The sequence below is a fragment of the Wyeomyia smithii genome, chromosome 1, assembly GCF_029784165.1.
Source record: "Wyeomyia smithii strain HCP4-BCI-WySm-NY-G18 chromosome 1, ASM2978416v1, whole genome shotgun sequence".
Classification (NCBI taxonomy): domain Eukaryota; kingdom Metazoa; phylum Arthropoda; class Insecta; order Diptera; family Culicidae; genus Wyeomyia; species Wyeomyia smithii.
Window position 1 is genome coordinate 113,684,311 of NC_073694.1, and position 72,089 is coordinate 113,756,399.

Below are 72,089 nucleotides of genomic sequence, written 5' to 3' on the forward strand. Positions count from 1 at the left end.
AGCGAAATCAGATTCAGTTGGTTTAAGGTTAATAGGAAGCAAAATAACAACAAATAGATTATGACTTATTGTCTAATAAAAATACTGAGTGCAGAAAAAAACGTGCCTAGACCTTGGTCCTACCACATGCTGTAGCAGTATTGCTGGAAAAATTCAATGGTGAGCCGTTCGTCAGACATTCAATCAGTTTGGGGTGAATAACTTTTTCAACAAGCCTTACGATCTTCAGAAGAATTTTTCCCAGGAAAATTCCCTACAAATATCATGTATCGATATATTTTTAGAAGCCAACCGGACATCTCTAGAGAATAAGTTTTGAAAAAGTGGATTTTCCCACAAAAAGTCGTATGGAAACTTTAAAAATCGGGCGCAAAATCATAGTTTCACCGATCAATCGGAAAAGCTACACAGTTATTGTTGGACCCATAAGGAACACGAAAGGTGCAAGGGAGCTAAAATTTATTTTTGTCGCACCCTAGTTAAAGGCAATTTTCAAAAAATAACCAAATAAAATTCTGTTCAACAAGTTCTTTCAAACAAAATGTTCTAAAAGAAATCGTAAAAACGGTTTAACATGAAAATACATAAAATTAACATTTTTTTGCGAAATAGGTGATATTATTATACTAATGTACATAAACCACACTGACTTCATATATACTCATGTTACGACTTGGATATCGACCGATGCTTCAAAGGAATTCAATTAGCACATTCCTTATGTCGTACGATCGAGGGCCAAGCAACCAACACATACCTACAGCCTACTGGGCATACCTATTTCGTGAAATCATAGATCCAACGTTCAGAGTATTCATTAGCCTCATTGTTGTCGTACCTATTGCGCATTTTTCTAGTTGTATTCCAGAGATAGCTCATAGAAGCATCTCTTGGCAACGTGCTTATGAAATTTTGCCAGTACAATCTTTTTTCAGTTTGTGCAGCTTAGCTTGTTTCAGTTCCAGCTCTCTAAACTGGTCAAAAAGTTGAATGGAATTATCTTTCCTGAATGCTAGATATGCTGCTTTTAGAGTTTTTTTCATCTCGGTGCATTCTTTGTCCCACCCTTGTTTGTTAGAGCGATTTTCAACTTGTTCTCAGGGGCGGGCCTCGTCTGAGATTGCAACGCGCTATCTAAAACTAATGTGGCAAGGAAGTTCTATTCGTCAGATGGAGAAAGCTCATCGGTTGTTTCGAGACCCTGGGATATTATGTTCGAGAATTTTTCCCAATCAATATTCCGGGTGAGATCATACTCTACTTCGACTGTGGTAGCAAACTGGAACCTGTTCATAATAGAAATTCTTATTGGAAAATGGTCACTACCATGGGGATCTTGAATAATCTCAGATTTACAATCCAAAGCTGTTGAGGAGAAACACGAAGACAAGTCTAAAGTGCTCTCGCGTACTGGAGGCCTTGCTATTCTTGTAGCTAACCCAGGTATTTTCAATAGGGTCATATCGAACTCGTCTAGTAAGCTTTCAATTAGAATAGCCCGGCTATCATCTCCAGGTGCTCCCCACGCCGTACCGTAAGAATTGAAGTCTCCCAAGAGGAGGCGTGGTGTCGGAAGCAGTTCCGTTATTTGTGTTAGCTGCAGCCAGTTAATAGTAGCTCTGGGTGGAATGTAGGCTTATGCGACAGTGAGGCTCTCACCAGCAATTGTTATATGGTAAGCAAAAGTATCTAGACCATCAACTGCTGGAGGAGGAATTCGGAAGAATGGATAGCATTTTTTACTACCGAGGAGCACGCTACCATAAGAGTTTCCGCGGTCCAAACGGATGATATAGAAGTTTTGAACGGTTATTGTTGTATCAGTTGATAACCATGTTTCTGATAGCGCGAAAATATCGGATTTGCTATCGTGAAGCATGAGATTAAATTTATCTAATGTGGGAATCAAGCTTCGATAGTTCCATTGAATGATCCTCGTTGTCGATTCGTCACTTCTGTTGTCTAATTTAAACATCGAAGGATACGAACGCGAGAAGGGGCCATTTGGTGCTTAGTTGCTTACCCAACATGCAAGTTGTTGGAAGCCAAGCCGAAATCATACTTTTAAGAGCATCGGATAAACCAAAAGTGGTAAATATCCATTCAACGATCATTTTGAATGAAATACGACCATCAGAGGACGGTATTTCTGATTCCGATGACAATCTAGCTGTGGGAACAGCTCGTTTTCCTATGAGCTCAGGAAATTCTTTCTCGCAATCAACTTTAAAACCTGGTGGGGACGCTTTAGCATTTTGCTTGAAGGATTTGGAGCGGGACCACTTGGGGTATCATTAGGCGCCTTCTTCTGCTCCTTTCTAGGGAGTTTAGGAAAAGAATCTCTTGACCGGTTTCGTACAGCTCCAGTTGATGGCAGAGGTTGATAATCCTCTTCGTCATCATTTGAATCATCGTTTTCCAAACTGGAGTAACGATTTTCCTCCTGCTGTAACGCAGTCTTCAGCATCTGTGCGTTGTTTGGTCGATTTTTTAGGTGCGTCAGAGCGTAGCTTATACTTTGCGCATTCTTCAATTTTGTGTGGGTTGCCACCACATAAGGAGCATTTTGCTTCCTGTTCGCTACAAGTGTGAGCACGTCACTCTAAACGAGTCGTTCGGGGAGTAAGCATACATTCTTCTACATTCTAGAATTTATACAACCCAGCGAAGTTCAGGCTGATTCTCCTGGCACTTCTTAACTCGAATTGGTACATCATTGAGGATGGGTTGGCGAAGTAGTGTGACGAGGTCTGTTGCGTTTTTTGTTCACGTCAGAGAAACCGTCCACACTGTTATTAGGGGTGTCAGAGAAATCCATGCTGGACTCTTCGCCCTTTGAACAGGAGGAAAGGTCCGGGGGAGTTGAAAGTCCACCCACCGCCATTGGATCGTGAACTGTCTACGGCCGATTTTTTTTTTATAGGGGGGGGGGGGAGTTTGTAATGATTTATTTATGTGCTAAAATATATATTCAGAATTAGTATTGTGTGTTCTGCCACAAATGGTGACATTTCAACACTATTATATATATTTGTACGCTTTTTAGTATTATTGAATGTTATTAGCTTTCGCAGTTAAGATAATGTAATTGTAGGAAAATCATTAAACCTACTTGTCAAGAAAAAAAAGGAATAAAGGGAATAAAACGAAACTTAAAACTATCTTACTGACTATAAAGTGAGCTAATCGTTGCAATTGAGGATTGCAACGATTTTTGTCGGAATTTGTTGATAACTTGGCTTGACATATTTTCTAATGTTTCTACATTAGTGAGCCTATGTAGCTCGTTCGTGCTAAACCAGGGAGGACGCTTCAAAATCATTTTCAAAAGTTTATTCTGAATCCTTTGAAGTGTCTTCCTCCTGGTTGCACAACAACTTGTCCAGATGGGAACTGCATATAACATTGCTGGCCTAAATATTTGTTTGTAAATTAACAGTCTATCCTTGAGACAAAGTCTAGAATTCCTGTTGATAAGAGGATATAAACATTTGATGTACTTATTGCACTTTGACTGGATATTTTCAATGTGCTCCTTGAAAGTAAGATTCTTATAATAAATTAGCCCTAAGTATTTAACTTGATCAGACCAATTTAAGACTTAATAACGTGGTTATGGGTGGGTTTGAGAAATGAAACTCTTGGCTTATGAGGAAAAATAATTAACTGTGTTTTAGAAGCATTAGGGGAAATCTTCCATTTCTGCAAGTATGAAGAAAATATATCTAAACTTTTTTGTAGCCGACTGCATATAACACGAAGGCTTTTTCCTTTTGCGGAAATGCTTGTATCGTCACAAAACAGAGATTTCTCACAACCTGGTGGTAAATCAGGAAGATCAGAAGTAAAAATGTTATATAAGATTGGGCCCAAGATACTCCCCTGAGGCACACCAGCTCTAACAGGCAATCTATTAGATTTATCACTTATGTTCGAGCGTCTTGATAGAAAAATTTTCACTACACTTTTCACTTTTTATCCACTTTCACTATTTAATTCTATCACTTTTCACTTTTCACTTGCAAATACGTATTTCGGCACTGACATAGTGCCTTCGTCAGTGCTTAATTGGTGAAGTGAAAAGTGAAAAGTGATAGAATTAAATAGTGAAAGTGAATGAAAAGTGAAAAGTGTAGTGAATCTATTAGATTTACCATTTAGATAGTTAACCTGGAGAGTGCGGTCAGTTCAATAACTTTGTATCATTTTTGTAAGGTAAAGCGGAAAACTGAAATTTGACATTTTAGCTATTAAACCTGTATGCCAAACACTATCAAATGCCTTTTCTATATCTAGAAGAGCAGCTCCAGTCGAATAGCCTTCAGATTTATTAGTTCGAATCATATTTGTTACTCTAAGTAACTGATGAGTAGTGGAATGCCCATGGCGAAAACCAAACTGCTCATTTGCAAATATTGAGTTCTCATTAATATGTGTTATCATTCTATTAAGAATTATTCTTTCAAAAAGTTTGCTAATAGAGGAAAGTAAACTAATTGGTCGATAACTTGATGCCTCAGCTGGATTCTTTTCGGGTTTTAAAATTGGAGTGACTTTGGCATTTTTCCATTTCGTAGGAAAATGTGCTAGTGCAAAGCATCTGTTAAAAATTTTTACCAAGAAATTCAAAGAGTTTTCGGGAAGTCTTTTGATGAGGATATAAAAAATCCCTTCATCTCCTGGTGCTTTCATGGTTTTGAATTTTTTGAGAATAGTTCGCACCTCATTCAAGTTTGTCTCCAATACCTCTTCGGAAATAAATTCTTGGGTGGTGATTTGAACATACTTTTGGTTTACTTCATTTTCAATAGGACTTACTACGTTCAAATTGGAGTTATGAACACTCTCAAACTGCTGAGCAAGTTTTTGAGATTTTTGTTCATTCGTTAGAAAAATGCAATCACCATCTTTAAGGAGTGGAATGGGCTTCGAGGGTTTCTTAAGAACCTTCGAAAGCTTCCAGAAAGGTTTTGAATAAGGTTTTAGTTTGTTTATTTGCTTATTTTGGTATAATTTTCAACTGACTCGAAGTCTTAATGAACTAAGGTATGTATATATGTATATAATATTAAAAACTTATCCTTACTAGCTTTTTCTTCCATTTTTGCGAAGGCTCACCAAATTCAAAATGTTCTGCTATACGACTGAACATATTAATACACGAGGCAACGGGTTCATTGTGACCAAAGTTCGTACGATGAGAGTGATTGATTAATAGTGAGGATGGTCGAAGGGCTCTTTGCGGCGCACGAAAATTTATCAACGACAAGAGTTTTGGAGAGTCTATCTCATTATTCAACAACTTTGCCACAAATAATACCTGTTGTATCTTGCGGCGGCGTTCCAAGGTATCCAGATTGAGTAAACGACAATGGTCTGCATACGCTGGAAGATTGTCAGGTTGTCGCCAAGGTAAGTCTCGAAGAGCTATACGTATGAACCTACGCTGCACACGTTCTAATCGTATACTCCAATAAAGCTGGTGTGGCATCCAAACAAGGCTGGCGGACTCGAGGATAGGACGTACAAGTGCACAATAGAGGGATTTGAAGCAGTATGGGTCTTTGAAATCACGTCCAATTTGCGATATGAAGCCTAACTGGCGATTGGCTTTTGAAATAATCATAGTACGATGACGATCAAAAGACAGTTTTGAATCGAGGGTCACGCCAAGATCATTCACGTACTCAACTCTATTCAAAGCCTGGCCATCTATTTGGTAATTGAATTTAATGGGCGATTTTATACGATGATAGGTTATTACGTTGCATTTAGCAATGCTGATTGTCAGACAATTCAATTTACACCAATACACAAACGAATTTATCATTTCCTGAAGACGATGACAATCCTCGATACAACGAATCGTCAGAAATATTTAAGGTCGGTCGGTGAAATATAGTATTAACAGTAGTGGTCCCAAATTACTGCCTTGAGGCACCCCAGATTTATTGGTGAATGGAGGCGATAATTGTGATCCTAATTTCACTCGCACTAGTCTACCACACAAATATAAGCATAGCCATTTTACGAATTGTTGCGAAGCACCCATTCGTAAAATCTTGTCTAGAAGTATCCGGTGATTTATGCGGTCGAAAGCAGCCTTCAGATCAGTGTATATCACATCCACCTGCGCTTTGCGTTCCATTTCGTTAATACAACTAGAGGTGAAGTCTAGGAGATTCGTAGTGACGGAGCGGCCAGTCGTAAAACCATGTTGGTCAGACGAAATATAGTGTCTAGTGCTACGTTGTATAGCTGCACTTACGATAATTTCAAAAAGCTTCGAGCCCGCGGATAAATTGGTGATGCCGCGGTAATTTTTTGCGTTGCTACGATCACCACTTTTGAAAACAGGAAACATTATGGAGTTTTTCCAGACATCCGGGAGTTTTCCTGATGCGAAGGATTCATTGAAGATGCGGCATAGTGGCACAGCAAGCAATTCGGCGCATCGGCGAAATATTACAGCTGGAATCCCATCCGGCCCAGCGGAATATGACGTTTTTAATTTCTTAGCAGCCGTGATGACCATTTCTGGAGTGATTTCAAAGACATCTAAGTCAACACAATTATTCGGAACGTTCTGTATAGCACTTTCGACGGATCGTGTAGGAACAGGATCGTCGGCACGGAATTACAACTCGAGACTTGAGCGGTAGATTAAACTTACTTTATTCACACAAAAGCTTAAATAGTACCCTAAAGGTAACTCGGAGCGAAAGGCTTTTCCCCTTCGATCCGGTTACCACATACCTAGCTGTTCTATACTAGCCTATGGCATTTCTTGGCCTGTCTCTTTCTCGTGCTTAACTTTTAGTACATACAATTAACTACTTGAGAGCGCTATAACATGTGCTCCAAAACACGTGCGCTAGCGTGAGCGCTAAGAACCCGCGCGTGAGCATGGGCGATGCTGAGCGACGCTACCGTTTGTCGAGTTCTTTATTTTTGTTTATTCAATGCCTCGGCGGCTTAGTGACTATTCATCGCGGAAGGCAAAGTGTTTTCGCCAACGCTTGCATAGCAGAACCGTTGGCGGTCTTTCTTCAAGATTTTTCCTGTTCTCTTCACAAATGGTCTTGTATTTGGTGGACAACGGCAGACGGCCGTGTCCCGCTTTTACACTCTACCTGTTTTCATTTCATTCACCAAAAGGCTTACTGTCTTTCGGACTAAGCTAAAAATGTACCGTATGACAAAACTCTGCGTGACGGAAAATAAGGTATTTTCTGCGCGGGTGTGACGTCACATCTGCCACCCGCCTAGTTGGCCATTATCTAGAAGAGATAATGGTCACATGGTCCGTTCTGACGGCTGATAGGTGTGTTTTTTTATTACTATTATTTTCGCGTTTTATGCTACTATATACATATTTGTTTTCATGATATTCCTTCTTTCCTTTGCACGTAAAATTCAATTAATTGCAATGGTGCTACATATCATTGCTACATAAATTAACGTTTTCAGACATGGATTTTCCTCATAACAAATTGACAAATGTTCGCTCGCCTGGTGCGTTGCGCCTTGTAGATATCCGCTGCTTAGCTGTCGTATTCAAGCGCCGGGTTACAGGGGGTTTGAAACGGGAGGGTGTGTCTGCCAGTAGAGGTTCTCATCGGTTGGTTGTGGTGTCATCCTCGCGAACTCCTCCTTAAGGATTCATCGGGTTATTTACAATAGTTCAATGGTTGCCATTGCACTTCAATTAAGGCTGCAGTTCAGCTGGTTGTTTTACGATTGTTCAGAGTTTGTTGTTGAACTTCAATGTTGGGTTAGCCGTGTCCCTTTGACATAGATCGGCTGTATTTTTGTTTGGCTTATAGTATTGTTACACGCCGTGTGGCGAAAAGATTTGCGATTGCCACTGGCTCAGTTTCATAATGCATTCACTTGGTTTATCATCTTTAACTGTCTGCGCAGGGTGTCCAATTACCCGCTAACATATGTGCGCACACTATCAAATCGTAGTGCGGAAAGAACATAGTTGATTAAACACGAGCAAAATTTTATAGCGTCATTTTACTTGTTTGGCTTTGACCTCGAATCCTTATTTGTAGAAGTCAATAACTCTCTATGAGTAATATATATTTGGAGCAAATTATCACTCCCTTCTTTGCATAGTTTGATGTATTCGTCTTCGCGCTGAAGTCTCGATTCAGGCTCGGCCATGAGCCGCTTTGATTGAGTTCTGTTGCACATCTGGCCTCTTCAGGGGTCAAAAACTGGATACTGCTCGTCTCCTCTTGGTAATATCGTTTGGCTTTGCCTCCATCTCGACCATAGACACCCGCCGTTCAACTCCCCTCGCAACCGTCTGCTTTCCTTTTCGCGCTGTACTGGGCATCATGGTATGCCCCATCTCGGCATCCGTTGTAATCACCTCGGTCGTCTTCGATGATCAGGAACTCGTCTCGTTGTCAATTCTTAGATACTAGTTGCCCTACTTAGCAAGTGGTGCATTATTTTTTTTGCCATTATTTCATCAATCCTTTTTTTGGTTTCGTTACTTTTTCCACTTGCTGTTTAAAATTACTTGTTCACTCGCGTACGGGCTTCTTACATTCTATTATCTACCCTAGGCTGCTACTTACAATCTAGGCCCGTATTTCTCTTATTTTTCGGATGACATAATTTGGTTTCTCTTCCCCTACTAAGACGTACATCATTTGTTTTATCCGATTTTACATACATAACATTTCAAATGTGCATTGTTTACTTTTTTTTCATCATACATTCTCTAACTTTGGTATTCGATGTTTTTTTTTTGTTTTACATTAAAAATCATTTTGACACGTATCAATCCATTTATCTGTATTAGGCATTTCTTTCTGCGATAAAATATAAGTTTAACTTGTCTTGTGGCCTATTATTAACATTTTTTTTCATCAAATGTTCTTCAAATAACTTTCTTCAATTTTATTAAGTAGCTTAAATACTTTGCTTTGGTTGCAAATTTTTTTCATTTTATTGCTTTTTCTCGTTAAATATCTTCTTCCATTTTATTAAAACTTTTTCGATTTACATAAAATGAGTCTGTTTCGACATAGTAGATTATTCTTTTATCTCTTTATTTTTGGTTCATCATGTTTTCTTCGAACAAACCGCATCGGTTCAATCTCTTCTTTCCTTTGTCAGGTATTTTCTGTCAGTTTCATAAATAAATCTTTTCATTGTACAAACCGCGTTGATAAAATATTCATCGTTTTCCTCTGTCTTCATATACAATACCTGGCGTCTTCTTAACACCTCATATCATTTTCTATTTGCACTAAAAAGTCTCGTCACTTTCTCTTCTGTTTTAATCTTTTGAACCTCTTTCTGAATACTACTTACACTTCACCTTAGTATACAGTTGCCTGCATAATACCTCTCCCCCTTCCATCCGAAGGTGCGACCGCCCGCTTTGGAGATTCCTGAAAGATAAGAAGGTTAGGAAATAAACGAAAACTCGCACACTCAATCATCCTGGGCCGGTTATTCCCTTGTTTTTCTTTCACCCAATTTGCACTCCCGCCAATCATTCTGGGTAACCACCCCGTTGTCTACATTCGCTCGTCCTTAACTAAAATTAGAATAGTCTGAATCTCCTAAAGTCAGCAGTCTTCTTGTTCGGTAGGTTTAGCCTTCTTGTCCAAAGTCTCTCCTAGTTCTATTGTTTTCCGTCATTTAAGTTATCTCCATCACACAAAATTTACCAATACATCATCAATCGATTTTCTTCTTCTATTTCTTATTGGGCCATTAGCTATTTTAAATTGAACAAACCTTGTTACATGAGGTCTTTTGTTCACTATATAATTTTCCCATGTTAACATTTGCTTCTAATTTCTTTAAACTCTTTTTTTTTTCATTACAATCTTCCAGATCATTCTAGTAATTTAAATTCCCCAGGTTTTTTGTTTATTTAACTCTTATCGGCGGGGTTTCTCGTCCCTCACGCCTTCATTCGTATTTTAATTTTTTCAACTGTGTCATGCCATTTGACCATTATCCTCAAAGGCTGTATATCTCTTTCGGCAGACTTTTAGTATTTTTTCACGTCATTTCCTTCTTTAAACCCTGTCAAGCCTTTTGATTCCTGTCAGTGAAAGGCTCTTGATATTTTCGGCGACTTTTTCTATTTCTTCACGCCTTTACTTCAGTATACTTTTTTCCGTTTGGTTCTGTTTATTGACTCCCGTCAGTAAAATCATTCATCTTCTTCGGCGACTTTTCGTATTTCTTCACACCTATATTTTACTTCCTCCTTACTTTTTCATACAGCTGCTATTATAACTTATGCCATCCAATATCGTATTCCATTAAATATATTCTGTCCGTTAACCTTGAAAGCATAGTTTAAGTTCATATAATTAGTCATAATAACGCTTAAGCCGGTTATTATGAGCTTTTTCTAAACGATTGCCATTTCTAATTACTGTGGTAATTTCGCTTGGAATGTCCACTACTTCATATGGTCCCCTCCATATGTTCTGAAGCTTTTGGCCCGCACCAGTCGCTACGACCTTCACTAATACTTGTTCACCCCACATGGGTTTGTAATCTTTAGATGATCTGTCGTAAATTTGTTTGCGGTTCTCTTTACTCCTTTTCAGGTTGGCTTGTGCGTTTGCGTGTAAATCGTAAAATATTTTCTTCATTTCATGTGTGTAAGCATCATATGTCATCTTTTCCACTCCGTTCCGCTTATAGATTGAAGTCGGGATTCGAGCTATCCGTCCGTACAATAATTCGAACGGCGTATATCCTGTGGACGAGTTTAATGATGTATTGTATTCGAACGTGAAAACGATAACAACTCGTCCCATGTGTGCGGCTTTCCGCCAATAAATGTCTCAAATATGTCTTTAACTCGCGGTTTGATCTCTCTACCAAGTTAGCTTGTGGATGATACGGGCTAGTCGTAATTTTCTTGATCTTTAAAATTTTGCACACCTCTTTCATTAGTGAGCTCACAAAATTTGCGCCGTTGTCTGTGACTAGTTCCAACGGGGCACCGAATTTACAAATATAATTCTCTACGAAGGTCTTGGCTACCGTCTGGCTTTCTTGATTCTCCATTGGAGTGACAATTAGGTATCTCGTCAAGTCATCCTGCATGACTAGACCATAACGGTTGCCCATATCGGACTCGGGTAACACCACGATATCCATGTATAATTTCTCAAATGGCTCCGATGCAGTCGTGGTGATCTGCATCGGTATCTTGTTTGATCTTCCAATTTTGTTCTTTTGGCAAGAATCACACTGCCGAACGTAGTTCTCAATATCCCGTTTCATCGTAGCCCATGTAAAAAGTGTGCCAATTCTCTGGCGCATTCGTCGCGCTCCTACGTGCCCTCCTAAGGGTGCATCGTGAAATTCCCTTAAAATTGTTTCCACTTGATTTGGCGCAATTACTGTACGCTCGCTATTAGCATTATATAGTATTATTTGTTTTTCTAGCTTACCTGCTAGGAACTAAATCATTTGCAGAACCTCCTGCTGCTTGATTTTTCTGAATGATATTAGTTGAATGCCCCCGGCTGCCTTTACTGCCGTGGGGCTCTTATTGAAGCTATCCAAAAATTGTGAAAAAAATTGCCGGAAATCGATTAACGAATTTTCGCCGCCGTCTACTATGAAACCGCCTACTTTCTTGTCTTTAAATTTGAGTACACCATCCCCGACGTATTCTTTCAGTCCTTGTGACAGCTGATACAGTGTCTGAAGTTCTCTGTATGCTGTCCGACTGTTTAAAATGATAAGACGAGCTTCGATATTTCTCTCATCCAATATTCTCTTTGAGACTTCCACCGTCTCGCTTGGTATCAGGTCATTTGATAATGCCTGTGAAAAGTCATCATATGAAATGTTGACGAGTTGTTGCTCATCCTCGTCCTCAGCGATGTCCGAAATGTCTATGGCACTCAAATCTTGTATTGTGCCGTTCAAACCATCTGAAGCGTTCTTCTGCTGCTCTAGCAGGCGTTTCTGCTGGCGCGTAATCATGGCTATCTGCCTGTGGGGTGAACTTTCTTGCCCCTGACACGTCCCATCTGATAAACGTGACAAAAAATCGGCGACTATATTTTCGCTACCTTGTTTATACCTGATGCTGCATTCCAAACCCTGCAACTTTAGTCTCAATCTTGTCAGCGTTGGAGATGTCTCTTTGAGCCTCCAAATAGCTATAAGTGGTCTGTGGTCCGTGTAAACGATAAACTTTTGACCAAAAATGTAATGTTTGAAATATTCTATGGCCCATACAATCGCCAATAGTTCCTTTTCTATGATATGATATCTGGTCTCTGCACCTACAAGTGCACGACTCGCGAACGCGATCGGCCGGTGCATGGATTTTTCATTCGACAGGACGGCTCCAATAGCATAATTGCTAGCGTCTGTCGTAATAACAAAAGTGTCTTGATAATTTGGCCGGACTAAAACTGGCTCTGAAATCAGCGCGTTTCTGAGGAATTCGAACGCTTCCTGACATTCTTTTCCCCACACAAACTTAGCGTCTTTCTTCAACAAATCATTCAGCGGCTTGCGCTTCTCCGCGATGTTGGGGATAAACTTCTCGTAAAAATTTACTGTTCCCAAAAATGACCTTAAACCTTTCACGTTTGTGGGTGGCTTAAGGCTATGAATGGCCTCAATATTTGCATTGGTGGGTTTTATGCCTTCTTCACTAACGACATGACCCAAATACTCCAGTTCCTTTTTCAAAAACTAACACTTAGACGGTTCTATTTTTAAGTTATGTTTACGCAAAGCTTGTAATACTTTTCGCAAGCTATCATTATGGTCGGTGATAGTGTCACCGAAAACTATAATATCATCGAGGTAGACAAATGCTTTCACGTCCCCTATCTCAAAAAGAACAGTATTCATAAGTTTTTGGAATGTTGAGGGACTGTTCTTTAACCCCATCGGCATTCGTGTAAATTCGAAGTGGCCTTTGGGAGTGAAAAAAGCCGTTTTAGCCGCATCTCGGCGGTCGATCGGGACTTGATAGAAACCCGATTTTAAATCAATTGAGGAGAAATATTTTGCTCCTCCAACATTATCCAATATCTCATTTATAAGAGGTATTGGGTATACAAACGGCTTGGTAACTTCGTTCAATGATCTAAAGTCCACCACAATTCTGTATCTTTTATTACCGTCAGCATCCGGTTTCATTGGTACACATAACCCCGGTGCATTCCAGGGACTAATGCTGGGTCTAATAATACCCTGCGCCTTCATTTCATCGATTTCCTTATTAATGTGCCGTTTCGTGGCCTCCGGAAATCTATATTGCCGCTTATTGATAGGCACCTCCGATGAAGTTTCTATCGTATGTACGGCGGCGTCAGTAGAGTAGTGGTTAACCTGTCGCCTTCGAAAAAGAAAATATCTGCATAGCTTTCAACCATATTCTTTACTGTCTTGAATTCCCTCTCAGGCAAGTGCGCCAAATCTAACACTTGCCGTAGTTTTTCAATTCTTGCAATACCTCTTGACTCTGGTGTCAGCTTGTGCTCCAACAGGTCATAGTCAAGCCTCGAGTCTAGGTCCAACTCGGGCATTATAGTATTCTTCGAGTCAAGAAAATTGTTCTTCGGCTCTTCATTTCGATATGTTTGGTGCTCTCTATTTATTTCGTTTTTGTCTACGTCAGCCTCATTGCGGGCTGTGTTGCTAGTATCTCGCAACTCGTTCTGTACCATAACTCTATTTCTGGCTGCCACATAAACATGTCGACTAAGGACTTCGTCTTTGGGCATACTCCACGGACTCAAGTCGTCCGGACTTCTGTTTCCGTGTTTTTTGAACACTATGTAATCAAAATTATTTCCTATTTGAAGCGTATGCTTCTTTAAGAATTCTGCTCCGATTAATCCGTCGCTTGGCAAATTTTCTAATATATGAAATTGCGTCGGGATCAAAAAGTCTCCGACTATTAAATCCAACATAATTGTACCTGAGGTTCGCACAATGTCTTGGCCGATACCTCCAAAAGTGGTTACATCCTGTGTATTTACCGGTACATTCAAAAGATTCACAATGCGTGCATTAATTATATTCGCACATGCACCTGTATCTAAGATCAGGTTCAACGTAAATTTGACATTCTGCTTAGCCAGTAGGGTTAACATTAAGTGCCCTCTGACATCGTAATATACTCGCTTAGCCACACAAGCACTGTTGTCTCTTATGTGATTGCATGCGGTCCTCCAATCGGCTATTTATATATTGCTGGGCTCATCGGTACATCTCCGCCAGTCAACATCTTCGCAAATTTCTGCTAAATCCTCGTTAAAATATTTCTGTGCAACAGGATCCAAAATACCTTCTTTTTGCAAATTACTACTTCTTTCATTAATGTTGGCTACCATAGGCATCCGGGTATACGAATTCCTGTACCTCCTATCAGTTGATCCATGTTGACCATAATAATTATATTTCCAACCATGGGCGTAGTTCCCTTGGCTCCGTCGGTATGATCGCGCTGTGCGATAATTGTATTTGGATCGATAACCGTCGCTAGATCCACATATATTGTTATAATTGTTTTGCTTGTGAATTATTCTATCTCTATTTTTGTAATTATAATCTTCATTTCTTCCAAGACGGCTGTTGCTATAATCAGCGTCTTTGTGATTAATTGTAAAAATATTTTTGCTACTATTAAATTGTCTAAGTGCATCGCGCTGTCTTTCGATCAATTCTAGGCCCTGAATTCTATTTTCTATTTCCGAGATATGATTACGCTCATGGTAGTAATCCTCTAAGTCGTCTAGCAGCTCTTCTAACTTAAATGCTCGTTTACCTTGAGCAGCTTCTTTCAATGCGGTGTCACACAAACCCGCCATAAAATGTAATCGAAGACTAACTATCATGCATGACTTCGTACAATTAGTTTCGTAGGAGTCGATTTGCTCCTTAATTTTCAATATCCTCTTTTTATAATCAGGAAAGGTCTCATTCGCCTCCTGTTTCAATGTTTCTACTTGACTTATAACTGCCTCGATGCGTATATTATCCCCAAATTCCTTTAATAAATTCTGCTTAACCTGTGGCCAAGCGTTTGCGTTAATTCTATATATTGCGGCAGCAGCTCTGCCTTTTAGTTTTAATAGAATAATATAAACCAGTGGAGCGTGTGATACTCCTTCTGGTATCTCCCGAGCAAAATGCTCGATATGATAAACGAACGCTTCTAGTCCGTCTAGCGATCCATCAAATTCTGGGATGCACTGCATGGCATCTGCTTTTGGAAACGTGTACTCCATTATTAATTAAAATTTTATATATATATATATTTCTTAACAAACAATAAAAGGTACTGCGGAATAAATACTATAAGACTATAAAGGCTTATGTAGCCTTCTTCCTCTTTTTCCTAGGTATCACTAACGATTCTGTTGACCAGATGTGATAACGTAGCGTGACCGACTCTAATTCCTTCGTCACGCCATATAAAAATCTGAACACCAAGTTTCGAACCATTTAGTGTCAACGGTTCAACGTTTATCTTTATTAATTAAATAAATAACTTTAGGTTTTCATAATAATTAAATGATTATATAAAAAAAAATCATTTCTATTTAGTGTAATTAAATTAATCAAAGATTGTAAATGTTTACATTAGATGGCGTAAGGTGCCATTCCTTATTCATGAAATAATATTTTAACGTAAACTTTCAACATTATATATCTCTGCCGTCGGTTACTTTTTACTCTACCGGTGGATATGTCACCATCGCTGCGCGCGTTGCGCTTATAGATGTATCCATTTTTTACCCTCTTAGCAATTCCCCGCTACTGGTAAGCCACCGGGTTCTCTTTGCTTATGGTAGCAAAACGTTCTTACCATTGGCCATTCAAATTGATGCTTACAAAATACGACCTTGGCCGTAGCTGGCACAGCTGATCGCAATAACACTGCAAAATTCATAAACAGAGACAGCGTACCCGACAATTAGTACAACTGACTAACTTTTGTATGCAACGTGTGAGCGCGCTATTCGTAGTTACCGCTCTCATGCTCTTTATTGGACATTAATGAAATGCGACTTTGCCCCTTTATATTTGCTAACGATGACGTAGCCACCCGTGTGCTAAAACTCTCTCTTAGAATAATTAAGGTGAGTTCCATGTGCTCAACTCTGCGAGTATTTGTTTGCGTTCTTGAATTCGATTTGCTAGCGCCCGTTTGCTTCCCGCTCTGACACTTTAATTATTTTGTTGGGCAAATGAACGAAAATCGCTTGCGTGCACTTGTCGTGCCGAGAGTTTTATTGCTAGCCGTTTGAGCAATAAAATCACCCGCGCAGCAGCGGCGCGAATTGATTGTTTATACAAATTGGCCTCTCGACCCAAGTAGATGTGATAACCTGTAAATCGTTATAATTACGAACCACTGAAGAATTGTTACGATTGTAGTTCGCCTCATGTAGTCTCCAAGGTCATTTATGTCTCCTAATGTGTATCTCTCCGTCGTTCTCTTCTATCGTCAATAGCTCCTAAATGGCTTTATATTTGGTAGTTTTTTGTTCTATCAGTTTAAAAAAAAAAAATCAATAGATGTCAATTCACAAATTTTACTGCGTCGAACGATACAAAAAAAAACTCTTCCGTTAAAATTTCAGCTGCAATATTTAAACATAAATATTTCTTACTATGTGCTTCTCACCCGAATATTCTTGGTATAGGGCCGGCCATTGTCGTGGACATCTCTACTTCAATTTCCACTACGTAACTTCGGCACCTTCTTAATACGATAATTCACAGTTGTCTGGCTATTCCAATATGTCTGGCTGTTCCAATATGTAGAGGCCGTAGAGGTGTTAATAAGTCACTTACTGCATGTGTTTCTTTTTTTCCCGGCCGTTATCATTAACTGGCTAATTGCGAGATTTGGTTCCGTTTTTTTTTCTTTGGTCTTCTTCTTAAGACATAAAAAAATCACAATAGGGTACTTTTAGTTTTTTTCCGTTCTTTTAACACTTATTGAAAGACGGAGTTAGAATTAATTACTTGCAAAAACACTGTAATTGTTCACCGTTTTATCAAACCGACAGAACCGAAAACCGTATGCGCATTCAACAAACCGTTCAAACACACAGAAAATGCTCACTTGATACTTATTAAAATCAGTTCCCGGCGTGGGACGACCGCTTGTCACCAAATGCGTTAACCACGAATGTCCTTGCAGGGTTCTTTTCCTGAACCGCCTGTCACCAAATGTGTGTACTTCTATCCTCACGATTTTCTAGTTCAGTTCTGGATGATGGAAATACAAAACGCGCAATGCGCAGCACTTTAGCGACAAAATAGTTGCGCTTTCACTTAATTTACTGCTACCATCACGATTTTCTAGTTGAATTTTAAGTCCACTCGGTCTTTATATCCACTCAGTCAGAACTGGCGTTTATTTTTCTTTAGCTGTCACCACATGTGTGGGTATACCTATATCCTGGGTATAACCTACCAGGACTTTCTCCAGAAAACCCTGTACGTGCCGTCGGCACGGAATTACAACTCGAGACTTGAGCGGTAGATTAAACTTACTTTATTCACACAAAAGCTTAAATAGTACCCTACAGGTAACTCGGAGCGAAAGGCTTTCCCCCTTCGATCCGGTTACCACATACCTAGCTGTTCTATACTAGCCTATGGCATTTCTTGGCCTGTCTCTTTCTCGTGCTTAGCTTTTAGTACATACAATTAACTACTTGAGAGCGCTATAACATGTGCTCCAAAACACGTGCGCTAGTGTGAGCGCTAAGAACCCGCGCGTGAGCATGGGCGATGCTGAGCGACGCTACCGTTTGTCGAGTTCTTTATTTTTGTTTATTCAATGCCTCGGTGGCTTAGTGACTATTCATCGCGGAAGGCAAAGTGTTTTCGCCAACGCTTGCATAGCAGAACCGTTGGCGGTCTTTCTTCAAGATTTTTCCTGTTTTCTTCACAAATGGTCTTGTATTTGGTGGACAACGGCAGACGGCCGTGTCCCGCTTTTACACTCTACCTGTTTTCAATTCATTCAACAAAAGGCTTACTGTCTTTCGGACTAAGCTAAAAATGTACCGTATGACAAAACTCTGCGTGACGGAAAATAAGGTATTTTCTGCGCGGGTGTGACGTCACAGATGATGCACATCAGGTTCAATCAGCGGCATTTCGCATTTGTCTACTAACACGTTGCTGTCACTAGCACAGAAAACCAGATCCAACAGTCTGCCAAGATGATTACGTTGTAAATTTACCTGACATAAATTAAGGAAATCCATGCCGTCAATCAAAGTTGCATTTGTTGCAGAAAGCTGTGCCGTACTAGTATGCTGTATCACACCGTTGCATAAGTTCCAGGCAATTCGAGGCTGATTGTAGTCGCCGCAAACAATTATTATGCTATCGGGAGGACTATTGTCACGAAATTCACGAACAGAAGCAATGTGTGCATCTACGACTGACGCATCGTTACTTTTGTCCGGTGGAATATACACAGTGCAAAGTAAAATTTTCTTATTACGAATAGTCGCTCGAACGCATACCTGTTCTAAATGCCGTCCGTGTGCGGGCCCAAAGAGAGTACACGGGTGTTGTTTATTCACAGCAATCAAAACACCTCCAAAGGAACGTTTCGTGCTATTTATCGCGTTCCTGTCGCACCGAAAAACACTATATGAGTTTCCGAAAAGCTGGAGTGAATTGATGCGGTCGTCTAGGCCAGTTACAGTGAGCATAATGACGTCGTACATGCTGTCTTCAGTGTGCAGAAAAAAATCGTCGATTTTTGTTCGCAGTCCCCGCACATTCTGATAGTTTAACCAGATGTTTCCTATATCATGACGATTGTCCGGAATGCTGAAACTTGAATGATGGTCAGGTACCGATTGTTCAGAATTCAAACTATACATGCCTGAAGCAGCAGGCTGGAAGCCCGCTTCCCGCACTCCGACCGCAGGGCCGGGACGATGACGATGGCGAATCTCAGCAGAGTGCGCGACTCTGGCGGAGGGGTCAGGGGCTTCCATAGTGCCTATTAAAGGGTGTCCCGGGTCCAAAACATCAGCGGCAGGAACATTAGTTGGCAGCAAGTGGTCTCCGTCGAAAGTCTCATGGACATTAAATTGCAGTTTTATTACGTTGTCGGTCAAATCATGTGCATTAGTTGCACAGCAGGCGAAATCACAATCTAATTTTTTGGCAATTCAACAAACTCCCTAAACAGCATGCCAGTAGGCCATGAAGCCGGATCCAATGCAACATTTTTCAAATCTGGATCCAGGCCGATTTTGTGTGACACATAAGAGAGGTTCGATGTATCAATACCTTTCCGCACGAGCCGTATGGCAACAACAGGCTCAGTGGTGTGCAAACAGCGCGAAATGATTTTCTGTATGTCACCGTCGGTGACCTTAGGATTCAAACCAGATAAATATAGCCAAGAACGGTTCTTTGCAGCGACGGGAACAATTGAAGGTACTGATAAATAACTCAGATCAATGTTATTCTTACCACGATCGGCTTCGATATGAATAGGTTCAGTACGACGACGTTTTGCGTTTTTTATTGGCCAAACAAGCGTAGTAGACAAAGCAGAAGATGTACCAAGCATTGGATCCTCAATCACCGATGTGCGGGGCATATTGTCAATTTTCCTGCTCAATTTATCGACGACATCAAAGAGCTTCTGAACCTGCGCTGGTAAATCGGCAATAGGCTGTGGTTGTGAGGATTGGTTTGATTGCAACTCTGTCACATAAGCGCAAACAGATCGACCGTTCAGTACCTCACGACAGGACGGACAAATGAATATTATTTTGCCTTGCGCTAGAAATTCTTTACAGAGACGACTATTGATACCACAGCATTGCTGGTTGATATGAAAACAAGTTTCACAGAAGCCGCAACGGATGGGTTCCAAATCATTTACAGCCAGTTTGCACTCACCGCACAGTGTTTTCTCCATTCTGTTTTGGTTCAGCAAGCGGTAGCAGTATTTAACGAATGTTGTTTTATAGGAAGTATGGCGGAGGTGGTTCCAAATTCTGTAACATGGACCAAAAATGTCTTAATTGTGGAGACTCTTCTCACAAAAAGGACACATGTCCTGTGAAAGAGAGTAAAAATTTTCGCTGTGCGAATTGTAACGGCAACCATATGTCAAATTTTTATCAATGCCCAGTCCGTTTAGCAATTGTGAAGGCAAGGCCAGGTAAACAAAATTCAATTTATCAATTAAAACCAACTTCAAAACAAAATTCTCCAAGCGTACCAGTGACGCATAGTTTACCTACTCCTTTGCATACCCGTTTAACTTATGCACAGGTTACAGGTAGTTCGAACATTATACCGCCTAGTGTTGGTAGTTCGAAAATGACCGTTAATATGGGTAAGCAAAACACGCTAGAAAATAATTGTACACCTATCACTCCAGCTAATATTGCTGCCGAAAATATTTTTTCTAATGTCAACTGCCTGGGGCCTATTACGGCAGGTAAACTTTCTTTTTTGCAACAGGCAATGTTCGATCTTATGAATGTTGCAGGCAAAATCAATGTTTGAAGCCATTCAAATAGGCACAAATTTTACTATTAAAATTGTTTCTAATTTAAAATTTAGCAATGATTTTAAATAAAACAATTAAAATATTAAATTGGAATGCTCGCTCATTGAAGGCCAATGAGAATGAGCTTTTTAATTTTTTAACAGTAAATAATGTGCATATTGCAATTATTACTGAAACATTTTTGAAACCTAACATAAAATTAAAATATGATCCCAATTACGTGGTTCATAGATATGATAGGATTCAGGGTTCCGGCGGTGGAGTTGCAATTGTTATTCATCGCCGAATCAAACATCGTGCTCTTCCCCATCTTGAGACGAAAGTTATTGAAACTTTGGGAATTGAAGTTCAAACTGAACTTGGGATTTTATTTATTGCCGCAGCATATTTACCATTTCAATGCACACGCGAGCTCAAAAATTATTTGAAAGGTGATTTACAAAAACTCACCAGAAATCGTTCGAAATTTTTCATAATCGGCGATTTTAACGCTAAACATCGTTCATGGAATAATTCTCAAAGTAATTCCAATGGCAAAATTTTATTCAATGATTGTTCTTCTGGATACTATTCTATTTTGTCTCCGAATAGTCCTACATGCTTTTCTTCTGTAAGAAACCCTTCAACAATTGATTTGGTGCTAACAGATCAAAGTCATGTATGTAGTGATTTGATCACACATGCTGACTTTGATTCTGACCATCTTCCAATAACTTTTTCTTTATCACATGAATCAGTTTTAAAACCTATGAGCTCTGTTTTTAATTATAACAAGGCTAATTGGGAAAGATACAAAACTCATATTGAGAGAAATTTCAATAATGAGCTTGATTTGCAAAACGAAGTGAATATTGATTCCGCTTTGGAAGCATTAAAATGTGCAATTGTTGATGCCAGGAATTATTCTGTTCCAAAGGCTCAAGTGAAATTTGTTTCATCTATAATTGACGAAAATCTTCAACTTCTAATTCGTTTGAAAAATGTCCGCAGACGTCAATATCAACGTTCTCGTGACCCTGTTTTTAAAACTATTTATAAAGATTTACAGAAAGAGATTAAACATAGATTTACTCTTTTGAGAAATCAAAATTTTGAGACTAAAGTTGAAAAATTGAAACCATATTCAAAACCATTTTGGAAGCTGTCGAAGATTCTTAAGAAACCTTCAAAGCCTCTTCCAGTTTTAAAAGATGGTGAACGTTTTCTTGTATCCAATGAACAAAAGGCTCAAAGACTTGCTCAGCAGTTTGAGAGTGTTCATAACTCAAATTTGAATTTTGTGAGTCCAATTGAAAATGAAGTCACACGTCAATTTGATTTAATTTCTTCCCAGAATTTTTTACCTGCAGAAATAATTGAAACTAACTTGAATGAGATTAAATCAATTATTGAAAATTTCAAAAATATGAAAGCACCTGGTGACGATGGAATCTTTAATATACTAATCAAACATCTCCCTGAGAGCACAATGGAATTTTAAGTGAAAATTTTCAATTGCTGCTTCAAAATTGCATATTTTCCCAAATTATGGAAAAATGCAAAAATTACTCTCATTTTAAAACCGGATAAGAACCCAGCTGAAGTTTCAAGTTATCGACCAATCAGTTTGCTTTCTTCAATAAGTAAACTGTTTGAGAGAATTATTCTTAAAAGAATGATGTCACACATCAACGAAAATTCAATTTTTGCAAATGAACAGTTTGGATTTCGCCATGGGCATTCCACTACTCATCAATTGCTCAGAGTTACTAATATGATACGAGCTAACAAATCTGAAGGTTATTCCACTGGAGCTGCTCTTTTAGACATAGAAAAAGCATTCGACAGTGTTTGGCATAAAGGTTTAATTGCGAAATTGCAACTTTTAATTTTCCAATTTTCCTAGTCAAAATTTTAAAAAATTATCTTACTGATCGAACTCTGCAGGTTGTCTATCAGAATTCAAAATCTGTTAGATTTTCTGTCAGAGCAGGTGTACCTCAAGGTTCAGTCTTGGGTCCAGTCCTGTGCAACATATTCACTTCAGATCTTCCTGATTTGCCTCCAGGATGCACAAAGTCATTGTTCTGCGATGACACAAGCATTTCCGTAAAAGGAAAAAGTCTTCGTGTCATATGCAGTCGATTGCAGAAAAGTTTAGATATTTTTTCTTCCTACTTGCAAAAGTGGAAAATCTCTCCCAATGCTTCTAAAACTCAAATGATAATTTTTCCGCATAAGCCTAGGGCTTCTTTCCTCAAGCCAAACAATAATCACGTTGTCAAGATGAATGGGGTTATTTTAAGTTGGTCCGACAAGGTTAAGTACTTGGGACTAATTTATGATAAAAAACTTATTTTCAAAGAGCACATTGAGAGTATACAAGCCAAGTGCATCAAATATACGAGATGTTTATATCCTCTCATTAACAGGAACTCTAAACTTTGTTTAAAGAACAAACTTTTGATTTACAAACAAATTTTTAGACCAGCAATGCTTTATGCTGTACCGATCTGGTCAAGTTGCTGTTCAACTAAAATTCTGAAAATGATTTTGAAGCGTCCTCCTTGGTTTGGTACACTCGAATTACATAGACTTACTGGTGTTGAACCATTAGAAGCTATGTCAAATAAAATTATTAACAATTTTCGACAAAAATCGTTGCAATCCTCAATTGCTACGATAAGCTCTCTTTATAGCCAATAAGTTAGCAATTAAGTTAGTTGTAAGTTTACTTCCCCTTTTCTGACAAGTAGGTTTAAATCCCTATGAATGATAAGTCCTAATTGCGAAAGCAAACAAATCCTAACAATTAAAATTACGAATTTCTAACAGTGTTGAGAAGTCACCATTTGTGATTGGACACACACACTCATTATTTACTAATATTTATCATAAATACTTAAGCTACTAACAAATCCCCCCTTAAAAAAAAAAGAAACGAATGTTGTTATTGTTGGAAGCAACAATAGCGGCCGAATCAAAAATACGATTTATCAGTTAGCGGGATCAAACCAATCAAAACATATTATAAAACTTCACGATATTTGAACCAGGAAACAGTTGCAATTTACTATGTGCGCATATAAAATACGATATTAGCGGTTAAACTGACAAAAAATTACGTTAATTCAGTGACGAAAACTTTGAGTTGTTCAACTTCTCTTATAAAATTCTCATTTCGCAAGAGAGTGAATCTATGTTTAATTTTCTTTTGTAATTCTTGAAAAATAATTTTCAAAGCAGGATCACGAGATCTTTGGTTTTAACGTCTTCGTATGTTCTTCAAACGTATAAGAAGTTGAAGTTCACTGTCAATAATTGGTGCATTAAATTTCACTCTTGCCTTGGGAACTGATAAATTCCGGGCATTGAGCTGCTAAAATTTTCTAATACTCTGTCAATGTCAGCACTATTTTGTAAAATAATATCATCATTCAAATTTTCCTCGATCGTAGAACGATATCTATCCCAATTAGTCTTGTGATAATTTAACACAGATCTAGTGGGATTTAAAATAGTTTCATGGGAAATAGAAAATGTTATGGGAAGATGATCAGAATCAAAGTAAGCATGAGTTAATAAATCACTGCATGAATGGCTTTGATTTGTTAGTACCAAATCAATTGTAGATGGATTCCTAATAGAAGAATAACATGTAGGAACATTTGGAAATGAAACTGAATAAAATCCAGCCGAGCAATCATTAAACAATATTTTTCCATTGGAATTGCTTTGAGCATTATTCCAAGATCGATGTTTCGCATTAAAATCACCGATGATTAAAAATTTAGATTTATTTCTTGTGAGTTTTTGCAAATCTCCCTTGAAATAATTTTTTCGCTAACCAGTGCATTGAAAAGGCAAATACACTGCGGCTATAAATAAAATGCCAATACTTGTTTCAATTTCAATTCCCAAACTCTCGATAACTTTGGTTTCAAGATGGGGTAAAACACGATGTTTTATTCGACGGTGGATAACTATTGCAACTCCACCACCGGCAACATCAATTCTATCAAACCTATGAACTATAAAATTTGGGTTCTTTTTAGTTTAATATTTGGCTTTAAAAGCGTTTCAGTCACAACTGCAATATGCACATCGTGGACTGTTAAAAAATTGAAAAATTCATCCTCTTTCGCTTTTGAAGAGCGAGCATTCCAATTTAGAAAATTTACAGCATTATTTAAAATCATTGCTGAATTTCAATTTCATAACAATATTAGTTGTAAATTTTATACCTTCTTGAACAGCCTCGTACATCGAGTTACAGTTCAACAAAACGGACATTAGCTGCAGCATGGATTGTTGCAGGTATTCAATCTTTTCGGGAGTTGGATTACCTGAATCAATACTGGCTGATTTTTCAGCACCAAACACGAACGGTTTGTTACTGTTTGAATTTGAAATATTACCTGAAAGGACACTGGTATATGAACAGCCTGGTGTTGCCTGAACAGGATTATTTTTCTGAAATTTGTTATCTGAATTTAAATTATTACCTACAGACACACCTGCTAATGAAAGTGCTGGTGATGCCTGAACAGTACTGAAAGTCTTTTGATTACCCACATTGACAATAGGTTGTTTAGAATTCCTACGTTGTCTAGAAGCAAAAATTTTTGACCTTACAGGACAAATTACATTTGTGATTTCCCCCACAATTTACACATTTGAAACTATTAGTGATCTCTTTCACGGGGCAGATATCTTTCGTGTGACTAGTGTCACCACAAATCATACATTTTGCAGCCATATGGCAGTTTCGAGTTCCATGACCATAGGCTTGACAATTCCGTCTACCGCCGATAATTATACAAAACGAGGTCATTATATACACAAAAATTAAGAAGATGATGTATGTAATACTAGCTGACCCGGCAAACTTCGTTCCGCCTATTTTAGTGTTTAATTTAATAATTTTAGCATTTCAGTTATTTTCGTTGTTTTCCAGAAACTGAAAGTGGTCATCTTCTGATTCAAAATGGTGTCCAGGGTCAATGCTTGGCTTCTTTACATCATTTCGATTACGGACTTATCCATATGTAGTAGTATTCGGTTATTTGCGGATGTTTTCCATAAGTTGCCATTTTTCAATTCAAACTGTTGTCTAAAGTCAATTTTAGCTCCTTGCATTATTCTGGATCCGGTGATCCGGAACCGTAAGTCGCCATCTTGGATTTAAAAATGGCTTTTGGAGACAATTTCTGGCCCCTGAGCGTCATTCTGGTTTGAGAAACACCCATATTGGGTGTTATTTATTCATTTTCGGCTGTTTTCCAGAAACCGGATGTCACCATCTTCGAATTCAAAATGGTGTCTGTGGTCGATTCTAGCTCCTGTGTATCATTCTGGTTCCGAAGAAACTCATTTTGTATGGAAATCGGCCATTTTCGGTTGTTTTTTAGAAACCGGAAGTTTCCATCTTACAATTCATAATGGTGTCTGAGGTCAATTTTCAGCTTAATTCCCGTTCCAGAGATACTCATATTGGGTGGTATTTGGTCACTTTAGGCTGTTTTACGGAGACCGGAAGTCGCCATCTTGGATTTCAAAACAATTTCAGCCCTCCGTGCGTCAATCTGGATAAAGAAACGCTCATATTGAGTGATATTTGATCATTTTAGGCTGTTTTCCAGACACCGGAAGTCGCCATCTTACAATTCAAAATATTGTCTGAGGTCGATTTTTGGCTTTAGTGCATCATAACAATCCCGGAAATACCTATATGGCGTCGTACACAAATTACGTAACGCTAAAAACCTAGATTTCAGACCCCCTCCCCCTATGTAACGATAAGTAACGTTAGATATGACTCCCCCCCCCCTAAAGTTACGTAACGCTGGACAACCTGTCCACTCCTCCAAATTTGCAATTTTGAGCAAACATCTCAGTTACGTAACGGGTTCAACAATCCCCCCCCTTCCCCTATGTAACAATAAGTAAAGCAGACTCATCTCCCCCCCCCACCTTCATGCGTTACGTAATTTGTGTACGACGCCTATTGGGTGGTATTTGATCATTTTCGGCTGTTTTCCAGACACCGGAAATCGCCATCTTACAATTCAAAATGTTGTCGGAGGTCGATTTGTAGCTTCAGTGCGTCATAACAATTCCGGAATTACCCATATTAGGTGGTATTTGGTCATTTGCCGCTGTTTTTCGGAAACCGGAAGTCGCCATCTTGGATTTCAAAATGGCATTTGGGAACAATTTCTGGCCTCCGTGCGTCAATCTGATTTAAGAAACGCTCATATTGAGTGATATTTGATCATTTTCGGCTGTTTTCCAGACACCGGAAATCGCCATCTTACAATTCAAAATGTTGTCTGAGGTCGATTTGTGGCTTCAGTGCGTCATAACAATTCCGGAAATACCCATATTAGGTGGTATTTGGTCATTTGCCGCTGTTTTTCGGAAACCGGAAGTCGCCATCTTGGATTTCAAATTGGCATTTGGGAACAATTTCTGGCCTCCGTGCGTCAATCTGATTTAAGAAACGCTCATATTGAGTGGTATTTGATCATTTCCGGCTGTTTTCCAGACACCGGAAGTTGCCATCTTACAATTCAAATTGATGTTTGAGGTCGATTTGTGGCTTCAGTGTATCATAACTGTTGGGTACAGGTCCGTTACCTTCCGTTAATTCTTCGATAGCGTTGAGGGCCTCCAACCCAACACTCGTAGGAATGGCTTCGGTGGAAGACGCGGGAAATTGTATCCAGTTTGAGATCCAAAGTCCCACTCGGAAAATGTCCAATAAAATCACCAAACGCGCGTTATTTTATCACTACACCTTTATTAATTTAGTCTAGCTTCTAAGAAAATGCATGCCAATTAGATTTAAGAACACTTTATTTTAAGGAAACTACTGCATGCTTAATTTAGGTTTATTCTTAATTTTAGGTTACTACACTAGGTTTAATTTAATAAATTTTCAGCGATTCGTTCAGCTGGCGAGGTAGAATGCGACTATCCTCAGATTTTTATTCGATCAGATTTATAGGTCCAACAGCAGCTGAATGCTTCTCCGGCGATGTTTTCCGATCGTCGATTCTGGAGTTTAGAGTATCGGAATGATCTCTTATCAGCTCCCATCTTCTCCTATCAGCGATCGTTATCACTCCCAAGGGCGTCTAGAAGTTGATGATGATGATCGTGTTGCGATGACTCTCCTGTGGCCTGGCTGGGATGATAATCGGCTGCTTCGTTCTCGCGTACGGTTTCGGATGAGAGTTTGTGATATCTCTAAGTTTGTCATCAGGGTTGGAACTGTGGTGGGTGTAGTTCGATAGCAGGTCTTACAGCGGTGTATGATATGTCTCACAACACTCCTTCCTCCTAATGGCCAAAATTTAAGTCTAACAACACTTAATAGCAATTGAGGCCCAGCGTGCAAAAGGCGTTCATGGTAAAATCGTAAAAGCAGACGCGTGAAGTAATGGTTGGCTGGTAGAACTACTGGGTGCTTTACATTCTCTGATTCTAATGCGTGCTTAAGACGCCCTCCCAAGCGGATTACCTGATTCTCCGACAGGTATGGATTAAACCATCGTAATGGTGACCTTCTGGAAACCGCTTCCTTTTTCATTAATGCCTTACGCTCCTCAACAAATACTTCCTGTTGGACTAAACTGATCAGTGCGGTTTCCGCTTCCTTCAGTTCTCTGGTAGATAAGAAAGAGGAATCCTTCTTTTCCTTCGTGCGCAGAAGCCGTTTCAAACGTAACCAGTAGGCAGTTCGACGAATTAGGTCTGTGTACGACGAGAAGCGGGTTAGGTATGCGTTATTGAACTCGGTGATCGATGAAACCGTTCCGGCATATACGGTGCGACGTTTTTCCTCTGCTTCTTCTTCTTCTGCTGCCAGTGAAGTTTCTGGAAAACAATGCCATTCATTCTCTTCTTTCGCCAACCACTGCGGTCCCTGCCACCAAAACAGATTGTGTACGATGTCCTCCGGCGCAATCCCTCTGGAAATCAGATCGGCCGGGTTATGGATTCCAGGAACATGGTTCCACTGGGAAATCTCGGTAAGCGATTGAATTGTGGCCACCCGATTGGCCACGTAAGTTGTCCATGTAGCTGGAGTTGCTCGTATCCAACGCAGGACGCAGGTGGAGTCCGTCCAAAAATATACTGGTGCAGTAAATTTTTTTTTGACCGAGAAACCTTCTCGAACAACTGGGCAGCGAGACGAGCTCCGCATAATTCCAGCTTAGGAATGGTTTGCACTTGTAAAGGTGCAACCCGTGATTTGGAGGTTAGTAATCGTACCCATACCTCTCCGTTTGAGTTCCAACTCTTCACGTAGAGACACGCGCCGTACGCTTTCTCCGAAGCGTCTGAAAAGCAGTGAAATTGAATAGACACTGCCTTGGGAATGACTACACAACGTTCGATGCGAATGGTATTAAGCAGAGACAGTTATTGGTGGTACTTGATCCAAATCTCACCCACCGTTGAGGGTAGTGACTGATCCCAATTCAGTCTTTGACCGTTTTCATCACGAAGTGTCCACAACAGCTGCATATAAGTTTTTGCCGAAGTTATTGCCGCTCCCAGCAAACCCAAAGGGTCAAATAATGTAGCAATGACCGACAGAGTGTTTCGTTTCGTAAGCGGTACGCTAGGGTTGAGAATTGGAATCTTAAATTGAAATTTAAGCGTGTCGGTAACTGGCATCCAAGTCAACCCTAAAGTTTTTATCGATGGATCAGGATCCAAATTGATCTCTTCCGATGATTGGATTGCTAGTTTCTCTTTTTGAATCCCACTCAATACATCAGAGCAGTTTGATGCCCATTTTCGTAACCTAAACCCTCCTTTCTTCCTCATCGAATCTAGTTGAACCCGCAAAGTTCGTGCCGATTCCGGATCATCCGACCCTGTTATTACATCGTCCATGTATGTATCCTCCATAATAGCCCTTGCAGCGAACGGAAAATTATCCTTCTCGTCTACCGCCAGTTGTTTCAGCGTCCTGGTCGCCAAGAATGGTGCAGGTTTGGTACCGTACGTCACGGTATTCAGTTCGTAGGTGTCAACATCATGAATTGGAGACGAGCGCCACAGGATACATTGCAATGGGCGGTCTTCCTGACACACCTTAATTTGACGGAACATTTTTTCCACGTCGGACACCAGCATTATTTGCTTCGCTCGACTACGAAGGATTATGGATCGGAGATCTTCTTGTATCACTGGCCCCACCAGTAACAAATCGTTCAACGACTCCCCAGAAGTCGTTTTACAGGAAGCGTCAAAGACCACTCGAACCTTGGTGGTGGTGCTGGACTCCTTGACTACCGGATTATGACGTAGGTAGCATCGCTTAATTGTATTCACCTCAGCCTCTTCGACCTTCCGCATATGCCCGAGCTGCAAGTATTCCTGCATGAAGTTTGTGTATTGTTCGTGTAGTGACTCGTCTCTGGCCAATCTACGCTCCATCCCTTGAAGCCGCCGAAATGCGATGTCCCGTGACTCGCCTAACCTTGAGAGAATGGCTTCATCCTTTGGTAAGGAGACGGTGTACCTACCGTCAGGGTTACGTTTGATCGTTTGCAGCTCTCCGCAACGCTTTTCCTCCAATGAAAGAGCCTTACCAGACTCTATTTCCTCGCAAGACCAAAACCGGGTGATCAATTTGTCCAAACTATCCACCGCTGAAAGATTGCATTTGATTTGAAGAGACTGTGTTTGATGTGTATGCCCGCCGCAGGCAACCCAACCGAAAACGGATTCACTGAGTGTTGGCATATGTTGTCCCAGAGAAATCCTTCTACCAGTCTCGAAGAAATCGAAGAAGGCCTCTATGCCCAGTACCAAGTCCACCGCTTTAGACTCGAAAAATGTCGGATCTGCCAATTGCACTCCGTTCGGAATCTCCCACCGCTCCGTATTTATATTGCTGGTAGGAAGATTCACCGTGACCTTCGGAAGTACTAAAAAGCTTAATTCTCTTGAAAATGATGATATACGGGAACGTATCGTAGCTCGAATTTTTTGCTTAACCTTGATAGTCGTATGTCCAATGCCAAGGACTGAGACTTCCACTCGATCGCGGCTCACCTTCAGCCTTTGACTCAATCGTTCAGTGACGAAGTTGCTTTCCGATCCAGAATCTAGTAAAGCGCGGGCAGGATACCGGTTACCGTCATCATCCTCGATTATGACGACAGCTGTAGCTAACAGAACCTTAGCAGAATATTGATGTTCTGCACCCGAAACGAACACGTTTGTGGCAGCCAGGTTTGCCACTTAAGATGATTCGTCCTGCATAGCTGGCTTGTCAGCACGAGAAGCAGCTGAAACCTTTGCATCACGATTCCTTTCCGGTTTGAAACAGACCAATGTGTGGTGGCGACTCTTGCAATTACGGCAAGAATATTTGGATTGGCAATCTTTAGCCATGTGACCTGCCCTGAAGCAGTTGCGGCATAACGAGTTAGATTTCAGTAAAGCATCTCTGTCGGCCACATTCATGTGTTGGAAAGTATTACATTGGTAGAGAGAGTGGTTCGACAAGCAAGCTACACAGCGTCCTCCAGACACTTGAGATGAATTGCAGTTTGTCCTGGTCATCAACGCTCTTTGTTTTTGCTGCGGTTGGTGCTGCTGAATTCCCTTGTTATCCACGGGCCGCTGTGGGAGGCACTGCAAAACCTGTATTTTACGGTGAAAGAAATCAAGCAGGTCTACCAAAGAATCCTTCTCACGTGATGCCGACATCTCCTCCCACCCCCTCCGAGTAACGGGATCGAGCCGTGCCGTAAGGAAATTAACAAGTAAAAGGTCCTTGAAATCGGCTAATTGCACCACCTGATCGAGAGTCTGTATAATTTTCTCGAACTCTTCCACCAGGGCATTCAGCTCCATTGCGGATTCCTTAGAGAGCATTGGAAGCTTGAACAACGAGATAACCTGCCGCTTCTTTAACAATTTGCTGTTGTTATACCGTTTTAACAACAAATCCCACGCCACCTGATAATTGGCTTTTGTAATCTGCAACGGATCGATCAGGCTCTTGGGTTCTCCTTGCAAACACCCCTTCAAATAATGGAATTTTTCCACCTCGGGTAGGTCCTCCTTCCAGTGAATGAGTTAGGTGAAAAGATCCCGGAAGCTTAACCATTCGTCGATGTTTCCATTGAATGTCTGCAGTTGAATTTGTGGTAGGCGAACATGGTCGGTGCCATTCCGCATTGACGAATCTCCAGCACTGCTTGATTGCTCAAGGACTTGCGGCGCCTGCAGTTCCCTAGTTTTATCCATTAGGAAAGATTTGGCTTCGTAGTAGCGATCACTAAACTCCATTCGCTCCTTTTCAAACGCGTTTCCTTCAGCATCGTAGTCATCGTGGGAAAATATTTCGACTAAGGTGCCACTAAACGCTTCCCAAAGCTCCTCCAACTTACCCAAGCGTATTTGGACCTCGGTAATTGTGTTGGACTCCTTAAACTTTTGAACAAATCGCCAAATATCGTTGAAGGAGAGCTGTATTTCCTTCAACCTGGCAGTTGATTAGTTCTCGAGATGTGCACAAATTTGTGTTTCATCCAACTATTATGGACATATTAGTCACCCCTTAAAACATCCACATGCCAAATTCGGTTTCATTTGCTTGGTTTGTTCTTGAGTTGTGCAGAAATTTATGTTTCATTTGTATGGGACCCCTGTCTTCCAGAAGAGGGAGGGGTCTCAAACTATCATAGGAACCTTTATCGGCACCAAAAACCCCTACATACAAATTTTCACGTCGATCGGTTCGATAGTTTTCGGGCCTATATGGATCAGACAGACAGACAGACTGGACTGCATTTTTATATGTAAAGATTACAACATCAATATTTTAGAACCTAAATAGTGAATATACATTTATTGGATTGAAGCGTTCATGTAAATCTATTTTTACAAATAAAAAAATTGAATGAGAAAGGCTGGGTCTGACCGCTAGGCGGATTAATTTAGGTTTTTTCAATGTGGCCTTAATTCAATTACCAAGGGGTCGAATGTAGTATAAAACCAAATAAAATCTATATTTCATTATCTTTATTTTAAATCTGTATTATCATCATCTAAGCACTCGTCGAGCATATTAGTAATTGCACTCAATGCATTTTCAAAGAATGCATTTTTTCTTGTGGCTCTGGTATCAGCAAAAACCTTATGAAAATCAATGTTTGAGAATTGATTGATTAATTATTACCAACCAATATTCATGACGTTCTCGTACATACATCAACGCTTTATTTTTACTAACTTGTATTAGCTCAAGCTTAAAAAAAGCAAAACCTTGGTGCTTCATTCCGATCCGTAACTCAACCTTCTGTTTATTTTATACAGACTGTCTGTATTAGCTCAAGCTTATTTTGCCTATATAACGTAGCAAAGGGGGCGAAAAACGATTTTATTTGTTCTAACGATAAATACATTTCCGGTTTGAATTGCCTAATTCCTGCAGAAGGGTGTACTTTTGAAATCATTCCTTTATGAGCATCTTCCGGGAGTATTTTTTCTAATGGTAATTTAATTCTTTAAAGGGCACATTAAAAAAAGGCTCAACAAAAAGTATCACGTGGCTTTGTTGACATTCGTTCATTCTCCTGTTGGCTCCAAAAATAACCTCTCATTCCATCGTGTAACGTCGAATAAAAGCCGAGAGTAATTATTTTACGATTTGAGCAGTTTCTAAATATAAGATTTTGAAGAGCCTGTTTACCCCACAAACCCCTTCTCCTTTCAAATTTTGCAAGCTATTGCATTATTGCATAAACAAACATAACCTGAAAATTATAGCTCAATGGAAGAACAATGACACAAAACGGAGTTTCGGTTCTCGCACAATGGGTTCGAAATGATGGCCAATAACATGTTCTAGAAAAAATGTATTTTCTCAGGCATCTTTATAACGGCGCATTTTTTGAATATATCTCTATTAATATAACTATAACTCTATTTCTGGCTGCCACAAAAACATGTCGACCAAGGACTTCGTCTTTGGGCATACTCCACGGACTCAAGTCGTCCGGACTTCTGTTTCCGTGTTTTTTGAACACTATGTAATCAAAATTATTTCCTATTTGAAGCGTATGCTTCTTTAAGAATTCTGCTCCGATTAATCCGTCGCTTGGCAAATTTTCTAATATATGAAATTGCGTCGGGATCAAAAAGTCTCCGACTATTAAATCCAACATAATTGTACCTGAGGTTCGCACAATGTCTTGGCCGATACCTCCAAAAGTGGTTACATCCTGTGTATTTACCGGTACATTCAAAAGATTCACAATGCGTGCATTAATTATATTCGCACATGCACCTGTATCTAAGATCAGGTTTAACGTAAATTTGACATTCTGCTTAGCCAGTAGCTTTTACCCATGCTGAGCAACCTAAGCTGAACAGCTAAAGCCCTTGGTCTCCCCGGGACCGCCGTTAGGCATTACTTCAGGGAGAGGGCCCGTCGTGCTTTTCGCACTTACCTCTATGGGTAGCAGAGCAGCCTATACAGGCCAGTTAGTTAACCGTTAACTAACTGGGGCACGTCGATGGTTTCCCGAACGTGAGCTTGTCGTCGATCATAACCCCCAGAAGCTTCAACGAGCGTTTTGAGGCGATAGTGCATGCACCGGCACTAATCGATGCCTCCTGCTCAGACTTTCTGTTATTTACAACAATAACTTTAGTCTTATGGTGCGCTAGCTCCAGTTTCCTGGAGTGCCTTTAACTCTACCTCTCTAGTAGACTCGCCATAGACCTCAAGAGTTATGTCATCTGCGAAGCCCACGATCACCACCCCTGGAGGGAGTGTTAGTTTTAACACGCCGTCATACATAGCGTTCCACAGTACCGGACCCAGGATGGAACCTTGCGGTACACCTGCGGTAACCGGAACGCTTTTCTGACCCTCGTTTGTGTTATACACTAGCACTCGATTCTGAAAGTAGTTGGCCAGAATCTTGTACAGCGGCGTCGGCACTCTGAGACTCTGTAGCGCTAAGGCTATGGAGTCCCAGCTGGCACTGTTAAACGCGTTCTTCACGTCGAGCGTGACGATCGCGCAGTAACGAATGCCCCTCCTCTTGCGTTGGATTGCAACCTCAGCCGTTCTGGTGACGGAGAGAATTGCATCCACTGTGGACCTACCTTTTCGAAAACCGAACTGGTTGCTTGATAGACCGTTCTCACTTTCTGTATATTTCATCAGTCTATTGAGGATTACCCTCTCAAGCACCTTGCCCGCCGTGTCCAGCAGGCAGATTGGTCTGTATGCCGATGGGTCACCTGGTGGTTTCCCAACCTTCGGCAACAGCACCAGCCTCTGGCGCTTCCACACGTCCGGGAAGAGGCAGTCGTCGAGGCAATTCTGCATGACCGCCCTGAACAACCCGGGGGCTTCTTTGATGGCCGTCTTGATGGCCAAGTTTGGGATTCCGTCTGGTCCCGGAGCCTTGCCCACCTTCAGGGAGTTTGCGATCTCGATCAATTCATCTTCCGTCACCCTTACCGCATCGTCAGCCTCTGCACGGCTGCCGTCACTCACGGTAGGTGGTGACTCGTCAGCCGGAGGCCAGGGACTTGGTTCGTGGCTTGGGAAGAGGCCCTGAATGATCGTTTCTAGCATCGCTGGTGATTGTTCGGCCGGGGCTAGCGCACCTCTAGTCTTGGTCATAACGATCCTGTAGGCGTCACCCCACGGGTTCGAATTGGCACTGGCGCAGAGTCGTTCGAAACAGGCTCGTTTGCTGGCTCTGATTGCGCTCTTAAGCGTTGCCTTAGCGGATCTGAATGCGACACCGCGTTCCGCTCTTTGCTCGTCAGAACGTGCGCGTTGCATCCTCCGTCTTGCACGGAGGCATGCGTTGCGCAGGCCTGCTATCGTATCGCTCCACCAGTATGTCGATGGCCTACCCTCTCTAGGCGGACGAGACCTAGGCATCGTGGCGTCGCACGCCCATGACAGCATCGAATTTAGATGGTCCACATCCGGGAGCAGTTCACCCCCTTCGTGCTTCCATCTAATTGCCTACCCAAAAACATCTGCATCGAAATGCAATGTTTTCCAGCCGTAGAAGGATGGAATATTGGCCCTACTCGCTGCTTGCTTCCGCACGCCTACCTCATAGCGGATCGATTGGTGATCGCTATTCGTGTAGCTGTCGTCTACCCTCCAGTTCGTGATCAGTCCCGGGCTGCAGAACGTCACATCGATAATCGATTCGGCACCGTTTCTACTGTAGGTGCATTTTGTACCAACGTTAGCCAAGTCTAAGTTGAGCTTTGCCAAAGCTTCCAACAAGACCTGGACCCTCTGGTTTGTACAGCGACTCCCCCACTCGACAGCCCAAGCGTTGAAGTCACCCGCAACCACCAACGGCCATAGGCCCGTCAGTTCCACGGTTGCTTGATCGACCATCTGCGCGAACGTTTCGGTAGACCAACTTGGCGGAGCATAGCAACTGCAGTAGAATACTCCATCCACTTTGGCAATAACGTACCCCTCTCTGGAGGTCGACACAATCTCCTGAACCGGGGACCTGCCTGTCGTGCAAATGGCCGTCTTCCCAGACTTGTCCGATACCCAGTTACCGTTTCCGGTTGGGATACGGTATGGGTCCGAGACGATGGCCACGTCCGACAACGACTCAGCAGCCGCTTGGTGTAGCAACTGCTGCGCCGCATAGCAGTGGTTCAGGTTTAACTGTATCACCCTCAGTCCTGCGGCTTAGTAGCCGGCCGTGCAGCCGGACACTTGGGGCCTCCCATGGCGTGTTTGGCGTCCCGTTTACCGGTGCATACCAGACACTTGGGAGGTGCACCGCAGTCCCGTGCCTTGTGGCCTGCGCCACCGCAGCGGCGGCATAAATTGGACCTGTCGGGCCCTTTGCACGACCAGTATTTATGCTCCCGCTCAAAGCACCTGAAATAAACGTCAGGCTGTTGGAAGGTGCCCAGAGGGCAGACCGACCAACCCACCTTCAACGTGGCCTTCTTCAGGGCGTTGTTACCCTCCGCTAGTGGAAGCTTAATGGTAGCAACCTGGGTGCCGGCCGGGCCCCTGCGGAGACGAACTGCCTTTGCGGTCACTACCACTCCACACTCTCGTTCGAAGGCTTGTGCTATGTCGCACCTTTCGGTGATCTCGTCCAGGTTTTTAAGCTGGAGAGTCACTTCAGGAGTGAGGGCTCGGATTTGAACCTCCTCGCCTAGCACTTCCTGGGCCGTCTTTTTATAGGCACAGCCCTTACCCTTCGCCTCTTTGCGGAGTTCGAGGATCATCTCGCCGGTGCGTGACCGACGAATTGACCTGACGTCCGTGCCGAGGTCTTTGAGCTTGGGATCGCCTCTCATGGCCTTCAAGACTTCGGCGTACTTAGACGCATCGGTCTTGAAAATGAGCGCGTCACCCTTGCTCCGCCTACTCGCCCCTTGCGGCTTCTAATTGCGGTCGCCGCGCTTCGCGCGTCGTTCCCGCTTCTGCCGCTTTTTATTCACCACGGTGGTCCAATCCGTGGCTTCGTCGTTTGCCGGTTCGCTGTTTGCCGGTTCTTTGCTCGGCTGGACCGACGAGCCAGCTTCCTGGCTGTCACCGAACAACCGCCTTCGTTGCGTCCTGGGTGGCGTTTCCCCCGGAGAGCCCCTCGCACGTTTGCCAGTCGGTTCAGTTGAACAGACTTCGGCAAACGATGCTGCAGCTGTTTGTGTGTATTTAGACACAGCTGCAGCACTCCCTTTTTTAGGCTGGTTGAGCCTCGCCTCTAGCGCGAGTGCCTTGCTTCCGGCATCGTTAGCCCGTTTAAGGGCTTGCGAAAGCTCGGACTTTGCGCTGCAAACGTTCATACGTTACAACAGAAGACATTGTTTCAGGTCTTTTGATATGTTGCTACGTTCGTCCGTGAACTTGAGTATTTCATCAAGTTGTACGGACACCGCCTCCACGCTTGGGAACTTATTCATGTGGCTTTCTACCGCAGAGAGTAGCATAGCCCCAGATATCTGTTCCCGCTCCTTGACAGTTTTAGGTGTTTCCACCTTGCCACCAGTCTTCACCGTTCCGGTTGGTGCTGGCTTAGGCGTGCCCGCCTTTGGCCCAACTCGGAACTCCCCTGTCGGTGTCGCAAAAGGTGTACCAACCTGTGCGCCGCCTTTACCGGCATCGGCCAGTCTCGGTGGAGACCGGGCGATGCCCCGCCTGGCAAACGGGTTTACTAACCCGTCCGCCCCATCCACTACCTTCGCCTCTTCGTCGATTTTATGAGTAAACATTTTGGTTAAAAGGGTCCCCCTTCCAGCCGCTATCCTTGGTCATGGTGGAGTGGTCGCCTATATGGTCCCATGGTGGCCTATGCCGGAGCAGTGAGGTCATGGCTAGTGAAGGTCGCCATAGCCCCTCATGAGCAACTATGACGCCTCCCGACCGGCGTAAGTCAGGAAAGGGCATCTGATCCCACTCCTGCCTGATTCCCATCAGGCAATGACCGCGGAACGTACTGGAAGGCCTGCCAGGTTTTACGGGACGGAGACCACTGCAGCCGTATGCCACCTCGCCGTTTCAAGCCGTTGTCACACGACTTTACTAAGGGAGCTCGGTGCAGGTGCCAGCCCTACGTCGTGGTATAAAATCGTATTCCCTCTCAAAAACCTAAAACACAGCGACCAGTACACCATAATTGGGACCTTACTGGTATCAGCCCCAATAGGCAGGTTAGTGCATTTGGATGATGGGAGCGGCACTACTCGCTCCGTCGAAGCTGTTTACGGGTGGCCGTGGCTTTTACGGGGAATCGACTGCCCAATGCCCGAAACCCCACCACTCCCAAGGCAAGCTCCCGCTGCCGGTCCAGGACTAATTGATGCTATCACACACCTATCGGTGGTCACACACGCGTGCATGGCCTCGACGGTCGCCAGGCGTCGACCCGTGGTGGCCTGCAGCTCGGCCAATGCTTAGCCAGTAGGCTTAACATTAAGTGCCCTCTGACATCGTAATATACTCGCTTAGCCACACAAGCACTGTTGTCTCTTATGTGATTGCATGCGGTCCTCCAATCGGCTATTTCTATATTGCTGGGCTCATCGGTACATCTCCGCCAGTCAACATCTTCGCAAATTTCTGCTAAATCCTCGTTAAAATATTCCTGAGAACAGGATCCAAAATACCTTCTTTTTGCAAATTACTACTTCTTTCATTAATGTTGGCTACCATAGGCATCCGGGTATACGAATTCCTGTACCTCCTATCAGTTGATCCATGTTGACCATAATAATTATATTTCCAACCATGGGCGTAGTTCCCTTGGCTCCGTCGGTATGATCGCGCTGTGCGATAATTGTATTTGGATCGTTTACCGTCGCTAGATCCACATATATTGTTATAATTATTTTGCTTGTAAATTATTCTATCTCTATTTTTGTAATTATAATCTTCATTTCTTCCAAGACGGCTGTTGCTATAATCAGCGTCTTTGTGATTAATTGTAAAAACATTTCTGCTACTATTAAATTGTCTAAGTGCATCGCGCTGTCTTTCGACCAATTCTAGGCCCTGAATTCTATTTTCTATTTCCGAGATATGATTACGCTCATGGTAGTAATCCTCTAAGTCGTCTAGCAGCTCTTCTAACTTAAATGCTCGTTTACCTTGAGCAGCTTCTTTCAATGCGGTGTCACACAAACCCACCATAAAATGTAATCGAAGACTAACTATCATGCATGACTTCGTACAATTAGTTTCGTAGGAGTCGATTTGCTCCTTAATTTTCAATATCCTCTTTTTATAATCAGGAAAGGTCTCATTCGCCTCCTGTTTCAATGTTTCTACTTGACTTATAACTGCCTCGATGCGTATATTATCCCCAAATTCCTTTAATAAATTCTGCTTAACCTGTGGCCAAGCGTTTGCGTTAATTCTATATATTGCGGCAGCAGCTCTGCCTTTTAGTTTTAATAGAATAATATAAACCAGTGGAGCGTGTGATACTCCTTCTAGTATCTCCCGAGCAAAATGCTCGATATGATAAACGAACGCTTCTAGTCCGTCTAGCGATCCATCAAATTCTGGGATGCACTGCATGGCATCTGCTTTTGGAAACGTGTACTCCATTATTAATTAAAATTTTATATATATATATTTCTTAAAAAACAATAAAAGGTACTGCGGAATAAATACAATAAGACTATAAAAGGCTTATGTAGCCTTCTTCCTCTTTTTCCTAGGTATCACTAACGATTCTGTTGACCAGATGTGATAACGTAGCGTGACCGACTCTAATTTCTTCGTCGCGCCATCAAAAAATTCTGAACACCAAGTTTCGAACCATTTAGTGTCAACGGTTCAACGTTTATCTTTATTAATTAAATAAATAACTTTAGGTTTTCATAATAACTAAATGATTATATAAAAAAAAAATCATTTCTATTTAGTGTAATTAAATTAATCAAAGATTGTAAATGTTTACATTAGATGGCGTAAGGTGCCATTCCTTATTCATGAAATAATATTTTAACGTAAACTTTCAACATTATATATCTCTGCCGTCGGTTACTATTTACTCTACCGGTGGATATGTCACCATCGCTGCGTGCGTTGCGCTTATAGATGTATCCATTTTTTTACCCTCTTAGCAATTCACCGCTACTGGTAAGCCACCGGGTTCTCTTTGCTTATGGTAGCAAAACGTTCTTACCATTGGCCATTCAAATTGATGCTTACAAAATACGACCTTGGCCGTGGCTGGCACAGCTGATCGCAATAACACTGCAAAATTCATAAACAGAGACAGCGTACCCGACAATTAGTACAACTGACTAACTTTTGTATGCAACGTGTGAGCGCGCTATTCGTAGTTACCGCTCTCATGCTCTTTATTGGACATTAATGAAATGCGACTTTGCCCCTTTATATTTGCTAACGATGACGTAGCCACCCGTGTGCTAAAACTCTCTCTTAGAATAATTAAGGTGAGTTCCATGTGCGCAACTCTGCGAGTATCTGTTTGCGTTCTCGAATTCGATTTGCTAGCGCCCGTTTGCTTCCCGCTCTAGCACTTTAATTATTTTGTTGGGCAAATGAACGAAAATCGCTTGCGTGCACTTGTCGTGCCGAGAGTTTTATTGCTAGCCGTTTGAGCAATAAAATCACCCGCGCAGCAGCGGCGCGAATTGATTGTTTATACAAATTGGCCTCTTGACCCAAGTAGATGTGATAACCTGTAAATCGTTATAATTACGAACCACTGAAGAATTGTTACGATTGTAGTTCGCCTAATGTAGTCTCCAAGGTCATTTATGTCTCCTAATGTGTATCTCTCCGTCGTTCTCTTCTATCGTCAATAGCTCCTAAATGGCTTTATATTTGGTAGTTTTTTGTTCTATCAGTTTAAAAAAAAAATCAATAGATGTTAATTCACAAATTTTACTGCGTCGAACGATACAAAAAAAAACTCTTCCGTTAAAATTTCAGCTGCAATATTTAAACATAAATATTTCTTACTATGTGCTTCTCACCCGAATATCCTTGGTATAGGGCCGGCCATTGTCGTGGACATTGTTTCTGCTCAGCCTGAAGGGCTTTTGCCAAAGCCCCTAGTCCCTGGTCGTTCCTCTGGGGACTGTTTGGGGTTGGGTTCCCAAGACCTCTTTTCTTTACTCCCTGTCGGCCGTGAGAGATTCAAAGGTCCTCAGGGTCGGCTCCGGGTCTACTTCGGAACCAAGAATTCAACTAATTTATATTTTTATTAGTTTTTATTTTAAACCACTCACTCTGCTTGTCCGAATGTGGGGGGAGGCACGTGGCCTGCGCTGGTTGCTCTAGCGGTACCGCTGCTGCTCTGCACGGTGCTCGTCGCGATGGTCGCCGCAATGCTCGTCGCGATGCCGTTGGTGGAGGGGACAACAGCCCATCGTGGTTCCTGTCCAGGATGACTACGACCTCACAAGCTGCGTCAAACCGGGGGTCCGGTCGGTGGCTTTTCCGCCTGGATTCAGCCAGACTATATTAACAGGTCCTGACTTATTTTTGTTAACCGGCTCACTAATTTTTTGGGTGCTAAATTTCACTTCAATGGCCTTCCTTTGTATAGAATTGGTTCTCGTTTGTGGGGTCTTCACCCAGTAATCACGTCTTTACTCGTCGCCGGTCAGGTCAAGAAGACAGTATCCGGCTCCCAAGCTTCTCTACCACCTATCAGCATTTCCATCTGCCACTCTCTCCGTGCATGGTGCAGCAGATTTCGTGCGGTGCATCAGCAGGGTTGTATTTTTATATTTTTAGTACAAATATTTTTTTTATTATTTATGACGTTATTGTCCACTGGAGTTTTAATATTAATTTTAATCCCTACATTTAATTATTAACACTCTGACTTTATTAATATTAGTATTTTAACGAACATAAATATAATTACAATTAAACGCATGCCCAACCTAAACATAAACCAAAATACATCAAGATCGTATCTACTACACTACACTACTTATTCCCTTGCTTGCACTCTCCTACAGGGGCATTGTAGGGCAAGAGTTGCGCAACGGTAACATTACCCCATACTCCCTCTAAATAAATTAATTACTATCAGTAATTAATTTATTTCTGAAAACTTACTTGTTTTAGTCATAGGCCCAGGTTTGGGCTCTGCCTTTATGCAAATTCCGACTTTTAGAAGAGCAACTATACAAACGCTAAAGAAATTGAATAGATGGTTTTCAAACTACCAAGTGCTCATTATTTTAATCGTTTTTACTCTTCAAATCTATTAATCGATCTTCACTTCCAATAATCTCAATTCTCATTAGATTGAGAGGAAGGTGGAAAATACTTTTATTTTCTTGGCAAATTATCTGTGATCAAGAAGAATTCTAATGTTTGTTATTGACAATCGTTGTCGTAAAATGTAAATCTACTTTGATCAGTTTTAATTCCTATTGCAAATATTTTGGATGTTGTGATTTTAATTTATTTTTATTATAGCTTCACTTCCTGCCGTTATAATAAAGGTCAACCGGTCTGAACTCTCCTGCGCAACATATGATTTTCATTTGCCATTGTTATTCTCATTCATCGGTTTTGTCATATATGCAAATTATAATTGCAGATAGCAAGTTTCTATAATACTTAATACATTGAATTAATTTTGAAGTTTGAAAAGTGATATGACATTCTACACTAGATTTGATCATATCCGCCGTCTTTCTTCTCTCAAAACAATTAAATATCTTTCCTTACAACGAGTAATATCAAATTAAAAGGTAAATTACTTTAACAAAACAAACATTCAGAAAGCTTTAAATTGAGGTTAAGGTAGATTCAAGGGCTTGCTGGTTTGAGATCAGCAGCTGAGAAAACACCCAAGTTCTTGCCTTTTTCATCACAAAGTTCATAAGAACTTGTTCCCCTTCTTGCCATTACCGTACACGGAATATAAGCTGGTCCCAGCTTCGCGTTATATGCGTTGCCTGCAGAAGATAAGGCAAAATTCCGCTTGAAGACTTTTTGTCCTACTGAGTAGACTGGAGCTGTTTTACGAAATCGTAAATTATAATTTCGACAGCTCTTCGCATGGGCTTTTTGTAAATTTTTGGAGACGATATCAAAAATTTTCCGATCGACATTTAATTTAGCTGCTAATCTCTCATTTTCAGAAAGTTCACTAAAATCGGGCTCTAATCTATGTTCTTCACCAGTGGCGACAATTTCGTGGCCATAAATAATACGATATGGGGAAAAACCAGTCGACGAATGTCGGGTATTATTAATGGTACATTCTACTTCGGATATTCGAGTGTCCCATAAACGTTGATCGAATTTTACGTAGGTTCTTATGCAAGCATTGATGCTACGGTTTAGCCTTTCAACAGGATTGGCTTGGCTATGATGTCTTGCGTTAGTCCAATGGTGGACTTTATACCTACTCAAGAAGGCTTTAAAATCTTTACTTAGAAAGCAGGTAGCATTGTCACTAATTAGAATTTCCGGGGTAGAGTACCGACGGAACCACTGCTCTTCTAGTGCTTTGATCACTAGTTCCGTAGAGATCTTCTTAACTGGCACCAGCATGGTGTATTTTGAGAAAAGGTCTAAGAGAACTAGCAGATGCATGTTACCAGTTTTACTCCGTGGTAAGGATTGAATAAAGTCAATCGATAAAATTTGGAACGGTTTAGTAGCTAATCTGGGTTGCCCCCTTTCTGGATGCTGCGAGACATTCGATGGTTTGAATTCCTTGCATGCTTGACAATTTCGCACATATTTTTTGATGCCTTTAGCCCTATTTGGCCAAAAATAGCGCTGCCTCACTTTGTCTAGCAGCTTTTCATAGCCAATATGAAAAGCGTTATCGTGTTCAGTCTGAAGAATTTCATACCGAAAATTCTCAGGAACACAGAGCTTCCATTCATACCGATAATCGAAAACGTCGGTCTTCGTCGGCACGAACTTATAAAGTTTACCGTTCTCAATTTTATAGTCCAAATTAATATCTGGTGCTTCTTCAACCCTCTTAAGCAATCCTGCATACCAGTTATCGTCGGTCCCTGCTTTAAATTCGAGAGCTTCCACTGCCCGCGATAAAGCGTCTGGGATAATGTTATCTCTTCCTCGACGATGCCTTATTTCTAAATCGTACCCTTGAAGTTCAATACTCCATCTACTCAGCCGAGAGGACGTTCTCCACTTCCCCTTCATAATATGGGTGAGTGCAGATGCATCGGTTATCACGACAAAGTGCGTACCTTCTATGTATGGTCGGAACTTTTCTATGGCTAAAATTACAGCCAGTCCCTCTTTTTCGGTCGCAGCGTAAGCCTGTTGCGCCGGCGAAAGCTTTTGAGAAAAATACGCAATAATTTTCTCTCCATCTCGGTGTTTTTGGGCTAGCACGGCGGCAACAGCGCTATCACTACATCGGTTTGCACTTCAAAGGGCAAGTCAAAATCGGGATTACTGAGCACGGGAGACGTAACTAAGCTTTCTTTGATGCGTATGAAAGCTTTTTCAGCTTCGTCATTCCATACGATCGTTTTCGGCTTTTTGCGGAGGAGATTGGTGAGTGGGGTACTCATCTCACTGAACATCGGAATGAACCGCCTATAGTAGTTCGCCATTCCTAGAAATCGACGAAGAGCGCGAATGGAATTGGGTCGCTCATAATTTACGATGGGTTCTATTCTCTCAGGATTAGGCCTGAGAGAATATAGCCAAGGTAGGGTAGCTCAGAAACGCAAAATTTAGATTTGTCGAGATTAATAGAAAGATTAGCGGCTCTCAACCGCTTAGCTACTTCCCGCAAACTTTTAATATGGGCTTCAAATGTGTCGCTAACTACCACAATATCGTCTAGATAGACGAACACATTTGGTTCCAATTCACCGTATCCCAGAACCTCGTCCATCAATCGGGCCAAAGTGGCCGGACTATTTACAGGACCAAAGGGCAATCGGGTGAATTGGAACAACCCTCTACCTAACACCGAGAAGGCCGTATACTTTCGAGAATCGGGGTTGAGTGATATCTGTAAGAAAGCTTTGGTTAAATCGATCGTGGACAGATATCTACTAGCTCCCAATCTACTCAATATACGATCTTGGTGGGGTAAGGGATAAGCGTCTCTTTGCGTTCTTTCGTTTAGTCGTCGTGCATCTAAGCATAGCCGTACATCTCCTGTGGGCTTAACAACAGGAACAGTGCTAAGTGACCAGTCGCTTCTGCTCCTTTCGATCACCTTTTGCAACAGTAATTTGTCAATTTCTTTATTGACTTTTTTCTGCATTTCGGGAGAAGTGGGGTATGGGTTTATCCGAATCGGCGGCGAATTTTTAAATTCAGTTTTTAATTCGATAGTGTGAGAAATCATTGGAGTGACCTCTAACACATCACCTTCTACGGTGACTTTGAATGATTTCATTACGCCTTGTAGTTCTGCTGCCTGTTCTTCACTCAACCCCTCATACCCCTCTTCTCTCGAGTTATTCGTTTCCTCGTGAGTTAATGCCTCTAAATTATATATTATTTCTTCCGTGTTTACAGTCGGTTGTATACCGAACATTTTCCAGAAATCGCCATAGCCTAAAATAAGCCGTCGTCGAAGTTCTGGTGCGATTAATACTTCTAGGATTTTGGTTCGCTGTTGAAGGTTATTGGTAAGTGAACATAACCTTTAACTGATACATTGTTGCCATCTGCCGTTTTTACGGTAACAGAGGATGGATACAATTTTAATTTTAATTTTTTTATCAGTTTTTCAGATCCCACGCCTAACACAGATCTTTGAGCCCCGCTATCGAGAAGACCTATAACTTCTGTACCCATTATCAAAACTTTGGCAAACGGTCGATCATCACCTTGCACAGTGATAAAGCTTTCTTCTACCTCCCGCTCTGTGACATATTCGTTAGCTAAAACTGGAGCGAAACCACACGACAACAAATTGGTTTCTATTCTCTCACCTGTGGAAGGAATTTTTATATTTGATTCAGTTACCCTCCCTACACTGAACCCTCGGCGTTTTTTTCTACAAAACGGACATGCGCTAGTGTAGACGTTTCGGAATCCACATAAGCGACAAAACTTTTGCCTAGTTTCGGGACATTCAACGTAATGGTGCCCTGCAATTCGGCAATTATAGCATGTCCCAATCGGTGGGCGAGAGTACTGTTGAACTAGTACTTCTAGTGTGGTATTACTAGAACCTTCCAACGGTTCCATTGGAGTTTCATTCACTTTTTCTGTTTTTTGCTTTGGTTTATTTTGGTTTCGCGTTTCAGTTTCCTGATTACGGTTTCTATTATATTCTTTCTGTGTAGGAACAAATATTTTAGTATTATTGCCTGATCCATTCTTTTTTCTTTGATCTCCTGAAGTTAAAATTTCATGAACCTGATTCGAGCGATATTGATTCACCCCTTCCGAAGCTCTGGAGTAGAAATTTTTATTATTTTCATCTATCATTCTGCCATATTTTCTTAATTTGGCCAAAGACTTGACAGACTTTCCCGTGAGTGCATTTTTATAATCGTGACGCATATTTCGCCAGATTATGTGAAACTTCCTTCTCTCCGAAATCGATCTTGTCATGGATTGAAAAATCTTTTGCATGTCATGGAAATAATCAATGAACTTTTCATTTCTCGCATGACGCCGATTAGTGGCTTGGGTTTCTAGTTCAAAATCAATATCTGGGGGGAGAAACTCTTTTCTCAATTCTCGTTTCAGTTCTCTCCAGTTTCTAAAGTCTCGATTTTCAACTCCTTCCATGTACCAGTCTTTGGCTCGGCCAGAGAACAAATAAAATGCGGATCGAAATAATTCGCGTTCCGATACATATTCTGATTTACATCTCATTTTAATTTCTTTCAGAAATTCAACCAATTTTCGACCGTTATCTTTCCCATCATATTTGATCTTCCATTCAGATATGGGTATTCGTTTCACATATTCCTTCGATTTTCTCTGTTTCTGATGTATTGTCCTGTTTTTTCGTTTTCGATCATAAGGCGAATAATCTGAATTGTCGGTACTCGAGCTTGCGGTATCAGTGTTAGTGCTTGATTCGCTGGATGAACTATCCGACGAGTAAGAACTAAACTTCACCGATCTGTTTTTCAACCGTTTCTTACTTTTAAATTTTTTTATCCTGTTGTCCTCGATGGAGGAGCTTTCGCTCATTTCTGTTACATTGCGTACATCCGATTCTGAAGCATCCGTTGTAGATGTCCGATCAGACCGTCTGGACGTTGTTCTGTTTTCTCTTCTTTCATCTTTTTTCCGTTTAGTTTTCTTATCAGTTTTTGGCTCTGATTGGAATATTCGATCAATTTTATTTTCTTTATTTGAATTTCCCGAGTCGTTCGATCTGCTGTTGATCGAATTCTTGTCAGAGTCTAATTTCAATTTAGTGCCCATTTCAACAAGAAGTTTTTCTAATTTTTTCTTCCTTTCAATATTCGTTTCCGCTTCGAGCCTTCTCTCCTTTTCTAATTCCATTTCATGTTCCCTTCTAGCTCTCTCTTTGTCAGATGTTTGTATTACAAAATCTTTGAAAGCTATTATCAAATGTCCTATATTTTCGATTTTTCCTTGTTCGAATTCCGCTAATTTATCTAGAATTTCCTCAGTTTGCTTCAACGAAATTTCCGTCTCATTTTTCCTTACTTTCATTGCTCTAGATCTTCCCACACTTTCCTCTCCCACTTCATCTTCTTCGGCCAGTCCAGTGACCGTTTCGTTTAACACCTGTATTTCATTTCTTACTTCTTGCAATGCCTGCGTAATATCAGACTCTGTCTCTTTGTCAGACAAGACTTCATCAGAAGGTGCTGACTCAAAATTACAATACTGTTCAACAATTTCTGCGATTTGCCTTTCTATAGCTCTAAAGTGAGACTTATATTTCCTCGCATCCAATACCAAAGATAAATGGGCAATTCTTACTCGGTAATGTGTTATTCTCGATTGTAGCTTTTTCAATTGTCTGGCCTCCAATTTTGGATGCTCTAGCAATCCTTTAATTACTGTTAGGTTCGAATTTATCAACGCAATTTCCTCAGACGCTGATCGCCACGTTCGCGCGAATTGCGTCGAGACGTGTCCAATCGCCTTCTCCTCTTTTATCCTCTCTTTAAGATTTCTACGTTTTACACTATCATAATCCTCCTGTTTAAATAGCAGGTTACGAATCAAAAGTTCGTGCTCAACCTCATCTGTGGTAAGATGAGACACATCTAAATTCATATACAAGGTTTGTAAATCCATTTTATATTTAAATAATATGCAATAAATAAAAAAAATCACAAAATCCGAACTAGATTTGATTTATTCTCTCTCTTAGAAAGTCAAGACCCATTAACCGATGTTGTATAATCAAAAAATAATTGTTTATTCACTCGCGTTCAACTATTCAATTTTTCTTCGTTTTAACAGAAGCTCTAGTAAGCGTTCGCGCACTAGTAAGCGGATGGCTAGAACAATGCTAGTTCCAGAGAAAAGTCTGTTTCTTATTACCGCTACACACTCTAACCTATTCGCGTTTATTTAGTCAGAGCGTTGCTTAAATTGTGCCTAATCCCTCCTATACTCTCAGTGTTCAAAATAACGTTTGGAATTCTTGATCCCTTTTCAACTTAATCGTTGGGCGCCAATTGTTACTGCTCAGCCTGAAGGGCTTTTGCCAAAGCCCCTAGTCCCTGGTCGTTCCTCTGGGGACTGTTTGGGGTTGGGTTCCCAAGACCTCTTTTCTTTACTCCCTGTCGGCCGTGAGAGACTCAAAGGTCCTCAGGGTCGGCTCCGGGTCTACTTCGGAACCAAGAATTCAACTAATTTATATTTTTATTAGTTTTTATTTTAAACCACTCACTCTGCTTGTCCGAATGTGGGGGGAGGCAGGTGGCCTGCGCTGGTTGCTCTAGCGGTACCGCTGCTGCTCTGCACGGTGCTCGTCGCGATGGTCGCCGCAATGCTCGTCGCGATGCTCGTCGCGATGCCGTACGTGCCGTCGGCACGGAATTACAACTCGAGACTTGAGCGGTAGATTAAACTTACTTTATTCACACAAAAGCTTAAATAGTACCCTACAGGTAACTCGGAGCGAAAGGCTTTGCCCCTTCGATCCGGTTACCACATACCTAGCTGTTCTATACTAGCCTATGGCATTTCTTGGCCTGTCTCTTTCTCGTGCTTAACTTTTAGTACATACAATTAACTACTTGAGAGCGCTATAACATGTGCTCCAAAACACGTGCGCTGGCGTGAGCGCTAAGAACCCGCGCGTTAGCATGGGCGATGCTGAGCGACGCTACCGTTTGTCGAGTTCTTTATTTTTGTTTATTCAATGCCTCGGTGGCTTAGTGACTATTCATCGCGGAAGGCAAAGTGTTTTCGCCAACGCTTGCATAGCAGAACCGTTGGCGGTCTTTCTTCAAGATTTTTCCTGTTTTCTTCACAAATGGTCTTGTATTTGGTGGACAACGGCAGGCGGCCGTGTCCCGCTTTTACACTCTACCTGTTTTCAATTCATTCAACAAAAGGCTTACTGTCTTTCGGACTAAGCTAAAAATGTACCGTATGACAAAACTCTGCGTGACGGAACATAAGGTATTTCCTGCGCGGGTGTGACGTCACAGATGATGCACATCAGGTTCAATCAGCGGCATTTCGCATTTGTCTACTAACACGTTGCTGTCACTAGCACAGAAAACCAGATCCAACAGTCTGCCAAGATGATTGCGTTGTAAATTTATCTGACATAAATTAAGGAAATCGATGCCGTCAATCAAAGTTGCATTTGTTGCAGAAAGCTGTGCCGTACTAGTATGCTGTATCACACCGTTGCATAAGTTCCAGGCAATTCGAGGCTGATTGTAGTCGCCGCAAACAATTATTATGCTATCGGGAGGACTATTGTCACGAAATTCACGAACAGAAGCAATGTGTGCATCTACGACTGACGCATCGTTACTTTTGTCCGGTGGAATATACACAGTGCAAAGTAAAATTTTCTTATTACGAATAGTCGCTCGAACGCATACCTGTTCTAAATGCCGTCCGTGTGCGGGCCCAAAGAGAGTACACGGGTGTTGTTTATTCACAGCAATCAAAACACCTCCAAAGGAACGTTTCGTGCTATTTATCGCGTTCCTGTCGCACCGAAAAACACTATATGAGTTTCCGAAAAGCTGGAGTGAATGGATGCGGTCGTCTAGGCCAGTTTCAGTGAGCATAATGACGTCGTACATGCTGTCTTCAGTGTGCAGAAAAAAATCGTCGATTTTTGTTCGCAGTCCCCGCACATTCTGATAGTTTAACCAGATGTTTCCTATATCATGACGATTGTCCGGAATGCTGAAACTTGAATGATGGTCAGGTACCGATTGTTCAGAATTTAAACTATACATGCCTGAAGCAGCAGGCTGGAAGCCCCCTTCCCGCACTCCGACCGCAGGGCCGGGACGATGACGATGGCGAATCTCAGCAGAGTGCGCGACTGTGGCGGAGGGGTCAGGGGCTTCCATAGTGCCTATTAAAGGGTGTCCCGGGTCCAAAACATCAGCGGCAGGAACATTAGTTGGCAGCAAGTGGTCTCCGTCGAAAGTCTCATGGACATAAAATTGCAGTTTTATTACGTTGTCGGTCAAATCATGTGCATTAGTTGCACAGCAGGCGAAATCACAATCTATTTTTTTGGCAATTCAACAAACTCCCTAAACAGCATGCCAGTAGGCCATGAAGCCGGATCCAATGCAACATTTTTCAAATCTGGATCCAGGCCGATTTTGTGAGACACATAAGAGAGGTTCGATGTATCAATACCTTTCCGCACGAGCCGTACGGCAACAACATGCTCAGTGGTGTGCAAACAGCGCGAAATGATTTTCTGTATGTCACCGTCGGTGACCTTAGGATTCAAACCAGATAAATATAGCCAAGAACGGTTCTTTGCAGCGACGGGAACAATTGAAGGTACTGATAAATCACTCAGATCAATGTTATTCTTACCACGATCGGCTTCGATATGAATAGGTTCAGTACGACGACGTTTTGCGTTTTTTATTGGCCAAACAAGCGTAGTAGACAAAGCAGAAGATGTACCAAGCATTGGATCCTCAATCATCGTTGTGCGGGGCATATTGTCAATTTTCCTGCTCAATTTATCGACGACATCAAAGAGCTTCTGAACCTGCGCTGGTAAATCGGCAATAGGCTGTGGTTGTGAGGGTTGGTTTGATTGCAACTCTGTCACATAAGCGCAAACAGATCGACCGTTCAGTACCTCACGACAGGACGGACAAATGAATATTATTTTGCCTTGCGCTAGAAATTCTTTACAGAGACGACTATTGATACCACAGCATTGCTGGTTGATATGAAAACAAGTTTCACAGAAGCCGCAACGGATGGGTTCCAAATCATTTACAGCCAGATTGCACTCACCGCACAGTGTTTTCTCCATTCTGTTTTGGTTCAGCAAGCGGTAGCAGTATTTAACGAATGTTGTTATTGCTGGAAGCAACAATAGCGGCTGAATCAAATATACGATTTATCAGTTAGCGGGATCAAACCAATGATATTATAAAACTTCACGATATTTGAACCAGGAAACAGTTGCAATTCACTATGTGCGCATATAAAATACGATATTAGCGGTTAAACTGACAAAAAATTACGTTAATTCAGTGACGAAAACTTTGAGTTGTTCAACTTCTCTTATGAAATTCTCATTTCGCAAGAGAGTGAATCTATCTTTAATTTCCTTTTGTAATTCTTGAAAAATAATTTTCGAAGCAGGATCACGAGATCTTTATAATTCCTACGTTGTCTAGAAGCAAAAATTTTTGACCTTACAGGACAATTAAAGAAATTACATTTGTGATTTCCCCCACAATTTACACATTTGAAACTATTAGTGATCTCTTTCACGGGGCAGATATCTTTCGTGTGACTAGTGTCACCACAAATCATACATTTTGCAGCCATATGGCAGTTTCGAGTTTCATGACCATAGGCTTGACAATTCCGTCTACCGCCGATAATTATACAAAACGATGTCATTATATACACAAAAATTAAGAAGATGATGTATGTAATACTAGCTGACCCGGCAAACTTCGTTCCGCCTATTTTAGTGTTTAATTTAATAATTTTAGCATTTCAGTTATTTTTTCGTTGTTTTCCAGAAACTGAAAGTGGTCATCTTCTGATTCAAAATGGTGTCCAGGGTCAATGCTTGGCTTCTTTACATCATTTCGATTACGGACTTATCCATATGTAGTAGTATTCGGTTATTTGCGGATGTTTTCCATAAGTTGCCATTTTTCAATTCAAACTGTTGTCTAAGGTCAATTTTAGCTCCTTGCATCATTCTGGATCCGGTGATCCGGAACCGTAAGTCGCCATCTTGGATTTAAAAATGGCTTTTGGAGACAATTTCTGGCCCCTGAGCGTCATTCTGGTTTGAGAAACACCCATATTGGGTGTTATTTGGTCATTTTCGGCTGTTTTCCAGAAACCGGATGTCACCATCTTCGAGTTCAAAATGGTGTCTGTGGTCGATTCTAGCTCCTGTGTATCATTCTGGTTCCGAAGAAACTCATTTTGTATGGAAATCGGCCATTTTCGGTTGTTTTTTAGAAACCGGAAGTTTCCATCTTACAATTCATAATGGTGTCTGAGGTCAATTTTCAGCTTAATTCTCGTTCCAGAGATACTCATATTGGGTGGTATTTGGTCACTTTAGGCTGTTTTACGGACACCGGAAGTCGCCATCTTGGATTTCAAAACAATTTCAGCGCTCCGTGCGTCAATCTGGATAAAGAAACGCTCATATTGAGTGGTATTTGAACATTTTAGGCTGTTTTCCAGACACCGGAAGTCGCCATCTTACAATTCAAAATATTGTCTGAGGTCGATTTTTGGCTTTAGTGCATCATAACAATCCCGGAAATACCTATATGGCGTCGTACACAAATTACGTAACGCTAAAAACCTAGATTTCAGACCCCCTCCCCCCCTATGTAACAATAAGTAATGTTAGATATGACTCCCCCCCCCCCTAAAGTTACGTAACGCTGGACAACCTGTCCACTCCTCCAAATTTGCAATTTTGAGCAAACATCTCAGTTACGTAACGGGTTCAACTATCCCCCCCCTTCCCCTATGTAACAATAAGTAACGCAGACTTATCTCCCCTCCCCTCCTTCATGCGTTACGTAATTTGTGTACGACGCCTATTGGGTGGTATTTGATCATTTTCGGCTGTTTTCCAGACACCGGAAATCGCCATCTTACAATTCAAAATGTTGTCGGAGGTCGATTTGTAGCTTCAGTGCGTCATAACAATTCCGGAACTACCCATATTAGGTGGTATTTGGTCATTTGCCGCTGTTTTTCGGAAACCGGAAGTCGCCATCTTGGATTTCAAAATCGCATTTGGGAACAATTTCTGGCCTCCGTGCGTCAATCTGATTTAAGAAACGCTCATATTGAGTGATATTTGATCATTTTCGGCTGTTTACCAAACACCGAAAGTCGCCATCTTACAATTCAAAATATTGTCTGAGGTCGATTTTTGGCTTCAGTGCATCATAACAATCCCGGAAATACCTATATGGCGTCGTACACAAATTACGTAACGCTAAAAACCTAGATTTCAGACCCCCTTCCCCCTATGTAACGATAAGTAACGCTAGATATGACCCCCCCCCCTAAAGTTACGTAACGCCGGACAACCTGTCCCCTCCTCAAAATTTGCAATTTTGAGCAAACATCTCAGCTACGTAACGGGCTCAACTACCCCCCCCCCCCCTATGTAACAATAAGTAACGCAGACTTATCCCCCCTCCCCCCCTTCATGCGTTCCAGACACCGGAAATCGCCATCTTACAATTCAAAATGTTGTCTGAGGTCGATTTGTGGTTTCAGTGCGTCATAACAATTCCGGAAATACCCATATTAGGTGGTATTTGGTCATTTGCCGCTGTTTTTAGGAAACCGGAAGTCGCCATCTTGGATTTCAAAATGGCATTTGGGAACAATTTCTGGCCTCCGTGCGTCAATCTGATTTAAGAAACGCTCATATTGAGTGGTATTTGATCATTTCCGGCTGTTTTCCAGACACCGGAAGTCGCCATCTTACAATTCAAATTGATGTTTGAGGTCGATTTGTGGCTTCAGTGTATCATAACTGTTGGGTACAGGTCCGTTACCTTCCGTTAATTCTTCAATAGCGTTGAGGGCCTCCAACCCAACACTCGTAGGAATGGCTTCGGTGGAAGACGCGGGTAATTGTATCCAGTTTGAGATCCAAAGTCCCACTCGGAAAATGTCCAATAAAATCACCAACCGCGCGTTATTTTATCACTACACCTTTATTAATTTAGTCTAGCTTTTAAGAAAATGCATGCCAATTAGATTTAAGAACACTTTATTTTAAGGAAACTACTGCATGCTTAATTTAGGTTTATTCTTAATTTTAGGTTACTACGCTAGGTTTAATTTAATAAATTTTCAGCGATCCGTTCAGCTGGCGAGGTAGAATGCGACTATCCTCAGATTTTTATTCGATCAGATTTATAGGTACAACAGCAGCTGAATGCTTCTCCGGCGATGTTTTCCGATCGTCGATTTTGGAGTTTAGAGTATCGGAATGATCTCTTATCAGCTCCCATCCTCTCCTATCAGCGATCGTTATCACTCCCAAGGGCGTCTAGCAGTTGATGATGATGATCGTGTTGCGATGACTCTCCTGTGGCCTGGCTGGGATGATAATCGGCGTTACTACTCCAGAACATCGTCACCCACCCAGAAATTCCAGCAATTTCTGTAAATAAAAAGAAAAACCTCTTCGACGGGATGGGAAAGGGAATCAGGATTGATGACTGTCGGCGGTTGCGTCTTGAAGCTCGGTGTTGCCCGCAAATGGTAAAATGCAGATCTTCTCTACTGGGCGCATTAGGGTTCCACTGGCGGTTTTCAATGTAACCACCCTTATCGTACCATCACCGCCAGGATGAACTTGAATTATCCTTCCCATTTTCCACCGCATAGGGGGTTGATTATCATCTTGAATGATGACTAATTGACCTATGCCGATAGGAACAGCTGGTTTCCAACGCTTATTTCTCCCCTGTAGTTGACATAAAAATTTTCTGCGCCACCTCCTCCAGAAATCTTGCAATTTTCGCTGCATTACCTGCCAGTGATTTAATCGGTTGGTTGGTAGATCCTCCAAATTTGGTTCTGGTAATGCTTGGAGTGATTCTCCTACCAGAAAATGTGCAGGCGTTAAAAGTTGCAGATCGTTGGGATCATCGGACATGGGGGTGAGAGGGCGAGAATTAAGGCATGCTTCCACCTGAGCTAATAGCGTCGTCATATCTTCAGGGGACACGGGATTCTCTCCAACCACCTTTAATAAGTGGGTTTTAGCTGAACGAACTGCTGCTTCCCACAAGCCTCCAAAGTGGGGTGCACTAGGTGGGTTAAAGTACCACTGAATTCCCTCCTCTGCCAGTTCTTTGGAAACGATGTCGTGATGCTTGCTGTTCCGAAGCAGTTTTATAAAATCCTGCAGTTTATTTCGTGCTCCGACAAAGTTGGTGCCGTTGTCGGAAAACATTTCTGCGCAGCGGCCTCTTTTCGATACAAATCGTCGCAGGGCTTGTAAGAACTTATCGGTTGACAAGTCTGTGACGAGTTCTAGGTGCACGGCCTTGGTACACATGCAAATAAAAATTGCCACAAAGGCTTTTACTACTGGACGTCTCGGAGCGGGTCTGACGTAAATGGGCCCAAAGTAGTCCACACCTGTTCGCAAAAATGGACGAGAGACGGTAACTCGTGCTGTTGGGAAATCCCCCATCATTTGCTGAACTGTGGTGTGTGTAGTCCGATAGCAGGTCTTACAGCGGTGTATGATATGTCTCACAACACTCCTTCCTCCTAATGGCCAAAATTTAAGTCTAACAACACTTAATAGCAATTGAGGCCCAGCGTGCAAAAGGCGTTCATGGTAAAATCGTAAAAGCAGACGCGTGAAGTAATGGTTGGCTGGTAGAACTACTGGGTGCTTTACGTTCTCTGATTCTAATGCGTGCTTAAGACGCCCTCCCAAGCGAATTACCTGATTCTCCGACAGGTATGGATTAAACCATCGTAATGGTGACCTTCTGGAAACCGCTTCCTTTTTCATTCATGCCTTACGCTCCTCAACAAATACTTCCTGTTGGACTAAACTGATCAGTGCGGTTTCCGCTTCCTTCAGTTCTCTGGTAGATAAGAAAGAGGAATCCTTCTTTTCCTTCGTGCGCAGAGGCCGTTTCAAACGTAACCAGTAGGCAGTTCGACGAATTAGGTCTGTGTACGACGAGAAGCGGGTTAGGTATGCGTTATTGAACTCGGTGATCGATGAAACCGTTCCGGCATATACGGTGCGACGTTTTTCCTCTGCTTCTTCTTCTGCTGCCAGTGAAGTTTCTGGAAAACGATGCCATTCATTCTCTTCTTTCGCCAACCACTGCGGTCCCTACCACCAAAACAGATTGTGTACGATGTCCTCCGGCGCAATCCCTCTGGAAATCAGATCGGCCGGGTTATGGATTCCAGGAACATGGTTCCACTGGGAAATCTTGGTAAGCGATTGAATTGTGGCCACCCGATTGGCCACGTAAGTTGTCCATGTAGCTGGAGTTGCTCGTATCCAACGCAGGACGCAGGTGGAGTCCGTCCAAAAATATACTGGTGCAGTAAATTTTATTGACCGAGAAACCTTCTCGAACAACTGGGCAGCGAGACGAGCTCCGCATAATTCCAGCCTAGGAATGGTTTGCACTTGTAAAGGTGCAACCCGTGATTTGGAGGTTAGTAATCGTACCCATACCTCTCCGTTTGAGTTCCAACTCTTCACGTAGAGACACGCGCCGTACGCTTTCTCCGAAGCGTCTGAAAAGCAGTGAAATTGAATAGACACTGCCTTGGGAATGACTACACAACGTTCGATGCGAATGGTATTAAGCAGAGACAGTTGTTGGTGGTACTTGATCCAAATCTCACCCACCGTTGAGGGTAGTGACTGATCCCAATTCAGTCTTTGACCGTTTTCATCACGAAGTGTCCACAACAGCTGCATATAAGTTTTTGCCGAAGTTATTGCCGCTCCCAGCAAACTCAAAGGGTCAAATAATGTAGCAATGACCGACAGAGTGTTTCGTTTCGTAAGCGGTACGCTAGGGTTGAGAATTGGAATCTTAAATTGAAATTTAAGCGTGTCGGTAACTGGCATCCAAGTCAACCCTAAAGTTTTTATCGATGGATCAGGATCCAAATTGATCTCTTCCGATGATTGGATTGCTAGTTTCTCTTTTTGAATCCCACTCAATACATCAGAGCAGTTTGATGCCCATTTTCGTAACCTAAACCCTCCTTTCTTCGTCATCGAATCTAGTTGAACCCGCAAAGCTCGTGCCGATTCCGGATCATCCGACCCTGTTATTACATCGTCCATGTATGTATCCTCCATAATAGCCCTTGCAGCGAACGGAAAATTATCCTTCTCGTCTACCGCCAGTTGTTTCAGCGTCCTGGTCGCCAAGAATGGTGCAGGTTTGGTACCGTACGTCACGGTATTCAGTTCGTAGGTGTCAACATCATGAATTGGAGACGAGCGCCACAGGATACATTGCAATGGGCGGTCTTCCTGACACACCTTAATTTGACGGAACATTTTTTCCACGTCGGACACCAGCATTATTTGCTTCGCTCGACTACGAAGGATTATGGATCGGAGATCTTCTTGTATCACTGGCCCCACCAGTAACAAATCGTTCAACGACTCCCCAGAAGTCGTTTTACAGGAAGCGTCAAAGACCACTCGAACCTTGGTGGTGGTGCTGGACTCCTTGACCACCGGATGATGAGGTAGGTAGCATCGCTTAATTGTATTCACCTCAGCCTCTTCGACCTTCCGCATATGCCCGAGCTGCAAGTATTCCTGCATGAAGTTTGTGTATTGTTCGTGTAGTGACTCGTCTCTGGCCAATCTACGCTCCATCCCTTGAAGCCACCGAAATGCCATGTCCCGTGACTCGCCTAACCTTGAGAAAATGGCTTCATCCTTTGGTAAGGAGAAGGTGTACCTACCGTCAGGGTTACGTTTGATCGTTTGCGAAAACAGCTCTCCGCAACGCTTTTCCTCCAATGAAAGAGCCTTACCAGACTCTATTTCCTCGCAAGACCAAAACCGGGTGATCAATTTGTCCAAACTATCCACCGCTGAAAGATTGCATTTGATTTGAAGAGACTGTGTTTGATGTGTATGCCCGCCGCAGGCAACCCAACCGAAAACGGATTCACTGAGTGTTGGCATATGTTGTCCCAGAGAAATCCTTCTACCAGTCTCGAAGAAATCGAAGAAGGCCTCTATGCCCAGTACCAAGTCCACCGCTTTAGACTCGAAAAATGTCGGATCTGCCAATTGCACTCCGTTCGGAATCTCCCACCGCTCCGTATTTATATTGCTGGTAGGAAGATTCACCGTGACTTTCGGAAGTACTAAAAAGCTTAATTCTCTTGAAAATGATGATATACGGGAACGTATCGTAGCTCGAATTTTTTGCTTAACCTTGATAGTCGTATGTCCAATGCCAAGGACTGAGACTTCCACTCGATCGCGGCTCACCTTCAGCCTTTGACTCAATCGTTCAGTGACGAAGTTGCTTTCCGATCCAGAATCTAGTAAAGCGCGGGCAGGATACCGGTTACCATCAACATCCTCGATTATGAAGACAGCTGTAGCTAACAGAACCTTAGCAGAATATTGATGTTCTGCACCCGAAACGAACACGTTTGTGACAGCCAGGTTTGCCACTTGAGATGATTCGTCCTGCATAGCTGGCTTGTCAGCACGAGAAGCAGCTGAAACCTTTGCATTACGATTCCTTTCCGGTTTGAAACAGACCAATGTGTGGTGGCGACTCTTGCAATTACGGCAAGAATATTTGGATTGGCAATCTTTAGCCATGTGACCTGCCCTGAAGCAGTTTCGGCATAACGAGTTAGATTTCAGTAAAGCATCTCTGTCGGCCACATTCATGTGTTGGAAAATATTACATTGGTAGAGAGAGTGGTTCGACAAGCAAGCTACACAGCGTCCTCCAGACACTTGAGATGAATTGCAGTTTGTCCTGGTCATCAACGCTCTTTGTTTTTGCTGCGGTTGGTGCTGCTGAATTCCCTTGTTATCCACGGGCCGCTGTGGGAGGCACTGCAAAACCTGTATTTTACGGTGAAGGAAATCAAGCAGGTCTACCAAAGAATCCTTCTCACGTGATGCCGACATCTCCTCCCACCCCCTCCGAGTAACGGGATCGAGCCGTGCCGTAAGGATATTAACAAGTAAAAGGTCCTTGAAATCGGCTAATTGCACCACCTGATCGAGAGTCTGTATAATTCTCTCGAACCCTTCCACCAGGGCATTCAGCTCCATTGCGGATTCCTTAGAGAGCATTGGAAGCTTGAACAACGAGATAACCTGCCGCTTCTTTAACAATTTGCTGTTGTTATACCGTTTTAACAACAAATCCCACGCCACCTGATAATTGGCTTTTGTAATCTGCAACGGATCGATCAGGCTCTTGGGTTCTCCTTGCAAACACCCCTTCAAATAATGGAATTTTTCCACCTCGGGTAGGTCCTCCTTCCAGTGAATGAGTTAGGTGAAAAGATCCCGGAAGCTTAACCATTCGTCGATGTTTCCATTGAGTGTCTGCAGTTGAATTTGTGGTAGGCGAACATGGTCGGTGCCATTCCGCATTGACGAATCTCCAGCACTGCTTGATTGCTCAAGGACTTGCGGCGCCTGCAGTTCCCTAGTTTTATCCATTAGGAAAGATTTGGCTTCGTAGTAGCGATCACTAAACTTAATTCGCTCCTTTTCAAACGCGTTTCCTTCAGCATCGTAGTCATCGTGGGAAAATATTTCGACTAAGGTGCCACTAAACGCTTCCCAAAGCTCGTTCAACTTACCCAAGCGTATTTGGACCTCGGTAATTGTGTTGGACTCCTTAAACTTTTGCACAAATCGCCAAATATCGTTGAAGGAGAGCTGTATTTCCTTGAAATAATAAATGCCACTTAAATTGTTGCGGCAAATCGTGCGATGAGTACAAGTCGTTGCTTTGGAATAAAAAAATAAATAAATACAATCGGTTGGAATTGTATGCATAACGAAATTTTATTTTTTTTGTATAATACGCATAATTATGACATAGATTTATTTTAATTTTCTTATTATATGATAACTAACAGATGGACTTTTACCTCGTTTATTGTTCTACTCGATCCCGAGAATACAGTTTCCAACCCTGCGAAGAAAAAGCGAATTCAGATTCAGTTGGTTTAAGGTTAATAGGAAGCAAAATAACAACAAATAGCTTATGACTTATTGTCTAATAAAAAGACTGAGTGCAGAAAAAACGTGCCTAGACCTTGGTCCTACCACATGCTGTAGCAGTATTGCTGGAAAAATTCAATGGTGAGCCGTTCGTCAGACATTCAATCAGTTTGGGGTGAATAACTTTTTCAACAAGCCTTACGATCTTCAGAGGAATTTTTCCCAGGAAAATTCCCTACAAATATCATGTATCGATATATTTTTAGAAGCCAACCGGACATCTCTAGAGAATAAGTTTTGAAAAAGTGGATTTTCCCATAAAAAGTCGTATGGAAACTTTAAAAATCGGGCGCAAAATCATAGTTTCACCGATCAATCTGAAAAGCTACACAGTTGTTGTTGGACCCATAAAGAACACGAAAGGTGCATGGGAGCTAAAATTTAGTTTTTGTCGCACCCTAGTGAAAGGCAATTTTCAAAAAATAACCAAATAAAATTCTGTTCAATAAGTTCTTTCAAACAAAATGTTCTAAAAGAAATCGTAGAAACGGTTTAACATGAAAATACATAAAATTAACATTTTTTTGCGAAATAGGTGATATTATTATACTAATGTACATAGACCACACTGACTTCATATATACTCATGTTACGACTTGGATATCGACCGATGCTTCAAAGGAATTCAATTAGCACATTCCTAATGTCGTACGATCGAGGGCCAAGCAACCAACATCCGATGAATCAGTCTTGCGGCATCAGCATTATAACGCATTGTTGATCCTTAAATAGCACCTGCAGCACCAGCCTCAACGTTCAGTTTGTATTACGTAGCCTCTGGATAACGCTGTAGGTATGTGTATTTTAAGTGATTGAATCAGTGTTCAAGTAAATATACATCTTTTAAAACGCAAATTCGATCGTCCGCATCATTATTGGCGCAGCCGTGCGGTTTCAATGATCAGCAACAAGCAGTGTAGGTAAAAGAACCTGAATTAATCCACCTAGTAGTACAGAAACCTTTGTTATACTTACTATTATTATATATGTACTTATTAGGCCAGTAAATCACAAATCGTATCCCAACGTATGTCCAATTTCAATAATGAATTAAATGAATTAAAAAGATAGTTTTTCAGAGGGTGAACCAAAGAGGATCATTGAATTAAAGCTTGACGTGGTTTTCGCCAATATTATTGTTTTTTTTTTATTCTCGCTTATTTTCCGTCGGTCTAGTTCCGCCACTGTTGTTGTGCCAATCACCGACGCCCGGGGAGGCGACTCCACCCAGGACCCTAACTCACGACCCGTTGATTAACGGACCGGCGCCAACGGCTTTACTTCCTCATGCGATGGAAGGCGTGATCCCAGAGATTTTTCGCCTCAGAAAATCTCCCGGTGTCGGCTTGGATTGAATCTAGGCCAGTTGGGTTGGTTGTGAGTGGATCACGCCACCTCACAACCATCGACACCTATGTCGGCGGTGGGATTCGAACCCAGGCGTCGAGCGTTCGCCAATATTATGAGTGTTATCACTGGAGTATTTGAGTCTTATTTTCCTGATCACAAACCAATTTTTAAATGCTGGCTAGAAGCAGCCTCAAATTTGTTGAAATAATCGAACGTGGGGAAACAGTAATAGATAACAATGATGCTGGTTTCATACTAGGACAGCGAATATGTATGTTAGTTCAATGCAGTTTTATTTTTTCAATTCCCCATAATTCAGGTTTGAATACCACATTCTAAGTCCTGCGATTTCTGAAAATAAAGCGTTTCAGAAATCGCATGACCTAGAATTATTAATCAGCATCAAGTATTTTTTTCACGAATTCAAGCGAACTTTTACAAACCTGCTCTCGAAAAATTATAGTTCAGAATTATACAGGAAAAAATACAGCTATTGATGAAAGTTTTCAATTTAATTCTATCTCAAATGCATTATCTGAAAATGAAGATTTTTCACGACATTTGAGAATTTTGGATTTTCAGAGTGTAGTCTAGTACATTATTCTTTTCGAAAAACCCGAATTAAAGACTTTATAAAACTTGCTGCGATAACGAGAAGTGAAACATCATGGATACTCTGTTTGCACTTAGTCTTAAATTAGAAAGCAATATTTATATCTTACATGAGCATAGTGTATCATATCATAGATATAAGTGACTTTTCACCTCCGTACACTAGTAAATGTATATACTGCCGCTCATAGCAAGTCCGTCCCATTTGCGTTTTGGTGCTGATGAGAAAACAGCAATCAAAAATCGTAACGCTTTAGGTGGAACTTTGCACTCAAATGCTTTTTCAATCCAGACCATCAACAAAATTTAGTACTGCAATAATAATCTTACACTTTTGGATCATAAAACTTGCATACACACCGGAATTTAATTAAAATCAATTTGCTGGGACTCACATGCGATTACTTTTACGGTACGTAACCAGAATGATGGCAAGTCAGTCCCATAGCCAGCTACGACCGGTGATGAAAAACAAACTACTGCAAACCGATGGCGGTGCTATAGGGTAACGGGGGTATTTTGGCCAGCTTTGGGAAGTATTCGCACAGTTCATTAAAAACAAACACAATTTTTCAACATAAATACCTACTCTATTGTACCATTGTTAAAAGCTAAGTGTCTATTTTAATATACACTGTTCAACAATGCAATATATTGAAAAATATCCTAGAAATATCAAAATTTCTACGAAGTACTAAAAACATATTTTGGTCCACCGAATTTTTACTTTGGCCCACCTTTATATCTACAGACGTGTATGAAAATAGTTCGGACTAATTATATTTAAGATCATCATCGGTATTTTTAGAGCAAAAATAGTGGGTTCGAGGAGAACATCCTTCTGCTGTGAATTTTTCTAAATTTTAGGCATCTAACAATGATATGATTTGGATATGTATACAAACTGTTTCTATGACATTTTATTGATGTTACCACAACAACGAATTGTTTCAAAAGCATACATATTTGTTACAATAGCTTCCGGACGTTGACTTGTATATTACCTCTTCCTCTTGACTTTGAATTGACTCAGCCATGACTTTGAATATGTATGAACTAATTCCAAAATAACACTACCTAGAGCCAGTTTTTCGCCGATAATTATAGTGTAGTATGATTCTTAGGTGCGTTATTCAATGTTGCATACATAGTTTTCTAATATTCATTGAATTTATCAGATAAAATGCGTAAAATGTCACCGGGTGGGCCAAAATATGCATGTGGGCCAAAATACCCCCGTTACTCTAGCATGCGTTTGGAATGAATCCATAAATGACCTGGTCATTCCATAAATGACCTCTCGTACTTCATTAAACAAGTTTTTGCCTTTCTCCTAGAAAGGTATAGCAATCACTTGCGAAACCGAAAGTATAAAAGTGCTCCAAAGGGCCGAATGGCATATATCACTCGACTCAGCTCGACGAGCTGAGCATTTTCTGTATGTATGTGTGTGTGTATGTGTGGGTATGTGCAGATTTTTATTCTCACTCACTTTTCTCAGAGATGGCTGGACCGATTTTCATGAAATTAATTGCAAATGAAAGGTCTCTTTGTCCCATAAGACCCTATTAAATTTCATTGTGATCGGATTTTAAGTTTAGAGGTTATGTATCAAAATGTAAAAATCATGAAACATCATTATCTCGAAAACTACACAACCGATTTGATTGATTTCAAATGAACGGGCTACTTGAAAAACCCTTAACTTTTGAATTTCATAAAGATTGAACTTGTGGTTCAAAAGTTATTTAAAGAAACGTGTTTTGAATACTGTTTAATCTCACTCATGTTTCTCAGAGATGGCTGAACCGATTTTCATAAAACCAGTGTCAAATGGAAGGTCTAATTGCCCCATAAGACCTTATTGATTTGTTTTGCAATCGGACTGTTACTTTTCCTGTAATGTTGAAAAATTTGAAATCCAGCTATGAAAAGGAACATATTCCAAAGACTACTTGGACTCACTCACTTTTCTCAGAGATGGTTGAACCGATTTCCACAAAATTAGTGTCAAATAATAAGTCTAGCTGCCGCATAACACCCTAATAAATTTTACTGTAATCGAACTGTAACTTCTTCTGTAATGTACCGAGATGTGAAAACCACGAAACTTCATTATCTCAGAAACTACAAAACCGATTTGATCAATATTATTATCAGATGAGCGAGCTAGTTAAGGGTTAACTGATGAATTATGATTGAACACGTGGTTTCAAATTTTGGCTGCCCTATACGTTCCCATTTCATTTGATTATAATCGAACTTAAGCTACCGTTATGAATTAAACTGTCAATAAAACAACGAAAGTCTATTATCTCAAAGATTACGTGACTTATTTGAACATAACTAGTGCCATACGAACGAGTCATCTCTCAAACTTACAAATAACAAACTTCATAACAATTTGATATGTGGCTCAAAAGTTATGGAAAGAAAAGAAATTCAAGGACTATTGAAAGCTAAAACTGCTTTGATCAGTATATGTGGCCTCAACATAATTTAAATGTGGTATCGTACAATTTGAACTTACCAAATTCATTGATTCCTTGCGATGTGTTTAAAATCTGCAAATGCACGACGAATCGGTCATAGGATATAATCAAAGTCGAATAACAAATCGTTTAAAATGATTGGTTTTATCAAAATGACAACATCCTCGACTTTTGGCTTCTGTACATCGCCTTAATTCTGAATATATTCATATTGGGTGGTATTCCGTCATTTTCAGCAGATTTTCTGGCATCAATCTAACACCGGAAATACCCATATATCATTCCGCGTCGAACACTCGACAGAAACGGACGTGCAAAGTGGTCGTTCTATTACAATCCGGTCCGTGTGTACGAATAGCCAAACAAAAGAGTGTATTATTCGCGCTAAAGGCCAACTAGATTGTGAGTTGTGTCGCTACGTTCTGTACCCGGCTCGCAACTTTGGCTGTATTGGTGCAAAATACCAGCTGCAGTTTTGATCTGTGCACAGTGAATAGATCTTTCTAATTCAAGGCCATCATTTGACAGTCGAGTCGTGTCGCTGTGCTGAGTGATCTCACACCCGGCTTACTGCTGGTGGCTGTATTGGTGCTGCTGTACTGGTGCTGCTGGCTGCTTTGGGCGCAGCTTCGAACGATCGGACAACCACTGCTGGAAGGAAGAAGTAAATAGGTACGTGTTCTTGTCGGCGCTAGTGCGCTAGTGCACTACATTTAGCGCGATGGATATAGATCCCTCGCCTCCCGTGCAACCATCCCCGAGCCCCCCTGACCCTTCTGTTACCCCCTCCCCTGTTCATTCTCCAGTCCCCCCTCGCCCCAGGCTTTACCCGGACGGATCTCAACAGGGCAGCTATACTGTTTATTTTCGTCCAAAGGCAGGAGTGAATTCAAAGCGATTAAACATACTGCAAATTTCTAAAGACCTGACGAAGGGGTACAAGGCCGTGACCGAAATTTCCAAGGTCCGACCTAACAAGCTCCGTGTCGTGGTCAGTGATCTGACACAGGCCAATGCTATCGCTTGCTCTGAGCTCTTCACACGCGAGTATCGTGTTTACATACCCGCACGAGACGTGGAGATCGACGGTGTCATAACCGATTCGAGTCTGTTTGTCGAGTGTATCCTAAAAAGCGCAACCGGTTGCTTCAAAAATACCGAAACACAGGCGAAGATTTTGGATTGTAAGCAATTGCGGTCCATGTCTCTCGTCGGCGGTAAAAAAGTTTACACTCCGTCAGACTCGTTTCGCGTTACGTTTGCCGGATCTGCACTCCCTAGCCACGTCTCGATCGACCGGGTTCGTCTGCCTGTGCGATTGTATGTACCCCGTGTTATGAATTGCACCAATTGCAAGCAGTTAGGCCACACAGCCGCCTACTGCTGCAATAAGGCACGATGTAGCAAGTGTGGGGAGACTCATGCGGAAGATTCTTGCAGTGTTAATGCTGAAAAATGTATTCACTGTGGGGAAAACCAGCATGAGCTCTCCACATGCCCGGTGTACATGCAGCGCAGAGATAAAATCAAGCGGTCACTTAAGGAGCGTTCAAAGCGTTCTTATGCTGAGATGCTGAAGAAGACCGTGACCACTTATACCATAACATCGAACCCCTTTGATCTGTTGTCCTCTGATGAAACCGATTCTGACGATTCATCAGCGGGAACATCTTATGCCAATCCTGGGGAGTCTAGGAAGAGGAAAAATGTTTCTTCTCCTAAGCTTCCCCGTAAAGGTCCTAAGATTTCCCAAAGTGTAATGAAAGTTACAAACAAACCAAACAGTGCTGCGGAAAAACCGAAGCAAACTCCTCCTGGGCTTGCAAATTTAAAGTCCCAGAAGGAGTTCCCAGCACTGCCAGGAACAACTGAAACCCCAGTTGTTCCTTTTGCACATCCAGTTGATGAAACAAACTCTGGATTAGTGAAATTTTTTGACATTGTGGACTGGATTCTTGAAAATTTCAATGTACCCGATCTAATTAAAATTTTTCTTACAGCATTCCTCCCAACAGTTAGATCATTTTTGAAGCAGTTGACTGCCCAATGGCCCCTCCTTGCAGCGATTGTATCCTTCGATGCCTAATTCAACTGCGTATATGAAGGATTCTATCTCTGTCTTACAGTGGAATTGTAGAAGTATTTTACCAAAAATTGATTCGTTTAAAGTTTTGATAAATAAAAACAAATGCGATGCATTTTCCCTTTGTGAAACTTGGCTTACTTCAAATATTGATCTCAATTTCCATGATTTTAATATTATTCGCCTTGATCGAGACACCCCATATGGAGGAGTACTTTTAGGGATTAAAAAAAGCTATTCTTTCTATCGTATTAACCTCCCCTCGATTCCAGGCATCGAAGTTGTCGCATGTCAAATGACAATACAAGGTAAAGAGCTTTGTATTGCCTCAATATATATTCCTCCCAGAGCACAGGTTGGGCAACGGCTGCTCTTTGATTTAATAGAACTTCTTCCCTCGCCACGTTTGATTTTGGGAGACTTCAACTCTCATGGTGTGGCTTGGGGTTCCCCTTACAATGATAACCGCTCCTCTTTAATCTATAACCTTTGCGATGACTTCGACATGACTATTTTAAACAACGGTGAAATGACACGTATCCCGAAACCTCCAGCGCGCCCAAGCGCTTTGGATCTATCCTTATGTTCGACGTCGCTACGGTTGGATTGCACATGGAAGGTAATCCTCGATCCTCACGGTAGCGACCATCTGCCTATTCTTATTTCAATTACAAACGGGTCAACTCGCATGCGACCAATTGACATTCCGTATGATCTCACACGGAATGTCGATTGGAAGTTATACGAGGAAATGATTTCAAAAGCGGTCGAGTCGATTCAACATCATCCACCACTTGAAGAATACAACCTCCTCGCGGGCTTGATTCTCGACGCCGCGTTGCAAGCCCAAACGAAGAAATATCCCGGCGTAACGATCAAAGAACGGCCTCCCACTCCGTGGTGGGACCAAGAGTGCTCCGATGTCTACACGCAAAGATCCGACGCGTTTTGGGCCTTCCAGAAGGGAGGTATACCCGACGACTATATACGGTATTCGGAGCTTAATACTAAGCTTAAAAGCCTGGCTAAAGCAAAGAAACGCGGATATTGGCGTCGGTTCGTGAACGAGACGTCGAGGGAGACATCGATGAGCACTCTTTGGAACACAGCCCGAAGAATGCGGAACCGCGTAACGGTCAACGAAAGCGAGGAGTCTTCAAGTCGGTGGATATTTGATTTTGCCAGGAAAGTATGTCCGGACTCTGTTCCTGCGCAAATTTTTTTCGCGATACGTCTCCGGGTCACGACGCGATAGAATCACCTTTTACGATGGCAGAATTTTCAGTTGCCCTCCTGTCCTGTAACAATAACGCGCCTGGGTTAGATAGAATCAAATTCAACTTGTTGAAGAATCTACCCGGCAATGCCAAGAGGCGCTTGTTGAACTTGTTCAATAAGTTCCTGGAGCAAAACATTGTACCGCAGGATTGGAGGCAAGTGAAGGTGATCGCCATCCAAATACCAGGGAAACCAGCTTCTGATCACAACTCTTATCGGCCGATTGCAATGCTATCCTGTATCCGGAAATTGATGGAAAAAATGATACTCCGTCGTTTAGACCACTGGGTCGAATCAAATGGTCTACTATCAGAAACTCAATTTGGCTTCCGCCGCGCCAAAGGGACGAATGATTGTCTTGCGTTGCTTTCAACAGATATTCAGCTGGCGTATGCTCGCAAAGAACAAATGGCGTCTGCGTTCTTGGACATTAAGGGGGCTTTTGATTCCGTTTCTATTGACATTCTTTCGGGTAAACTTCACCGACAAGGATTTTCTCCAATTTTGAACAATTTTTTGCACAATTTGTTGTCCGAAAAGCACATGCATTTTACGCACGGCGATTTGGCAACTTTTCGCATTAGCTACATGGGTCTTCCCCAGGGCTCATGTTTAAGCCCCCTTCTTTACAACTTTTATGTAAATGACATCGACGAATGTCTGGCAAATTCATGCACGATAAGACAACTTGCAGACGACAGTGTAATCTCTGTTACAGGAGCCAAAGCTGCCGATTTGCAAGGACCATTGCAAGATACCTTGGACAATTTGTCTGCTTGGGCTTTACAGCTAGGTATCAAATTCTCTCCGGAGAAGACTGAGATAGTAGTTTTTTCTAGGAAGCATGAACTTGCTCAGCTTCAAACACAATTAATGGGTAAAACGATTTCTCAGGTTTTGGTACACAAATATCTTGGTGTCTGGTTCGACTCTAAAGGCACCTGGGGTTGTCACGTGAGGTATCTGATGAAAAAATGTCAACAAAGAGTGAATTTTCTTCGTACAATAACCGGACAATGGTGGGGTGCCCACCCAGGAGACCTTATAAGGCTTTACCAAACAACGATACTGTCTGTTATTGAGTACGGGTGTTTCTGCTTCCGCTCCGCAGCAAACACACATTTGATCAAACTGGAGCGAATACAATATCGTTGTTTGCGTATCGCCTTGGGTTGCATGCAATCGACCCATACGATGAGTTTGGAGATCTTAGCTGGAGTACTACCATTGAAAAACCGCTTCTGGAGCCTGTCTTCTCGTATTCTAATCAAATGTGAGGTCTTGAACCGTCCCGTGATTCAAAATTTTGAAAGGTTAATCGAACTTAATTCTCAAACCCGTTTTATGACATTGTATTTCAATCACATGTCCCAAAATATTAACCTTTCTTCGAATATTCCAAATCGTGTCGACTTATCAAATACTTCTGATTCTACTGTGTTTTTCGATACATCCATGATAGAAGAAACTCGTGGAATCCCGGATCATTTACGCGTGCAGCAGATCCCTAAAATTTTTTCCAATAAATATCGAAACATCAACTGCGACAATATGTACTACACTGACGGATCACTTCTTGATGGGTCCACTGGCTTCGGTATCTTCAATAACAATTTAACCGTCTCCCATAAGCTCGATAATCCTGCTTCTGTTTACGTCGCAGAATTAGCTGCAATTCAGTACACCCTAGGGATTATCGAAAAAATGCCCACGGACCATTATTTCATCTTTACGGACAGTCTCAGTTCCATTGAGGCTCTCCGATCGATGAAAGATGTTAAGCACTCTCCGTATTTCCTGGGGAAAATACGGGAACATCTGAGTGCTTTATCCGAAAAATCTACTCAGATTACCTTAGCGTGGGTCCCTTCTCACTGCTCGATACCGGGTTATGAGAAAGCGGACTCTTTGGCTGAGGTGGGCGCAACAAACGGTGATATTTATGTAAGACCAATTGCCTTTAATGAATTTTTCGCATTTGTACGTCAGAATACGATCATCACTGGGAAGGTGGTTACATTCTATAATCCCCAAGGTATCGACGAACCCGTGGTTCAAGGGGTTGGATGTAGGTCGGGATTTCATTTGCGTGATGTCCCGGCTTATGTCCAATCACTATAGATTTGACGCGCATCTCCGTCGTGTTGGGCTCGGGGAGAGTGGTATCTGTGCCTGTGGTGAAGGTTATCACGACATAGAGCACGTTGTTTGGTCATGCCCTGTACATCGTGACGCCAGGTCTAGATTAATAGCTTCCCTGCAGGCCGAAGGTAGGCAGCCGGCTGTTCCTGTTCGTGATGTCTTGGCGAGCCGTGACCTATCCTACATGTCCCTTATATACGTTTTCCTGAAATCCATCCACGCCCCAGTTTAGTCCTATCCCCTTCCGCCTACATCCAACCAAACGACAAGAACACGTTAAGACCCCGGATCCGGAAACAGCAATCAGACCCGCACGATACTCTCAAGGCCCGATGGAAACAACCCAATATGCCAGTCCGTAATATCTTGGCCCAGCAGCGGAACAAATTTAATTTGCTGCTTACCTATGACAATGAAAATCATCAAACAGCAAACCTGTGCTTTTAATGCAATATATTCTAGCTTTAAGTTAGATTTAGTTACAGCTCGTAGTCGGCAGCGAGGATAAAAAATTTGCTTTTAGTTATTAAGATGCTTTAGAAAGTAAGCTACCAGATATAATTGGCGCCGTTAAACATTGAATTGTATTTGTGCCGTGTCAAATAAACTATAGATGAATGAAAAAAAAAAATACCCATATAGGGAGGTATTTAATTATTTTGGTTGTTTTCCAGAAACTAAAAGTGGTCGTCTTTAAATTCAAAATGGTGTCCAGGGTCAATGTTGGGTTTCTATGCATCATCTCGATAACGGAAATATTCATATTGAGTATTTTTCGGTCATTTTCGACTGTTTCCTAGAAGTTGCCATTTAGCAATTCAAAATGGTGCCTGAGGTCAATTGTTAGCTCCTTGCATCATTCTGGTTCCAGAGATACTCATATTGGATAGTATTTGTTTATTTTAAGCTGTGTTTCACAAACCGGTAGTCACCATCTTGGATTTCAAAATGGTATTTAAGATAATTTCTGGCCTCTGGCGTCATTCTGGTTGAAGAAACACCCATATTGGGTGTTATTCGATCATTTTCGGCTGTATTCCAGGAACCGGAAGTCGTTAACCTAGAATCCAAAATGGGGTCTTTGGTCGATTTCAGCTGCTGTGTATCATTCTAGATCCGGAGATACTCATGTTAGACGGAAATCGGCCATCTTTGGCTGTTTTCCAGAAATCAGAAGTTGCCATCCTACAATTGATAATGGTGTCTGAGGTCAATTTTTAGCTTCTTGCAACATTCTGGCTCCGGAGATTCTCATATTGGGTGGTATTTAGTCACTTTGGGCTGTTTTTTAGAAACCGAAAGTCGTCATTTTGCCTGTGAAATCAATTTTTGTCATCTGGGCGTAATTTTGGTTCCGAAAACATTCACATTGAATGGTATTTGGTCATTTCCGGCTATTTGCCAGACACAGGAAGTCACCATGTTAAAATTCAAGATTGTGTCTGTGATCAATTTTTAGCTTCTGTCCTTCTTTCTGATTCCGGAGATACTCATATTTAATGGGAATCGTCCATTTCAGGCCGTTTTCCAGAAACCGATCGATTTTAGCTCCTGTGTATCATTCTAGATCCGGATATTATTATATTGGGTGGAAATCGGCCATTTTTGGCTGTTTTCCAGAAACCGGAAATTGCCATCTTACAATCCAAAATGTTGCCTGA

At 41.7% G+C, this 72,089-nt stretch overlaps 5 protein-coding genes across 5 annotated transcripts in view; all 5 read right to left on the reverse strand.

Moving 5' to 3' along the window:
* Positions 1-19,177: 19,177 nt before the first annotated feature.
* LOC129717094 (uncharacterized) lies at positions 19,178-19,954 on the reverse strand. Its single transcript, XM_055666939.1, has one exon. It carries the CDS (start codon positions 19,952-19,954, stop codon positions 19,178-19,180), a length of 777 nt encoding a protein of 258 aa, XP_055522914.1.
* A 9,009-nt stretch (positions 19,955-28,963) lies between these two features.
* Positions 28,964-44,638, reverse strand: LOC129717095 (uncharacterized). Its single transcript, XM_055666940.1, has 5 exons — positions 44,438-44,638; positions 43,833-44,357; positions 31,724-31,999; positions 30,919-31,627; positions 28,964-30,756 (listed from the first exon to the last, which is right to left on the reverse strand). The coding sequence occupies exons 1-5, from the start codon at positions 44,636-44,638 to the stop codon at positions 28,964-28,966; spliced, it is 3,504 nt and encodes a 1,167-aa protein (XP_055522915.1).
* Positions 44,639-50,700: 6,062 nt separating this feature from the next.
* LOC129717096 (uncharacterized) lies at positions 50,701-51,477 on the reverse strand. The gene has a single exon (XM_055666941.1). The coding sequence runs from the start codon at positions 51,475-51,477 to the stop codon at positions 50,701-50,703; it is 777 nt and encodes a 258-aa protein (XP_055522916.1).
* A 5,070-nt stretch (positions 51,478-56,547) lies between these two features.
* Positions 56,548-59,505, reverse strand: LOC129717097 (uncharacterized). Its single transcript, XM_055666942.1, has one exon. It carries the CDS (start codon positions 59,503-59,505, stop codon positions 56,548-56,550), a length of 2,958 nt encoding a protein of 985 aa, XP_055522917.1.
* Positions 59,506-60,227: 722 nt separating this feature from the next.
* The window catches only part of LOC129718125 (uncharacterized), a 93,537-nt gene continuing 81,675 nt past the window's right edge, over positions 60,228-72,089 (reverse strand). Inside the window, exon 3 of the mRNA XM_055668556.1 lies at positions 60,228-60,382. Coding sequence (XP_055524531.1) covers positions 60,344-60,382 — 39 coding nt within the window. The 3' untranslated portion in view covers positions 60,228-60,343. The remainder of the gene's footprint in view (positions 60,383-72,089) is intronic.

What these genes read in the sequence shown, in the direction of transcription:
- LOC129717094 (XM_055666939.1), bottom strand. Translation starts at nt 19,954, where the DNA reads ATGGAGAAAACACTGTGCGGTGAGTGCAAACTGGCTGTAAATGATTTG.
- LOC129717095 (XM_055666940.1), bottom strand. Translation starts at nt 44,638, where the DNA reads ATGGCGAACTACTATAGGCGGTTCATTCCGATGTTCAGTGAGATGAGT. An exon ending in CCTTTGAAGTGCAAACCGAT is followed by an intron (nt 44,358 to 44,437) that starts GTAGTGATAGCG and finishes TTTTCTCAAAAG; the next exon opens with CTTTCGCCGGCGCAACAGGC. An exon ending in ATGAAAAGCTGCTAGACAAA is followed by an intron (nt 32,000 to 43,832) that starts GTGAGGCAGCGC and finishes TTTGTTCAAAAG; the next exon opens with TTTAAGGAGTCCAACACAAT.
- LOC129717096 (XM_055666941.1), bottom strand. Translation starts at nt 51,477, where the DNA reads ATGGAGAAAACACTGTGCGGTGAGTGCAATCTGGCTGTAAATGATTTG.
- LOC129717097 (XM_055666942.1), bottom strand. Translation starts at nt 59,505, where the DNA reads ATGGAGCTGAATGCCCTGGTGGAAGGGTTCGAGAGAATTATACAGACT.